The 72,089-nt window shown below is 48.3% G+C and overlaps 1 protein-coding gene across 1 annotated transcript; it reads right to left on the minus strand.

Moving 5' to 3' along the window:
- Positions 1-23,083: 23,083 nt before the first annotated feature.
- LOC142316914 (uncharacterized) lies at positions 23,084-45,005 on the minus strand. Its single transcript, XM_075352690.1, has 11 exons — positions 44,901-45,005; positions 36,400-36,525; positions 34,196-34,378; positions 33,996-34,119; positions 27,979-28,076; positions 27,825-27,897; positions 27,010-27,722; positions 26,853-26,925; positions 26,678-26,748; positions 26,451-26,562; positions 23,084-24,052 (listed from the first exon to the last, which is right to left on the minus strand). Exons 2-11 carry the CDS (start codon positions 36,469-36,471, stop codon positions 23,154-23,156), a joined length of 2,418 nt encoding a protein of 805 aa, XP_075208805.1. The 5' UTR covers positions 36,472-36,525; positions 44,901-45,005; the 3' UTR covers positions 23,084-23,153.
- Between the last annotated feature and the right edge of the window lie 27,084 nt (positions 45,006-72,089).

Below are 72,089 nucleotides of genomic sequence, written 5' to 3' on the forward strand. Positions count from 1 at the left end.
AGGGGGAGGTTACTGGAGGTGCGGGGGGAATGTGTGGGAGGGTGCAGGGAAGGGGGCGGGGCTCATCACACTGTACAGCCCAGCAGGGAGGTGACATGCTGTTCCACATTTGCATGTCAACATGGCCCTGCCCATGTAGACATGAAATGACCGGAAGCAGCAAAATCGCGGCAGGAGCGGTCACATGACCACTCTGAGCCGGGGGAGAGGGGCTGACAGCAGGGCAGGTAAGTGGTCTCTATCTACTTACCTGCCCAAATGTAGCCCAATAGGGAAATAAAAAAAAAATGTCAAAGAAGCCGGATAACCCCTTTAACTGTTGAAAGGTCTCAATATGGGAACCTTTGTGATGTAAAGGATAGAATTTACTTTTAACATTTTTTGGGTTTACATGTTTTACCTGCCTGGGTGATTTTTCATTATCAGTTTGTCCCTGTATGGGGCAAATCCCCTGTTTTCCCTTTTCCTCTATTAGAAAGTGACGTTGCACTGTTAATTTCTTAAAGAATTCATTTAGATCAAGATATAATGCAAAGTTGTCAAGGCTTGAGGTCGGGCTAAAGGAGAGACCGTGTTCAAGTAGGGATTTTTCATTATCTGATAATTTATAACTGGAAATATTGAATATCCCTATTTTTTCTTCTTTTTCTTTAACAGAATTTGTTTGTCCTAATATTTCGTTTATTTGGGCTGTATTATCTGTTTTCTTCGGGGTCAGCTCCTGCATGTCTTTTTCTCCCTCGGTTAAATTTAATTCATCCTCTGCACCCCCTCCTCCTCTTTTTCTCTTGCGGTGGCGGCCTGGAGCCAATTGAAAAAACTGCGTGATTTTCATATTGTTTTCATTTTTTCTTTGGTTATTAATCTTTTGTGGTTCTATTGGAAAAATCGGTGTATTTGAATTTAGTTGTGTAGAATCTTGTAAATAGGGATAAATTAGGATAATGGGTGGACTCTATATTTACTATATTATCGTTGCTGTGTTGCACTTCATTGATTTGTGTTGATGTATTAGTATTGATCTGTGTGGGGGTCAGTGCTGCATTAAAATTACTTTCTGTTTCTATTTCTGTTATTAGTCTATTTTCAGTCTCGTTGGATGTCTCTATATTAATACTCTGAAGGGGTTCGTTCTGTGGGGATCCGAATGTTATAGGGGATTCTATTGTATTTGGGGTGGGAGATTTTTCTTTAATCCTTTTCATCATTATAGTCTTTTTTTATCTGACTAGTCTTTAGTTTGGATTTATGCTGTTCATAATACTTTTTGTTTTTCAGATATCATGTCGTTTAATGGATGTTCATTGCTTTTATATGTGTGTTTAATTAAATCATTAGTTTTTTCTTTTTCTTTGATCTGTTTTGGGTTTTGTTGTTTCATTTTTATTTTATTGCTGTTCATTATTTCTATATCATTATAATCCTCAACCTCCATAGTATCTAATTCCCTAAATATTTCATTTTTTTTCTTTCAGATATTTAATAGCTTTTTTCTTTATTGTCTCTTCCTCATATTTCCTGAGTGTAATTCTCAAAATTAAGTCTATTTCTTTGTAATCGTTTGAGGGAGAGTATATCTCTAATTGTTGTTTTAATTTATTAATATCTTGTAAAGCCTCTTCTACTATTTTATTATTCTTACTGATTAATTTTAGTAATCCCTGTGAGAAGGAAAAGGAATAGTCTTCCCATCTTTTGATAAATTCTTTATCCTGGGGAAAAGGGCATTGTTGATTAAATTTATATTCATTAGGGATGACTCTTTCTATTAAATATCTGTCAAAAAACATTTTATCAATGTGATTATTGATCTCTATTTTACATTTCCGTTCATATTGGGAAAATAATTCAGCCATGTTTTTCTTTTCTACTTCATTCAATCTAATGACATCTTCTGTATTAATTTCTGTGTCCTCAGTACGGTTATCTAATAAATCAATCATTAATTGTTCTCTATGTGCGGCCCGATTTTGCAAGAAAAAATCCATAGTCAGTTTAATATCTACTACCTATTCACCCTTTGTTTTTTTCTTCTAATTATATTTATGAATTAATATGTGATTTAGGATTCTAGGAGAGGATTTATTCAATAATAATATTTGATGAATGAAATCTCTTAACTTATGATTCTCTCCACGTTCAATTATTAATTAATATTTATGGGGATCTGAATGTTAGTTAGTACATTCACCTCGCATACTATAATTTATTAACTACTGTTTGGCAACATTGTCTAGTGTTAGGCTATGTGCGCACTAGACCGTTTTTCCCGCGGATTTACCCGCGGATTTGCCCCGGAAATTTCTTGAGAAATGTCTGCAATCTTTGTGCAGACATTTCCCATGAAATTCAATGAGAAAAAAAAATAGCTGTGCGCACTGTGCGGATTTTTCTCAAGAAAATTTCTTGAGAAAATTTTCTCGAGAAACTTTCTTGAGAAAATGTGCATGTCCATTAATTTCCGCAGGTACCGGGGGTATTCCGGGGGTATTCCGCAGGTAGCAATGATGTGCGGTATACCACCGGAATAGCCGCGATTTACCTGCGGTAATGCCCATCGCTGCCTGCGGTTTTGCAGGAAGCGATGTCATTATGCCAGGAAGAGGAGCAGAGGAAACACACGTCACACTCCCTGGACGCCGCACAGAAGCACTTCCGTGCGACCTCCAGGTGCCCGTGCAGTCTGTGTCCTGCTCCGGCCTCGCGGCTGCCTGCACTGCAGTGTCAGTGTCTGCCCGCAGTGTCAGCAGCCTGTCACACGGCAGCGCAGGCAGACACTGACATCCTGCAGTGCTGGGAGCCGCGGGGATGACGATCGCTGCTGTCAGGAGGTGAGATCATTACCTGCTGTGACGATCTCCTGCCTCCTGACGTCAGCGCTGTCCCTGCTGTCTAGGGCCGACTCGCGAGCGGCCCGAGACTGTCACTAGCGGTGACGTCACGGGCTCTCGCGATAAGTCAGTGACAGCGCTGACGTCAGCAGTACAGGAGATGATCACAGAAGGTAATGATCTCATCTATGCTCCTGATGGCAGCGCTCGTCATCCCCTGCAGTGACCTGAGCTGACCTATTGATGTTAGCTCAGGTCACTGCATTGCTCTCCCAGCCAATGGGGAACATTCTGTTTTTCATTGACTGGGACAGCGACTATGGTATGGATCGCCGTGCCCCCCCCCCCCTTATTGGATTACGCCGGACGTGGAATTGATTGTGCTCTTTTCAATAAATTGGTTAAAGAGGGAATGTTTTGGGGAGTGTTTTTTCAAATAAAACTTTTTTTGTTGTCTATTTTTTAATTATTACTGACTGGGTTGGTGATGTCGGGTATCTGATAGACGCCTGACCTCACCAACCCCAGGGCTTGATGCCAGGTGACATTACACATCTGGCATCAACCCCATATATTACCCCGTTTGCCAACGCACCAGGGCGCGGGATGAGCTGGGGCAAAGCGCCAGGATTGGCACGTCTAATGGATGCGCCACTTCTGGGGCGGCTGCGGCCTGCTATTTTTAGGCTGGGGAGTGTCCAATAACAGTGGACCTCCCTAGTCTGAGAATATCAGACCCCAGCTGTCCGCTTTACCTTGGCTGGTGATCCAATATGGGGGGGACCCCACGTTTTTTGTTTTAAATTATTTATATAATTTAAAATAACAGCGTGGGGTGCCCACTGTTTTGGATTATCAGCCAAGGTGAAGCTGCCAGCGGTGGTCTGCAGGCTGCAGCCGTCTGCTTTACCCTAGCTGGCTACAAAAAATGGGGGGACCTCACGTCATTTTTTTTTAATTATTTATTTTATGGCTAAATACAAGGCTAAGCACCCTTTAGGCTACTTTCACACATCCGGCTTGAGCTCTGCGGCTCAATCCGGCTGTGCAAGCTATGCAACGGATGCGGTGAAAACACCGCATCCTTTGCATAGGTTTTTCCTTTGCGGCCAGTCCGGTTTTTGCCGCTTGCGTCATGCTACTGAGCATGCGCAGTGGCAAAAACCGCATGCGGCGGCCGGATGCGGTTATTGCCGCATCGCGCCGCATCCGGCCGCCATAGGCATGTATTGAAAAATGTGCCGCATCGGCCGAATGCGGCGCGATGCGTTTTTTTTTGCCGCACGAAAAAACGTGCCAGGCAACGTTCCATCCGGCCGCCGCATCGGCTACATCTGCCGCATGCGGCAAAAAACGGACGGAACGCAAGGCCATGCGGCACAATGCGGCACTAATTAAAGTCTATGCAGGAAAATCGCAACCGGCAGCAAAAAAAACCGGTTGCGATTTTCATGCAAAGTGCCGGATTGTGCCGCATAGCAAAAACCGGAGGTGTGAAAGTAGCCTAAGTGCCACATGAAAGTCACTAAAGGGTGCCAGCTTAGAAAATGCAGGGAGGTGGAACATTATATAGGTTTTTCTCATCTATCTATCTATCTATCTATCTATCTATCTATCTATCCCTCTATCTATCTATCCCTCTATCTATCCATCTATCCATCTATCTATCCATCTATCCATCTATCTATCTATCTATCCCTCTATCTATCTATTCATCTATCTATCTATCCCTCTATCTATCTATCTATCTATCTATCTATCCCTCTATCTATCTATCCCTCTATCTATCTATCCCTCTATCTATCTATCCCTCTATCTATCTATCCCTCTATCTATCTATCTATCCCTCTATCTATCTATCTATCTATCTATCTATGCCTCTATCTATCTATCTATCTATCTATCTATCCATCTATCCCTCTATCTATCTATTCATCTATCTATCCCTCTATCTATCTATCTATCTATCCCTCTATCTATCTATCTATTCATCTATCCATCTTTCCCTCTATCCATTATCTGTCTATCGATTATCTTTATTATTTATTGCAGGGACAAACCTGCGGTAAATCCGCGGCAAATTCGCGGCAAAAACGCATGCGGATTTGGTGCGGATTTTTTCCGCAGGTCCGGAAATCTTTCACTGGCAGAAGTTTCTCAAGAAATTTTCTTGAGAAACTTCACATTTCTAGTGCGCACATAGCCTTAGAGTGTGCCCTTCTGTACTCCGTCACTAATGTTTACAGTTCATTTATTTACAGTGCAAGAGCGACAGCATGACTCATGCACTACCCGCATGTGTCCACATGGTGTCGCGCTTACACTGTAAATAAATGAACTGTAATACAGTAGTGACGGAGTCCGTTTGCGTGAAAATAGCGCAAGTGTGAGTGGGGCCTAACACTATATAGCTGTACCACACTGTCGGCGTGTGGATCCGTAAGTGTGCAGAAAATGAATTAGGCCAGAAGGTAACTGGATACATGGTCACAGTAAACAATGTATGTGTGTGTTTTTACTTTCACCTCTATAATACTTCACTTTCTACTTTCCCCTCTAATCCCTACACCCAGTAATGAGCTATTCATCTCCCCCTCCATCCTCCCCACCCATCTCCCCCTCCATCCTCCCCACCCATCTCCCCCTCCATCCTCCCCACCCATCTCACCCTCCATCCTCCCCACCCATCTCACCCTCCATCCTCTCCACCCATCTCACCCTCCATCCTCCCCACCCATCTCACCCTCCATCCTCCCCACCCATCTCACCCTCCATCCTCTCCACCCATCTCACCCTCTCCTCAGATCTGTTCCTCCACTTTACACCAAGTGTCTCCAGACACACACGGCCACCTCACGGCCTCGCCTGCTCCCACCTACTAACACTCTGCTTATCCTCACTGCTGGAGATATCTCTCCTAATCCTGGCCCTCCTCACCACATCCCCATTGTCACATCTAACTGCCATCCACAACCTATCACAAATTTCCGCAACCTCTCTAACCTCATACCCATCCACCCAGCCCCCACTCCCCCAGTCCCAATAACAGGATCTCTATGGAACGCTCGCTCTGTCTGCAACAAACTTTCCTACATTCATGATCTTTTCATCACTAATAAACTCTCCTTCCTCGCCATCACAGAAACCTGGCTCACCCCCTCTGACACTACCTCTCCCGGCTCGCCCCCTCTGACGCTGCCTCTCCCGGCTCGCCCCCTCTGACGCTGCCTCTCCCGGCTCGCCCCCTCTGACGCTGCCTCTCCCGGCTCGCCCCCTCTGACGCTGCCTCTCCCGGCTCGCCCCCTCTGACGCTGCCTCTCCCGGCTCGCCCCCTCTGACGCTGCCTCTCCCGGCTCGCCCCCTCTGACGCTGCCTCTCCCGGCTCGCCCCCTCTGACGCTGCCTCTCCTGCTGCACTTTCTTATGGCGGTCTCCAACTCTCTCACACCCCCGCCCCAGTAACAAGCATGGTGGAGGAGTTGGTTTGCTCCTGTCCGACCAATGCTCCTTTACACCAATTCTACTACCACCCTCTGTTACTCTTCCATCTTTTGAGGTGCACTCCGTACGCATCTACGCCCCCTCCAACCGGCTGTCATTTATCGCCCCCCAGGGCCAGCCATTGCCTTTTTTGACCATTTCACCACCTGGCTACTACACATCCTTTCCACCGACATCCCCACCATCTTTATGGGTGACTTTAACATCCCCATTGACACTTTCCACTCATCTGTCTCTAAGCCTCTAACTCTCACTTCCTCCTTCAGTCTCACCCAATGGTCTTCTGCAGCTACTCACAAAGATGGCCACACGCTGGACCTCATCTTCACTCGCCTCTGTTCCCTATCTACCCTCTCTAACTCGCCTCTCCCCCTGTCTGACCACAACCTACTCACATTCTCTTCCCTCTCTTCTCCAAGTACACAACCCCCCCTCCACAAACTTTCACACCCCCGCAGAAATCTCAATCACCTTGACTTGCACGCACTTTCTCAGTCCCTTTTCCCTCTCGCAGACTTTGCTTCTTCAAACAATGCAGATGCTGCTGCCACTTTATACACTACCATCTCTGCAGCTCTCGAATTAGCTGCCCCCTCACACACACCAAAACCTGCACAATCAACAGGCAACCCTGGCACACAAGCCAGACTAAAGAATTGAGATGGGCTTCCAGAATTGCTGAGCGCAGATGGAAGAGGTCTCGTTCCACTGAGCACTTCGTTACATACAAACAAGCTCTCACCACTTTCAAGTCCACACTCACTGCTGCAAAACAAACCTACTTCTCATCCCTCATATCCTCTCTATCCCACAACCCTAAACAGCTATTCAACACTTTCACCTCTCTCCTCCGTCCCCCGGCACCACCTCCCTCTCCTCTCCTCCGTCCTCCAGCACCACCTCCCTCTCCTCTCCTCCGTCACCACCTCCCTCTCCTCTCCTACGTCCTCCGGCACCACCTCCCTCTCCTACGTCCTCCGGCACCACCTCCCTCTCCTCTCCTACGTCCTCCGGCACCACCTCCCTCTCCTCTCCTCCGTCCTCCAGCACCACCTCACTCTCCTCTCCTCCATCCCCCGGCACCACCTCCCTCTCCTCTCCTCCGTCCTCCAGCACCACCTCCCTCTCCTCTCCTCCATCCTCCAGCACCACCTCCCTCTCCTCCCATCTCAGCTGAAGACTTTGCCTCTTTCTTCAAGCAGAAGATTGACAACATCAGAGCAAGCTTTGGCCCACAATCACCACAGGCCCTCATCACAACTACTCAGCCTTCTTCCTCCAAATCCAGCTTCTCCACCATGGCAGAAGATCATCTTTCCACTCTACTCTCAAGATCACATCTCACGACCTGCCTGCTCGATCCACTCCCATCCCACCTCATCCCCAATCTCACCACAGTCCTCCTCCCGACCCTAACCCATCTCTTCAACCTATCATTAACAACTGGTGTATTCCCTTCATGCTTTAAGCATGCCTCAATCACACCGATCCTCAAAAAGCGCTCCCTTGACCCTTCCTCTGTGTCACACTATCACCCCATATCACTTCTCCCCTATGCCTCAAAACTCCTGGAACAGCATGTCCATCTTGAACTGTCCTCACACCTCTCCTCCTGCTCCCTCTTTGACCGGTTACAATCTGGCTTCCGACCCCATCATTCCACTGAAACTGCCCTAACCAAAGTCACCAACGACCTACTAACCGCCAAAGCCAAGCGACACTACTCTGTCCTCCTCCTCCTGGACCTGTCCTCTGCCCTCTACACTACTCTGTCCTCCTCCTCCTGGGCCTGTCTTCTGCCTTCGACACAGTAGACCATTCCCTCCTATTACAGATTCTCTCATCTCTGGGCATCACAGACTTGGCCCTATCTTGGATCTCCTCATACCTAACCGACCGAACTTTCAGCGTCTCCCACTCTCACACCACTTCCTCATCTCGCCCCCTATCTGTCGGGGTCCCCCAAGGTTCAGTTCTTGGACCCCTGAGGTTCTCCATTTACACCTTTTGGCCTGGGACAGCTCATAGAGTCCCACGCCTTCCAGTATCATCTCTACGCCGATGACACACAGATCTACCTCTCTGGACCTGACATCACCTCCCTACTAACCAGATTCCCACAATGTCTGTCTGCTATTTCATCCTTTTTCTCTGCTCGATTCCTAAAACTGAACATGGACAAAACAGAATTCATCATCTTTCCTCCTCCTCACTCAACCCCCCCCACCTGACATATCCATCAATGTCAATGGCTGCTCACTTTCCCCAGTGCCACGTGCTCGCTGCCTGGGAGTAATCCTAGACTCATCTCTCTTTCAAGCCACACATCCAAGCCCTCTTCACCTTCTGCCGCCTCCAACTTAAAAATATTTCACGGATCCGAACACTCCTTTCCCAAGAAGCTGCAAAAACATTAGTACATGCCCTTATAATCTCCCACCTGGATTATTGCAACCTCCTGCTCTGTGGCCTCCCTTCTAACAGTCTCACACCCCTACAATCTATTCTAAACTATGCTGCCCGGCTCATCCACCTGTCCCCCCGCTACTCCCCGACCTCTCCTCTCTGCCAATCCCTTCACTGGCTTCCCATTGCCCAACGACTCCAGTTCAAAACACTAACCATGACATACAAAGCCATCCACAACCTGTCTCCTCCCTACATCTGTGACCTAGTCTCCCGGTACCTACCTGCACGCAACCTCAGATCCTCACAAGATCTCCTTCTCATCTCCTCTTCCCACCATCACATCCAAGATTTCTCCCGTGCATCCCCCATACTCTGGAATGCTCTGCCACAACACATCAGACTCTCGCCTACCTTGCCAAGCTTCAAAAGGAACCTAAAGACCCACCTCTTCCGACAAGACTACAACCTGCCATAACCCTCAGTCTGATACAGCGCCACACAATCAGCTCTACCCTCACCTCCTGTATCCTCACCTATCCCTTGTAGACTGTGAGCCCTCGCGGGCAGGGTCCTCTCTCCTCCTGTAGACTGTGAGCCCTCGCGGGCAGGGTCCTCTCTCCTCCTGTACCTATCTGTGCCTTGTACTGTTTATGATTATTGTACTTGTCCCTATTATGTACACCCCTTCCACATGTAAAGCGCCATGGAATTGATGGCGCTATAATAATAATAATAATAATAATAAATAATAATAATAAAAATGTCCGGCCACCCCGCCACACACCGTCTGCTCTGAAGTAGGGGCCGGGGACAGAGGAGTAAATGTCCAGCCACCCTGGCACACGCCGTCTGCTCTGAGGTAGGGGCCGGGGACAGAGGAGTAAATGTCCGGCCACCCCGGCACACACCGTCTGCTCTGAGGTAGGGGCCGGGGACAGAGGAGTAAATGTCCGGCCACCCCGGCACACACTGTCTGCTCTGAGGTAGAAGCCGGAGACAGAGGAGTAAATGTCCGGCCACCCCGGCACACACCGTCTGCTCTGAGGTAGAGGCCGGGGACAGAGGAGTAAATGTCCGGCCACCCCGGCACACACCGTCTGCTCTGAGGTAGAGGCCGGGGACAGAGGAGTAAATGTCCGGCCACCCCGGCACACACTGTTTGCTCTGAGGTAGGGGTCGGGGACAGAGGAGTAAATGTCTGGCCACCCCGGCACACACTGTCTGCTCTGAGGTAGGGGTCGGGGACAGAGGAGTAAATGTCCAGCCACCCCGGCACACACTGTCTGCTCTGAGGTAGGGGCCGGGGACAGAGGAGTAAATGTCCGGCCACCCCGGCACATGCCGTCTTTTCTGAGGTAGGGGCCGGGGACAGAGGAGTAAATGTCCGGCCACCCCGGCACACACTGTCTGCTCTGAGGTAGGGGTCGGGGACAGAGGAGTAAATGTCCGGCCACCCCGGCACACACTGTCTGCTCTGAGGTAGAGGTCGGGGACAGAGGAGTAAATGTCCGGCCACCCCGGCACACACCATCTGCTCTGAGGTAGGGGCCGGGGACAGAGGAGTAAATGTCTGGCCACCCCGGCACACACTGTCTGCTCTGAGGTAGGGGCCGGGGACAGAGGAGTAAGGGTATGTGCGCACGTTGCTTTTTACCTGCTTTTTACCTGCTTTTTTGCTGCTTTTTCTTCTGCGCTGTTTAATGCCAAAATGGATGTGTTCTTCTATTCAAGCAAAGTCTATGGGAATTTGGGTTTCTTGTTCACACTATTGTTGTTCAAAATGCAGCCTTTTTGTGGCAGAACTTTGGTCAAAAACTCAGCTTTTCAAAGAAGCAACATGTCAATTGTTTTTGCCATTTGGTTTTTGCACTGCAAAGCTGAGTTTTTGACCAAAGTTCTGCCACAAAAAGGCAGCATTTTGAACAACATAGTGTGAACAAGAAACCCAAATTCCCATAGACTTTGCTTGAATAGAAGAACACATCCATTTTGGCATTAAACAGCGCAGAAGAAAAAGCGGTAAAAAGCAGGTAAAAAGCAACGTGCGCACATACCCTAAATGTCCGGCCACCCCGGCACACACTGTCTGCTCTGAGGTAGGGGCCGGGGACAGAGGAGTAAATGTCTGGCCACCCCGGCACACACTGTCTGCTCTGAGGTAGGGGTCGGGGACAGAAGAGTAAATGTCCGTCTTTTCTGAGGTAGGGGCCGGGGACAGAGGAGTAAATGTCCGGCCACCCCGGCACACACCGTCTGCTCTGAGGTAGGGGCCGGGGACAGAGGAGTAAATGTCCGGCCACCCCGGCACACACCGTCTGCTCTGAGGTAGGGGCCGGGGACAGAGGAGTAAATGTCCGGCCACCCCGGCACACACCGTCTGCTCTGAGGTAGGGGCCGGGGACAGAGGAGTAAATGTCCGGCCACCCCGGCACACACCGTCTGCTCTGAGGTAGGGGCCGGGGACAGAGGAGTAAATGTCCGGCCACCCCGGAACACACCGTCTGCTCTGAGGTAGGGGCCGGGGACAGAGGAGTAAATGTCCGGCCACCCCGGCACACACTGTCTGCTCTGAGGTAGGGGCCGGGGACAGAGGAGTAAATGTCCGGCCACCCCGGCACACACCGTCTGCTCTGAGGTAGGGGCCGGGGACAGAGGAGTAAATGTCCGGCCACCCCGGCACACACTGTCTGCTCTGAGGTAGGGGCCGGGGACAGAAGAGTAAATGTCCGGCCACCCCAGCACACACTGTCTGCTCTGAGGTAGGGGCTGTGGGAAACAACATGGCTTTTTATTTTTTCTGGACTGATTATCAAAAAATCCCCGACAGACAATATTTTATACAGACCCAGTGTAAAAGCCTCAGGATTCTCGGAGATCCGCGTCCTCAGCCCGGATCCTCACCACACGGCGGCACTGGAGGATAATAATCCAGAGGAGCGTCCTCAGCCCAGATCCTCACCACACGGCGGCACTGGAGGATAATAATCCAGAGGAGCGTCCTCAGCCCAGATCCTCACCACACGGCGGCGGCACTGGAGGATAATAATCCAGAGGAGCGTCCTCAGCCCAGGGCCTCACCACACGGCGGCGGCACTGGAGGATAATAATCCAGAGGAGCGTCCTCAGCCCGGATCCTCACCACACGGCGGCGGCACTGGAGGATAATAATCCAGAGGAGCGTCCTCAGCCCGGATCCTCACCACACGGCGGCGGCACTGGAGGATAATAATCCAGAGGAGCGTCCAGCCCAGATCCTCACCACACGGCGGCGGCACTGGAGGATAATAATCCAGAGGAGCGTCCTCAGCCCGGATCCTCACCACACGGCGGCGGCACTGGAGGATAATAATCCAGAGGAGCGTCCAGCCCAGATCCTCACCACACGGCGGCGGCACTGGAGGATAATAATCCAGAGGAGCGTCCAGCCCAGATCCTCACCACACGGCGGCGGCACTGGAGGATAATAATCCAGAGGAGCGTCCTCAGCCCGGATCCTCACCACACGGCGGCGGCACTGGAGGATAATAATCCAGAGGAGCGTCCAGCCCAGATCCTCACCACACGGCGGCGGCACTGGAGGATAATAATCCAGAGGAGCGTCCAGCCCAGATCCTCACCACACGGCGGCACGCACTGGAGGATAATAATCCAGAGGAGCGTCCAGCCCAGATCCTCACCACACGGCGGCGGCACTGGAGGATAATAATCCAGAGGAGCGTCCAGCCCAGATCCTCACCACACGGCGGCGGCACTGGAGGATAATAATCCAGAGGAGCGTCCAGCCCGGATCCTCACCACACGGCGGCGGCACTGGAGGATAATAATCCAGAGGAGCGTCCAGCCCAGATCCTCACCACACGGCGGCGGCACTGGAGGATAATAATCCAGAGGAGCGTTCTCAGCCCAGAATCCTCACCACACGGCGGCGGCACTGGAGGATAATAATCCAGAGGAGCGTCCAGCCCGGATCCTCACCACACGGCGGCGGCACTGGAGGATAATAATCCAGAGGAGCGTTCTCAGCCCAGATCCTCACCACACGGCGGCACGCACTGGAGGATAATAATAATCCAGAGGAGTTTCATCAGCTTCAAAATAATCACACAAGCCTGAAATATTTTTTACGGACAACGCAAAAAAAAAAAAAAAGAGTCTTATTTTTACGGACTGTGCTGAAGTATCTGGTCGGATGGCCTCATAGGTCGGCGGCTGATCGTGACCGCAGGCAGGATGGAAACATGGCCGTCCGGACTCTATGGATCCATTGTAAAAACACAACGTATCTGCGGTCTCTCTACACAACTAAGCGCCTGCCTAATCCGTCCTCCTGCACCCGTCTGTGCCTTGTAGTGTTTAGGATTATTGTACTTGTCCCTATTATGTACACCCCTCCACATGTAAAGCGCCATGGAATAAATGGCGCCATAATAATAAATAATAATAATGCAGACACTTCCTCAGGACACACATACATTGGCTCCCTGATCCACCGGGCACTCAGCACTCACATTGCACAGACTCCGGCAGCGGCGGGGAAGAGGATGATGGAACGAGTGTTTATTTTTTTCAAATGTCAGTAGTTCTGGGGCCCCTATACTGAGTGTAGGGCTGCGGGGGCCCCTATGCTGAGTGTAGGGCTGCGGGGCCCCTATGCTGAGTGTAGGGCTGCGGGGCCCCTATGCTGAGTGTAGGGCTGCGGGGCCCCTATGCTGAGTGTAGGGCTGCGGGAGCGCCTATACTGAGCGTAGGGCTGCGGGAGCCCCTATACTGAGTGTAGGGCTGCGGGGGCCCCTATGCTGAGTGTAGGGCTGCGGGGCCCCTATGCTGAGTGTAGGGCTGCGGGAGCGCCTATACTGAGCGTAGGGCTGCGGGAGCCCCTATACTGAGTGTAGGGCTGCGGGAGCGCCTATACTGAGCGTAGGGCTGCGGGGACCCCTATACTGAGTGTAGGGCTGCGGGGGCCCCTATACTGAGTGTAGGGCTGCGGGAGCGCCTATACTGAGCGTAGGGCTGCGGGGGCCCCTATGCTGAGTGTAGGGCTGCGGGAGCGCCTATACTGAGCGTAGGGCTGCGGGAGCGCCTATACTGAGTGTAGGGCTGCGGGAGCCCCTATACTGAGTGTAGGGCTGCGGGGGCCCCTATGCTGAGTGTAGGGCTGCGGGAGCGCCTATACTGAGCGTAGGGCTGCGGGAGCGCCTATACTGAGTGTAGGGCTGCGGGAGCCCCTATACTGAGTGTAGGGCTGCGGGGGCCCCTATGCTGAGTTTAGGGCTGCAGGGGCCCCTATACTGAGTGTTGGGCTGCAGGGGCCCCTATACTGAGTGTAGGGCTGCGGGAGCCCCTATACTGAGTGTAGGGCTGCGGGAGCCCCTATGCTGAGTGTAGGGCTTCGGAGGCTCTTATACTGAGTGTAGGGCTGCGAGAGCCCCTATACTGAGTGTAGGGCTGTGGGAGCCCCTATACTAAGAATAGAGCTGCGGGGGCCCCTATACTGAGTGTAGGGCTGTGGGGGCCCCTATACTGAGCGTAGGGCTGTGGGAGCCCCTATACTAAGAATAGAGCTGCTGGGGCCGCTATACTGAGCGTAGGGCTGTGGGAGCCCCTATACTGAGTGTAGGGCTGTGAGGGCCCCTATACTGAGCGTAGGGCTGCGGGGGCCCCTATACTGAGTGTAGGGCTGCGGGGGCCCCTATGCTGAGTGTAGGGCTGCGGGGGCCCCTATACTGAGTGTAGGGCTGTGGAGGCCTCTATGCTGAGCGTAGGGCTGCGGGAGCCCCTATACTGAGTGTAGGGCTGTGGAGGCCCCTATGCTGAGTGTAGGGCTGCGGGGGTCCCTATACTGAGTGTAGGGCTGTGGAGGCCTCTATGCTGAGCGTAGGGCTGCGGGAGCCCCTATACTGAGTGTAGGGCTGCGGGGGCCCCTATACTGAGTGTAGGGCTGCGGGGGTCCCTATACTGAGTGTAGGGCTGCGGGGGCCCCTATGCTGAGTGTAGGGCTGCGGGGGCCCCTATACTGAGTGTAGGGCTGTGGAGGCCTCTATGCTGAGCGTAGGGCTGCGGGAGCCCCTATACTGAGTGTAGGGCTGCGGGGGCCCCTATGCTGAGTGTAGGGCTGCGGGGGCCCCTATACTGAGTGTAGGGCTGTGGAGGCCCCTATGCTGAGCGTAGGGCTGCGGGGGTCCCTATACTGAGTGGGGGAGGACTGTGGCATCATGGTACTGAGTGCAGGGTGGGCTTTGGGGGCCTCTTCTGAGTGAGGGACTTCATACTTTGGGGGGGGGATCACACTGAGTTGGGAATAATACTGAGCGGGCTATCATACTGACATAGAAAAAAGAGACCAGTTCCGCTCCCCGTAGTAGGTTAGGACATCTCAGAGGACACGGTGCACAGAATAAGTCAGGCCGGTTCCTGGGCAGAAGCAATCCACAGTAGAGGAAAACCAGCGTCCACAGATAATTCATAAACACCTTTACCTCTATTTACTCCATAAGTTAACACATAGACATCGTCCGGTCTATGCGTTTCCAACAGAAATGTTCTTAATCATGACACAAACAACTAAAGTGACAGCTAAATAAAACCAACCACCATGCCAAACGCTCAAAGGAACGGGAGGAGAAAGCAGGAACAGGTGCACCAATGAGGGAGTCACCAAGAAACCAAAAATATCAATCAAAAACTAGATAAATTCAATCCAATTATAAAGCAAAAATATATACCTCCAAAATATTCACTATGTCATTGGCTTACCCATATAGTAAGTTATCCAATAAATATTAAACAAGAAGAGTATGTAGATATACCAACAATACGTAGTAAAATGATTATAGTCTATAAAAATATTTACATTTTGTAATCAGTTATTATCTCTCATCCTGAACTCATTAAACTTACTTATCAGTTTTATAATATAACAAATTTAGAATACTGGTAAAGAAAAAAAATATATAATGAATTAAAAAATACATATATAAATAAACAAAAACCAGAGAGATGAAAAAATATATAAAAACCTGCTACCACCCCTAATTCCTAAAGCATATGACACATACTAGCAACCATGTAATATATACAAGGTGCAAAATAAATACGTACTCATAATAACATCTAATGTAAACCAGCTTCATATAACCCCTAAATTAATTAACAAAAGATACTTGAAAACAAAATATTTGGAATCCTTCTTAAATGAGTAGCCCAACAATATTTAGAGATGTTTGGTACCGAAAAGCCTCCCTAAGAGTTATGTGCCCCAGGCATCCCCGGGGTTCTCACACTTCGAGCTATTGTACGGCAGAGATCCCCGGGGGTTGCTAGATGTAGCTACAGAAGCATGAGCGCACCAGCCCACCCCACACAAGAGTGATCGAACATGTCGCTAAAATGCAGGAGAGAATGGAAACTTCTGCCACTTGTACGGGAGCATATGGAGGCGGCACAACTAGCACAGGGACGGGCCTATATCCGAGCTGCTTGGGTAAGAACCTTCTAACCCTGGTGACCAGGTGCTGGTACTTGTACGGGAGCATATGGAGGCGGCACAACTAGCACAGGGACGGGCCTATAACCAAGCTGCTTGGGTAAGAACCTTCTAACCCTGGTGACCAGGTGCTGGTACTTGTACGGGAGCATATGGAGGCGGCACAACTAGCACAGGGACAGGTCTATATCCGAGCTGCTTGGGTAAGAACCTTCTAACCCTGGTGACCAGGTGCTGGTACTTGTACGGGAGCATATGGAGGCGGTACAACTAGCATAGGGACGGGCCTATATCCGAGCTCCTTGGGTAAGAACCTTCTAACCCTGGTGACCAGGTGCTGGTACTTGTACGGGAGCATATGGAGGCGGCACAACTAGCACAGGGACAGGTCTATATCCGAGCTGCTTGGGTAAGAACCTTCTAACCCTGGTGACCAGGTGCTGGTACTTGTACGGGAGCATATGGAGGCGGTACAACTAGCACAGGGACGGGCCTATATCCGAGCTCCTTGGGTAAGAACCTTCTAACCCTGGTGACCAGGTGCTGGTACTTGTACGGGAGCATATGGAGGCGGCACAACTAGCACAGGGACGGGCCTATAACCAAGCTGCTTGGGTAAGAACCTTCTAACCCTGGTGACCAGGTGCTGGTACTTGTACGGGAGCATATGGAGGCGGCACAACTAGCACAGGGACAGGTCTATATCCGAGCTGCTTGGGTAAGAACCTTCTAACCCTGGTGACCAGGTGCTGGTACTTGTACGGGAGCATATGGAGGCGGTACAACTAGCACAGGGACGGGCCTATATCCGAGCTCCTTGGGTAAGAACCTTCTAACCCTGGTGACCAGGTGCTGGTACTTGTACGGGAGCATATGGAGGCGGCACAACTAGCACAGGGACGGGTCTATATCCGAGCTGCTTGGGTAAGAACCTTCTAACCCTGGTGACCAGGTGCTGGTACTTGTACGGGAGCATATGGAGGCGGCACAACTAGCACAGGGACAGGTCTATAACCAAGCTGCTTGGGTAAGAACTTTATAACTCTGGTGACCGAGTGCTGGTACTTGTACCCACCGTAGACAGTAAATTCCTCTCAAGATGGCAGGGTCCTTACGAGGTAATAGAGAAGGTGGGGACAGTAAACTACAAGCTACACCAACCGGGACGTAGAAAGCCAGGACAGGTTTAGCATGTTAAATCCTGGAAGGATAGGGACAGTGATAGTAACTACAATCTGCTGGCTGCGTTTCCTGTGGGAAAGGCTCCATTACTTCTGGTGGTTTCGGTAGTAGCCTCCGCCACGGTTAAAATACCTGAAATATTGTCCCCTAAACAGGTTCAGGAGGCCCGAGAGTTTGTTAATTGGAATACAGATGTCTTCCCTGAGCTCCCTGGTCATACTTCCATAGCCCAATATGACATTGTTACTGAGCCACAGGCCAAAGTCCGACTAAAGCCATATCAGGTGCCTGACACCCGGCTACAAGCCATCTCTGAGGAGGTAAAGTCTATGCTACAGCTAAAGGGCATTGAGGAATCCCGGAGTGAGTGGGCTAGCCCAATAGTCCTAACACCTAAATTTGACAGTACACTGCGGTTCTGTAATGACATCCAAAAACTTAACATAATATCTAAGTTTGCTGCATCCCCCATGCCCCGGGTGGATGAGTTGATAGAGAGGTTGGGGTAAACTCGGTACTTTTCAACCCTGGACCTCACAAAGGAATACTGGCTGGTACCCCTGATGGAGGCCGCCAAGGAGAAGACAGCCTTTGTAACGCCTGACCGGCTGTATCAATATAAGGTATTACCTTTTGGTTTACGTGATGCACCAGCGACATTCCAATGATTAATGGACGTCTGTCCCAATCGCCGATGTGCCTCAGCATACCTTGATGACAATGTAGTGCAGATTGAGAGAGTCACTAACCAAAGATTCAGGTAGTAGTGAATTCTCTCCGACAAGCGGGCTTAATCGCCAACCCAAAAAATGTTCCCTAGGTGTGGAAGAAGCTCGGTATCTGGGGTATGTTGTTGGGCGAGGAGTCATCAAATAGACAAGATAGAGGCGAATAAAAACTGGCCCCGTCCCCTCACAACAAAACAGGTGAGATCTTTCTTGGAAACAAAGTTTATTTACTCTTGCACGTCCCTGGATTTTATTCATTCAATTATTTCAATAAAGAAAGAAAATATTTTTTATTCAATACAAGTCTGCGCTGGATTTATATACGTTCAGATCTTTCTTGGGTTTGGTTGGATATTACAGGCGGTTTATTCCTGACTTTGCCACACTATCGGCTCCATTGATGGACTGTCCTAAAGGGAAGAAGTCCGTAATGATACGGTGGAGTGATCAGGCCGAGGAGGCTTTTGTGTCATTGTAGTCAGTATTGTGTGAAATACCTGTTCTGATTACGCCCGACTTTACAAAGGAGTTTGTCATATAGACCGACCCCTCGGAGGTGGGTCTGGGGGCAGTGCTGTCTCAGGGAGTTAATGGAGAAGAGCATCCCATTGTTTTCCTGAGGCGGAAGCTTATCCCAGCCGAAACCAGGTACAGTATAGTGAAGAGGGAGTGCCTCGCTATTAAGTGGGCCCTCGAATCTCTCCGCTATTATTTGCTGGGGGAGGACATTTCGCTGATGAACGATCATTCCCCTCTTACATGGATGAGTCAGGCCATGGAGAGGAATGCTCGGGTCACCAGGTGGTTCCTGGCCCTGCAAAATTTCAAGTGTATAGGGGAACATCAGGCAGGCTGCAGGGGATGCAGATGCCATGTCCCAGGTCCACTATTAGGCATGTGTCTACCCCCTCAGGTTTGAACAAACAGGAGGTATGTGACACAGTAAAGAGTATGGTGATGGATGGGAGCTATATCCCTCCGAACATGTGCCTTTTGCACTGGTGAGCAGCAGTGAAGAGGTTAATCCCGGCCTGGATCTTCTAGTTTAGGTTGTGAGGCAAGGCCTGATGTGCGCAGGTGCAGGATTAGCGCAGCATAAATAGCCAGATCTTCTCAGAGAGTGGGTGGTTGGGCTGGAGCTGAAGGAGACCTTGTGGGGAAACCAATGCTGTATGGGCTGGCACTGATGGCACTGCCTCCTGGCACAGTAATTTAGAGTGTGCTTTGTGGCCTGTCAGCTTGGAGCTTTCCGGGCCCAGCTCCCCACTATGGCTAAGTGAAAGAGGCTGCTCTCAGGAGCTCACGCTTGGGATTTCAGTGGGCCGCTTGTTTGGAAAGCCCTATCCCCATTGTTGCGCTAGTGCCCCCGATCTCTGAGCTTCGTGGGAACAGTCCATAAAGGCCCTGTCCTTCGCAGGTTAATTGCCGGGTCACCTGAAGCTTCTCCCCGACCTAAGGTCCGTGTACCCAGTCGTGCCTTCAGTCCGGCACCAGTGATTAGGTCCAGACTGCCGACTGTCCTCCAAGACAGGTCCCAGGCACCTAGCCTCAATCCCCTGCGACCAGGGGTCCGACCACCGTCTGCGACCTAGTCTGCTTCTCCCCTGGGAGCTGCAACTCCCAGCTTCCTCCAGAGCTCCTCACAGCTCGAGGGCTACCACTCAACTGACACCTCCCACCTCCCAGCCTGACCCCTAGGTGGACGGCCCTATTCCAGCTTAAGCAGCCCACTGGTGTGCCTGACAGGTGTGGTGCAAGGTGTATCTAGGATTTGTGAATGCTGGTGGAGGTAGTACTCCAAGATGGGTTCCCAGAATCATGGGGGGGTTGAATCCTGCACGGGAAGAGAAAGATTGTGCAGAACCCTGTGACCACCTGACTAGTCCAGGTCATCACACTTTGATCTGATCTGAGTAGGGCAGATCAAAGTGAACCTGCGCACGACTGCAATGCTGGCTTGTGTGGCTGAACTAGGACCCGTCATGCACACGGGCCTCAGTAGAAGGAGGACAGTGATCATGGTAAAGAGGAGGCGCCGCGCCCGTAAAGCAGTGACATCCATCGCACCAGACCGCCCCCCCAGGTGACTATAATAAGTGATTTTTGCGTTCTACAGTGCGGCCTGGGCTCTTATATACAGTATTCTGGAATGCATTATATAAGAGCTCACTGATGGTGGCCCCAGCTCATAAGGGAAAAACTTGGCGACAGGATCCCTTTAAGCACGGATGATCACCGCTTTGAATTAAAGAGAAGGGAATCCAGAAGGTTATAAAGTTCTTTATAGAAATTAAGAAAAATCTTTGAAATAGTAAATGGATTATACTGTATACTACCATCCCCATCTCGAAGGGCAAAGGCTGAAGAACGGCAGCGGGCAAGTAGTGAACAAGCTTTATTACTCTTCAGAATATTTTTTTCGTGTATAGAAGCAGTTTTTCACCTTTGTGCATTGATATTGGTATAACGTGTCTATGGGTGGAGGCTACAGACAAAGAGCAGAGCAAAAAGAGCAACCAGTCTTCCAACACAGTGTCAACCAGACAACAAACATAACTGGGTAATGGGGTCATGGACGCCGAGGCCAGGTGACCAACAAACTCCCCACTCACAGATCTCCCGGGAATGGAGACATTAGAAGATCCTCACTGTCCCAGTAACTCCCGGCTCTGACTGCTGCAGCATGCTGCCAGACTCATGGCCGATGTCCCAATGATCCTCCTGATCACTCTCTCCAAGTCTGCAGATATCAGGACTTCCCTTACCCCAGGGACGCTCCTAGCACTTTTCACAGGTGGGAGCGCTGACACCAGGTAAGATGGAGTGGTGTCTCATGAGCCCTCTGGTTCCTCATGAGCCTTCTGGTTCCAGCGCTGTGGTGGTCAAGGTCGTGAAGGAGCCTTTGGCTGCCAATGACTTCACCCTCCAGGTAAACATTTGGTCGGTGCGATGTTGAAAAAGCCATTGTTTATCAGGGTCTGGCTGGGGCTGCGGTTCCGCACGTCCTCTCAGCTCTGCATCCTCCGCATAACCCAAGCGACTGCTCATTCTAATTAACATTGCCTGGATGTTGGGAATTGTTGTCCGGCTGCAGATAAATCTGGTGCCAATCGGACGCCTCCTGATAGTATCATATGAAGTGTTTTCTGCCTCGATTTCTCAGCACTGAGGATACTATTAATCCTGACCAAATCCCCAAAATCATTTTCTGAAAAGCAGCCATGAACTTTCCGGACCCACCACACTGCCCATTTCTTGGTGTCCTCAATGCTGATATATACAAGCAGGTGCTTACGGTGAAGATCTGAGGTCACGGGTTGTATTAATCACCTAGGCAGGTTACCGATGAAACAATTTTTATTTCTTCAGTACACGGTCTTACAGCAACCATAGTCTTTATGCTACTCCAGATGACGGATATCACGACCATAGCCAGTGCATCCAGCTCCAGCCAGCAACGATGGTCCTTAGGATAGTTCCTCATTCCAGACCATGGAAATCACAACCGTAGCACCTGAATCCAGCGTCAAACTCTATAGTCCATCCATGTTCATCAGGACCTGGCTGCAACAGCAGATCCTCTCCCCTTCATGTCACAGCACCAACTACTGACCAAACATGTGTCTCCTCGCTTTTCTACCTCTTCTGGTATCAGCCCCTGGATGAGAGGTGATCACATCCCCTCCCCTTAATCATTTGTTTCATGTAACTCCAAGTATGAAGGCGAGTAGTCTCCCGCCAGTCTGCAGGACTGTGCATCAGAGAGGCCCTCTGAAGAGAGGAACAATTGAGGCACAACCCCCCACCAGATGCAGAACAATGAATCCTACTGCAGGCCTGATCACATTAGAGTCCAACTTTTTTAACACACTGTTACAACCCCTTCCCCCTTCCAATTGTGTACAGACAAGTGACCTTAAACTGACAAGCAAGCATATCTCTAATAAACACACAACGAGATCAACGTTATCAGCGTTCCGTGCTACAAAAAGTCCAATAGTATTCAGTTTGTGACTGGCTCCACACACTTTTCCATACATACACAGAAGATCTGGGATCAGTTCTCCAAGATATTTACAACAATCTCTTGCTGAGCTCCTCCATAAGCTGTGTACAAGTGACAAGAAGTGATGGAGGAGACAGGCGGTCACTGAATACTGAGGATAGAGGCGACAAATGGTCATCAGATACTGATGATGAAAGCGACGGATAGTCATCGGACACGGAGGATGGAAGCGACGGGCGGTCACCGATTTTGGAGTGTGGACGCAACGAGTGGGCACCGAATACTGAGGTGACGAGCAGTCACAAAATACGGAGGATGGAGGAGACGAGCGGTCACCGAATAGTGAGGATGAGGCAAGAGATCGGCACCGAATACTGAGGATAGAGGCGACAGGCTGTCAGCGAACTCCGAGGATGGAGGCGATTGGTGGCACCGAATACTGAGGATGGAGGAGACGGGCAGTCACCAAATACTGACGGATAGATTTCATCTTTGATCCTTTACAATTTGCTAATTTTTAAAGCATTCTTAATTTGCAGCATTTTTTCCACACCTGACTGAAACTTTATTGTAGCAATATATGATAAAAATAAAACGTTTACATGTGGTGCCTCTATTTTTCCAATATGTCACTCTACATTTCTTCTACAGTGTAGATAGGTTTTTAATGCTGTAAGAAGATTAAGTTTGGTTGTGAACATTCACCCTCGCAGCTTTGACAGAGACGTCGGCTGTTCTTTTCTACCATATATCCACAATAATTTTGCTCCATGGATTCTGGTCACTGCTGACCTAAGGTAAATGTAATATGGGTGCTTTTTAGTTCTAAGCTAATGCCACACAAAAAATAAACACTCTCATTCCACTCTTTGAATATTCTGATGTAGTAAAAAATCTTTGGTTTTTTTTGCTCTAATAGTATTTCCCACACTCCAAACAAGAATATTGTTTCCTCTCCAAGTGAAATTTTTTAAAAACTTTAATTTCCTGATAACACATTTCACATATATAAAATCAAAATGGTTTCTCTAATGTGTGACTTCTTTCATGTTTAACATGACCCGATTTATCTGTAAAACATTTCCCACATATTGAACACGAGTACGGCTTCTCTCCTGTGTGAATTCTTTGATGTTTAATAAGATCCGATTTATTTGTAAAACATTTTCCACATTCTGAACATGTATACGGCTTCTCTCCTGTATGAATCCTATAATGTTTAACAAGATTTGATTTTTTTGAGAAACACCTCCCACATTCTGAACAAGAATACGGCTTCTCTCCAGTGTGAATTCTTTCGTGCGTAACAAGACTTGATCTATCTGTAAAGCACTTTCCACACTCGGAACATGAATATGGTTTCTCCCCCGTGTGGATTCTGTCGTGTCTAATCAGATGTGATTTATTAATAAAACGTTTCCCGCACATTAAACATGAATACGGCTTCTCTCCGGTGTGAATTTTCTCATGTGCGACGAGATGTGATTTATTTATAAAGCATTTACGACATTCTGCACATGAATACGGCTTCTCTCCTGTGGGAATTCTATCATGTTGATCAGGTCCGGAATAATAATTAAAGGATTCACCAACATCTGAATAGGAGTTTGGCTTCTCCTCTGTGTGAACTCCTCTTTGCGTGCAATGATTGAAGCTCTTTGGAAACAGTTTTCGACATTTACCAAATTGAAACTGTTTACCCTCTTTTTGTCCGGCAACCGTAACGATCTGTGATTGGTCTGGAGACGTTTCTTCATAATTAAGTGGATTATATGATTGATGTGAACTGTGACGTTCTGGGTGTAGATTAAGGTCATTACGGTTTTCTCCTGTGGAGTGTTGGATAATATGTTCTGCTTTGTAATTTGGTGATAACATGATGTTTTTTTCCTTACTGTTCTTGCTTGGATTTGCTGTAAAATTAACAAAAAAATGCAAATTGTGACTTTTTTTTAATAAAAAAACAAAACAAAACACAGTGTAGACAAATTTATAACTTTTCAATTACACTGGAAACAAAACTGCAGTTCTATTGTCAAAGCTGAAAGTGGATCCTAAGAGATAGCTAAGTAGAAGTGATAAAAAAAGCCCAAATCTGCAGACTGTTAAAGCTTTGCGTAGCTAGAAACATATATACAGTTTTTGATATAGAGGTAGAAGAGGAGCAGAAGATTTTCTGCTGAAAGGTCCCTGTGTCCTGCACAGAGGAAGGAGATTCTGCTCCCCGCTCTGTAATGCTCCCTCAAAAGCAGCAGCATGGAAGCCATCATATAGAGGTAGTGAGCGGTGCACCTGTGAAATAGGGGCAGCAGATAAAACATTTGTTTGCAGGCAGCAGCAGTGGGGTCGGTCTCACTCCGATTCGGGTGACAATTTGGGCCTCAGCCTCATCAATTGATTCCATTTCAGCCGTTCATTCAGGCCTCTTTCACACGTCCATGCAAAACACACACGTTTTGCACGGTCTGTGGTGTAGATGCGTATGTGTGTGCGTGTGTCCAGCGTGCGCTGCCCCTGTGCTATCCATGTAACATCTCGATAACACACTGACGGCATGACCTTCTATACTTACCTGCCCAAGGCGGTGCTGTCTCCGGTGGTGCTGCTGCTGCTTCCTAGTTCTCGGTGCAGTGAATATACAATGAGCAAAATGAGCGTGGGTCGGAAGCAAGTGACAGAAGTGCTGAAGACGGCAGCACTGGATACAGGTGAGTATAGAAATTAATTTTATTTCACAGACACGTGTTTGCTCCAGTATGTGTCACGCTGATGTCACATGGAGCACATCCGCGTGTGGTCCGTATGACATCTGGGCTGTCGGAGAAAAAAAGGACACTTCACCATGTGGAGCACACGGACATGCGTATGCTCCACACGTCCTTATCAAAACATGCAGTGTGCGCATACCCGTTGATTTTTAATGGGTCTACATGTGTCCGTGCCTTCGGTATGTGTGAAAATGGACGTGTGATGGAGGCTTCAAAGGATATTATGTGGTCAATTTTTAGCAGCTCATTAACTTGATCACAGCGCTGCCTCTCCATTGCTGCCCGTTTTTTTGTTAACAGGTTGCAGTGCCGACATCAATTTTCAGCTACATTGTTTTTGGGAACTGCATTTACTGAAAAATGGTTATAGTTTTTCCCTTTTTTTAAGCCGATCACCGTTTGGGATAATCTGGTATCGTAAAAGTTCTGACTTTGACAAACATTGTTAGAACAATGTGTTTCTTTTGTGGATTTTTTTTCTCATTTAAAGCATGGGAACAGGGGACATTTTTTCTGTTATAACTTTTCTACATTCTTAGTTTTGCTAGGGCGCTTGTAATCTCCTGATTGCTGGTACAAGACTTTGGCATTTTGGTTTTTTTAATTCAAGTAATATCTCATTAAAGTGTTGCCATTGGCCGTCTTTAGGCCACAGCTGTCATCATAACAGCCCAACATCCCATCATCGGAGGTGGTGGAAGTTATGGAGCTTGGCCTGAAGGACCCTAGCTAAGATTTCCCGTGAATATACTTTCTTCTCACCGAGGAACCTGGCGATTAATGAGTAATAATGATCGAGCATGGTCGCCCCTGCTGAATACTCGATTGGGATGCTCGAGTACACTCGATGCTCAGCCGAGTATCGCGGGTGCTCGGATGTGTTGTTTGTGAATGATCCAATGCAAGGAGCGGCTCCCGTCAGTAAATGATAGGGACCGCACCCCAATGAGGGTCACACGTAGTCACTGAATGGCTTTCACTATGGGTAAAAAAAAAAAGTGTTCGGATGCCGTGTTTGAAAAAGGACAATCAAAAAACACCCTCCCTCCCCTGGAAATGCGCTGTTTATGGCTGTATGTGGACTGACCTATAGCATTATACTCGTTACTCGAGCCCGTCAGAGCATCCACCCTGCTCGACTCGAGGAAAGAGAATTCCAGCATTTTAGTGCACACTCATCACCACTAATGAGTTGTCATCCAGCGATAACATGCTAAAATTAGACAACCCCTGAAATCACTTTCGAAATTCATCATGATACAGGAAAAATATATCTTTGTACCGTGTTAGCCAGTAGAGATAAAAATTTGTTTAGAACTGAAGTCCTCAGTGGTTGATACCTTTTAATGGCTAACTGAAAAGATAGTAATAATTGCAAACTTTCGAGACTACTCAGGTCTCTTCATCAGGCTCAGAGCCTGAAGAAGAGACGTGCGTAGTCTGAAGCTGCTATTATTACCATCTTTTCAGTTAGCCATTAAAAAGTATCAACCGCTGAGGACTTCAGTTCTTTTAAACAAATTTTAAATTCATCATCACATACCTGTGCTACTGATGACCTGAATTCCCTCTTCCACTTGTCTAATACAGGGAGGATCGCTCCTTATTATCTTGTCTTCTTCAAACTCCACTTTAATAATAGTCAGATCTTCCCCCTGATGTAGCATGTGTAACACGTCAGACAGATGCAAAAACCGAACATCAACACAAGTGAAAGCTGCAAATCTACAACTGCTCTATAGATTTGGTACAGAGCGCAGCTTCACCTACCTGATGACTATCCTCTGGACAGTCCTGGGGATATAGAGGACGGGGACATATCTCTGGGGGGGTTCTTTCATCTGTACAAGACACATAAATAGATTGTTTGCATGTGATGATCAGATGATGATTGCATCTAGATGACCCTTAAACCAGATTTTAATTGACAACCAATGAGTCTCACACGGCTGATCATCTTCCGACGACTCCTTTTCTTCATCAATAACCTCATCCTTAATAACCAGCAGATCTTCACCCTAAACAAAAAAGACAACAATGTAACATGGCCTTTGTGCCATCTCTTTATGGTCGTATTTCGGTGAGAGCTCAGCACCATCTACCTGATGATTCTCTGGGACGTTGTGATGCTCGTCTGGACGCTCCTGGGGATACAGAGGACGGGGGCATCTCTCTGGTGGGTCCTGGGGATACAGAGGACGGGGACTTCTCTCTGGTGGGTCCTGGGGATACAGAGGACGGGGACTTCTCTCTGGTGGGTCCTGGGGATACAGAGGACGGGGACATCCTTCTGGTGGGTCCTGGGGATACAGAGGACGGGGACATCTCTCTGGTGGGTTCTGGGGATACAGAGGACGGGGACATCTCTCTGGTGGGTTCTGGGGATACAGAGGACGGGGACATCCTTCTGGTGGGTCCTGGGGATACAGAGGACGGGGACATCCTTCTGGTGGGTCCTGGGGATACAGAGGACGGGGACATCTCTCTGGTGGGTTCTGGGGATACAGAGGACGGGGACATCTCTCTGGTGGGTTCTGGGGATACAGAGGACGGGGACATCTCTCTGGTGGGTTCTGGGGACGCAGAGGACGGGGACATCTCTGTGGGGGGTCCTGGGGATACAGAGGACGGGGACATCTCTCTGGTGGGTTCTGGGGATACAGAGGACGGGGACATCTCTCTGGTGGGTTCTGGGGATACAGAGGACGGGGACATCTCTCTGGTGGGTTCTCTGGATACAGAGGACGGGGACATCTCTCTGGTGGGTTCTCTGGATACAGAGGACGGGGACATCTCTCTGGTGGGCTCCGGTCATCTGTAGGAGACACACAGAACAGATTGGTTGCATGCGATGATCAGATGATGATTGAATCTAGATGAGGCTCTGTTACAACCAGTGCTGGTCTCCTCTCCTTACACGGCTGATCGTCCTCCATCTCCTCCTCTTGATCATCAATAACCTCAACCTTAATATCCATCAGATCTTCACCCTAAACAGAGAAGATAATAGCATAACATGGCCTTTGGTTCTATCTATGGTCATATTTCAGTGAGAGCTCAGCCCCATCTACCTGATGATTCTCTGGGACATTATCATTTTCCGCTGGATGATCCTGGGGACACAGAGGACGGGGACATTTCTTTGCTGGGTTCCTCCTCCTGGATCCAGCTATGGGAGACACAACTATACAGTGACAGGATCAATGATCTGCTGGAGATTTGTCTTGCATCAGACTCTTCTCTCATCACCTCCTGTTCCAGGGTTATTAAACTTCAATTTTAATGATTACCCCCACTTTCCTATCATCAAGATGTAATCACACTGGCTGATAATCGTGAATGAGTTTTCCTAATGACTGTCAATCACCCAACAAATGGGCAAAACACTCACAGATTGCTTAAAAATCATTGTTGTCATCGGCACATTATCCTTGGTCAGCAGCACATGTGCTGCCGAGAAGATAAGATTTTATGTGCACAGGAAAATCATGTAACAATCATTTTCATTCATCACAGTCACAGTCTTAATAGGCTATTAAACTGTCAAGGGAGAAATTTAGTTGAAGATAGCTGATGGTATCTTCATTCAGGGTATCCAAAGTCCGGTGCCGAATTAGCTATATATCAGCGCAGATGAATCAGACAATGATCAGACAAGATGTGTTTCCTGTATGAGCCAATGTCATAGACTGGGCTCGTGTATTGAAAGAGACTCAATTATACAGAACGCAACATTGACCTTGAAACAACAGGGAGTAGGGAGTATTCCACTCCCCAGTTTTTCCCAGTATGCTGTAAAATACATCTGTTCATTATACATTCTTTCTGTGTGAAACTACTGATAAGACTTTTACTAATCATCATGAAGACTTTCACTGTTTCACATTCTGGCTTCATTATCTTTGGTTAACCCTTTCTTGAATATATAGTTTAGAATCATATTATGGGTCTGTGCGATTACTATATAGACACACAGATAATTATGCAACTACATCTACATTTTGATTATTTACACACACAGATATTCTTATTACATTTAAACAAACAATTTACAGCTTAGGCTACCTTCACAAAACTACCGACTGACCTACATGTAGCCTATTCACATTCATTTAAAGCCAATGGTTGCACAGTGTGAATGCACCCTTATACTGTGGCCCACTGAGGCATGGGCTCCACAAGACTTCTGATGGTGTCTTGCGATATCTGGCATCAAGATGTTGGCAGTAGATCCTTTACGTCTGGGCATTGCTCGGAGCACCTTCCATGGATCGGACGTCTCAGCTCCTGTCACAAATACTCGATCGACTGAGATCTGGGGAACTTCTCATCACCCCGATCACTTTGTCGTGTTCGTTGGACCATTCCTGACCGACCATTATCTTAGTTAAAGAGGCACTGCCATTAGACAATATTGTACTTGGTCTGAAATTAATCAAGCTCGTCCTGTCTATTCCCCTCTGACATCTACATTGGGATAGCGCGGGGACATCGGCAGACACGCTCACATCTGTGTGACGTTACCTTCATTCTGCTAGTTAGCAAAGTACAAATCACCTAATAACAGAAGATCTACTTGAGACCCCTGCAAAAATTCCAAATTGTGAGATGAAGATTTCCCACGTCTCTGCCGAGCGCTCCGTCCTCTGTGGCTGGGTCCCGCTGCCATTCTCATACAGCAACCCAACACGCTCCTCCAGTTAGTTGGCATTCATAGATTCTGTTGACTTCATCCCTGTTTACTGCACTTTTCTACTGTAAACCCAGGTCTTCTACATTTCTGGGTGAACTGTGCAATATTGTTGTGCCAGTTCTGCAAATCCAGCTCTGTCATCATGATGGATGACCCAACATTACTATAATCGCTGGATCAACTCTTCCTTTGGATCTCGTGTGCAAATCAGGTCAACACCTCGTGTGTCACTGCTGGGTGTTTCCAGCTGTCTTGGATTGCCGTTGGTTTGACTCCGAGTTACCAGTTCCTATGGTCCCAGCTCCCCTGTTCCACTTTCTGTCTGTGTTGCCTAACTGGTGAACATCGGGACCAAGGGCTTGGACTATCTAGAAGTAGAAACCCACCTCACAGCTGGAAAACAAGAGGTCATGGGTTCCAGAAGAGATGTAGCTTTCACCAGGGTTCATCTACATCTTGCGCTCTGACCTCACAATTACCGCACGCTGTTTCAATGTGGTTTCTATGCAAAACAAACAAAATCACCGTCCATGGCGTCTTCACTTTCCGCTGAATTTTTCTTTTTCCCGAAGTTCAATCCCCCGATAATACAATTTCATAAATGTATTAAACATGAATCAATGTTCCATGGAAGCAAATAATGGTGCTATGAGCGTTGACCACATGATAGATCATCATAATCCGCACATTTTAAGGACAGCTCAGATTCGTCACTTTCTCAAAGTGTATTCACAGATTGCAAACATTTTTGCAAAAACTGTCCCATTTATCTGAATGTACTTTGTAAAATCCAAAACCAACTCCATTCTGATATATGGAATGAATTTCAGTAGCTGAAATGTCTAAAATAAATCTGCAACAAGTCAATAAACCCAACCAAAGAAGCACAGCCAGGGTAATGGCCTCACGTTCTGATTTGTTCTTTTGGACTTGCTTTATGTTAATCCAGCAAAATGGAAGCCCAGTCCTAACCTGTCCCTCCATGCAGCTCCACTGTGGTTCAGTGACTATTGCGATCTCCCCCTTTTGCGCAGACTATGCACCACAATATCATGAGACCAAACTGGTGCTGAAGATACATTGGAAGAGACCACACCTGTGACCAGACAAAGCAAGGTAACTGGGCCTGAGTGGGGCTGCGCGACAAGACAGGGGGATTCTAGTTGTGTTTTTTACCTACATTTATTATGCTCTGTGATCTGGAGAGAAATTAGGGCATAATAATTCACAATCACTTTGCATCAAATAAGTTTTGATCTCCTGAATTCGAAGTGTCGCAGATTTACTCATCCATATCGCTTCACTTCTGCTTCCATGATGGTAAGAAAGATGTGGGCTGTGAGAACGAAACAGAACGGAACGCTGATAACGTTGATCTCATTGTGGTTTTTTTTCCTTACAGATGTGTTTGCTTGTCAGTTTAAGTTCACTTGTCTGTACACAATTGGAAGGGGGAAGGGGTTGCAACAGTGTGATAGTAGTTGGCCTCCTTGGACTCTCATATAATCAGACCCACAGTAGGATTCGTTGTCCTGTACCTGGTGGGGGGCTTGTTCATCTATTGTTCAAAAAGAATTCACCGAAAAGGACATAAATTCAAAGAAAATTTTAAAAAAAAAACCAATTCACCAGAAAAAAGCCACCAGCCAAGTCAGGTCAAGATGGCAAATGCAGTTGCAGGATGCAGCCCCCCCCCCATGATAAAGGTGGGGGTAACACAGGTGAAGAATACCGATGAGAAAGCCACTCTCAGCCTTCCAGCTCTCGGAGGGGGTGGCTGCTGGTAATAAACATGCACCCTAATGATGTTTTGGTTGCGAACTTATACCTCACATTTATTATCATTTTACTGTATATCATTTTCGTTGCACATTTTTCTGCAGGATGCGGCCGGGCCCCCTGGCTGTCTGTCCTGTGGGGTGCACTTATATAGTGCTGGGCAGCCGCCTGATCTAATAGAAGGGTGTGATCAATAGGCTGTGACCGGACACTGTGCATTGCACATACACCGTGTGCAGAATTATTAGGCAAGTTGTATTTTAGAGCATTTTTTTTTAATATTGATCAACAACTATGTTCTCAATCAACCCAAAAGACTCATAAATATCAAAGCTTAATATTTTTGGAAGTTGGAGGGTTTTTTTTTTAGATTTGGCTATATTAGGGAGGATCTGTTTGTGCAGGTAACTATTACTGTGCAGAATTATTAGGCAACTTAATATAAAAACCAAATCTATTCCCATCTCACTTGTTTATTTTCATCAGGTAACCAATATAACTGCAGAAAATATAGAAATAAACATTTCTGACATGCAAATACAAAAAAATCCCCAAAAAAAGAGTGCCATCCATAGATTCTGTCATTGCTTGATCTGTTTACGCTCAACATTGCGTGCAGCAGCCACCACAGCCTCCAGACACCACAGCCTCCAGACACCACAGCCTCCAGCCACTGTTTCCAGAGGTGGACTGTTTTCCCTCCCTGTAGATCTCACATTTTATGAGGGACCACAGGTTCTCTATGGGGTTCAGATCAGGTGAACAAGGCGGCCATGTCATTATTTTGTCATCTTTTAGCCCTTTACTGGCCAGCCACGCTGTGGAGTAGTTGGATGCATGTGATGGAGCATTGTCCTGCATGAAAATCATGTTTTTCTTGAACGATAGCGACTTCTTCCTGTACCACTGCTCGAAGAAGTTGTCTTCCAGAAACTGGCAGTAGGTCCGGGAGTTGAGCTTCCTCCATCCTCAACCTGAAAATGTCCCACAAGTTGATCTTTGATACCAGCCCATACCAGTGCCCACCTCCACCTTGCTGGCGTCTGAGTCGGAGTGGAGCTCTCTGCCCTTTACTGATCCAGCCTCTGCCCATCCATCTGCCCATCAAGAGTCACTCTCATTTCATCAGTCCATAAAACCTGTGAAGAATCAGTCTTCAGATATTTCTTGGCCCAGTCTTGAGGTTTTATCTTCTATTTCTTGGTCAGAGGTGGTGGTTTTTCGGCCTTCCTTACCTTGGCCTGTCCCTGAGTACGGCACACCTTGTGCTTTTTGATACTCCAGTAACGTTGCATCTCTGAAATATGGCCAAACTGGTGGCAAATGGCATCTTGGCAGCGTCACGCTTGATTTTCTTCAATTCATGGGCAGTTATTTTGTGCCTTTTTTGCCCAGCATGCTTCTTGCGACCCTGTTGGCTATTTGCCATGAAATGCTTGATTGTTCAGTGATCACGCTTCAAAAGTATGGCAATTGCAAGACTGCTGCATCCCTCTGCAAGACATCTCACAATATGGACTTTTCAGAGCCCGTCACATCTCTCTTCTGACCCATTTTGCCAAAGGAAAGGAAGTTGCCTAATAATTAAGCCCCCCTTATATAGGCCATTGATGTCATTACACCGCACCCTCATTACAGAGAGGCACATCACCGGAGTTACTTCATTGGTAGTTGGCTCTCAGCCTATACAGCTTGGAGTAGGACGACATGTATAACAAGTATCATGTGGTCAAAATACTCATCTGCCTAATAATTCTGCACACAGTATCTGTGTGACTGGTGCCCTATGTGAAACCTCATTAGGGTGCATGTTTCTTACCAGCCACAAACCCCTCCATGAGCTGGAAGGCTGAGAGTAGCTGTTTCATTGGTTTTCTGCACCTGTGTTACCCCCACCTTTATCATGGGGGCCGGTTGCTTCCTGCGAGTGCAGTTGCCATCTTGACCTGAGTTGGCTGGTGGCTTTTTCTGGTGAGTTTTTTTTATTCTTCATCTATTGTTCCCTTCTGCAGGGCCCCTACCATGATGCACAACCCTGCAGATTGGCTGGAGACTGCCCTCCTCTCTATGTGTAAGGGGGTGAGATGTGATCACTCCTCAGGGGGCTGATCTAAAAAGAGGTAGAAAAGCAAGGAGACACTTTCATCAGGAATTGGCACTGTGATGTGGAGGGGAGAGGATCCATTGCCACAGCCAGGTCTCGGTGCCCATGGATATAGAGTTTGGAGCTAGATACACGTGCTACGGTCATGATATTCATCGTCTGGAGGAGCATAAGGACTATGGTTGCTGTAAGACGATGTACGGAAAAAATAAAACTAGTTGCATTGTTAACCTGCCTATTTGATTAATAAAACCCAGAATTTCAGGTCTTCACACCGGGTACACACTTAGGCAATCAAAGCTGATTTACATCTTGGAGGTCTAGGTCTGGGGAATAATTTGATTTCCTTAGTTTTTGGCCTGGGTGTCTACAGCTGCCCAGCAGTTCTCTTTGAGAAGGGGGCTCCGGAGACAAGAAAATGAAGTAATAAAGGGGGAAGCTGCACCCAACACATTCCCAATCACATTAGAGGGGTCATATATGGTACATGTAATTGCTGTGTCTCCTCTTACCTTGTGATGTCGGGGGCCGGTCGTTCTCCATCATGACGTCCTCGTACAGATCCTTGTGTCCTTCCAGATACTCCCACTCCTCCAAGGAGAAATAGACAGTGACGTCCTGACACCTTACAGGAACCTGACAACACACAATGATACAGTTATTACCCAGAATCCTCCAGTGCCGGTCCCGTATAATGTCCCAACATTCCCACCTCTCCGGTCAGCAGCTCCATCATCTTGTTGGTGAGTTCTAGGATCTTCATGTGGCTCTTCTCATGAATCAGTGAGTGAGGGGGAGGGGCTTTGATGGAGCTCCACCTCCTGCTCCGCCCTCCTGACTCATGGCTGTCGGGAGTCCCACAGTCACCTGATGTGTTCTTCACTATTGCGTAATCCTGTGTATGGAGAGAGACGTCACAGAGACCTTTCTAGAGGATTATAATCTGCCTCCTTCCACCTACACTCCCCTCCTCAATGCATAAACTAGGCCTGGAAAGTGATCATTACCATTATCGATGGCTGTATGTCTACTTTCTATGGATAGGAAACCCCTGCAGAGGTTTCCATAGCGGCTCCTTCTTTTTATATATGTCGGGTTCCCGTCCTTGTGGGCAGATCCTCACTCTCTGGTGTGAACATGGGTCAAAGGGAAATAATAAAAGCCCTCATACACATTGGTCGGCCAAGCCTGCTGATATCGTGTGCCCATCTTGTGTGTATCGGAGCCTCTTGACTCTCCCCGACACATGATGTTAGGAGAGAGAAGGACACGGCCTACTGAATTTCAGCGGCCTATCCTTTTGTTTTCCTGGACATAAACAGGGAGGAGGCGACATCTGACATCATTTCTCAGAGAGAATACATGAGCACTGAGCGTTCCCGAGTATGGGGAAGTCAGGAGAGAATTGGACAGACGGCAATCTATTGTGCGTGGTGCGTTCTCCACTTGGTGACCGGATATTCCAGATCCTTTTACATCGTCACTGACTAAACAACTCTTGTACATCAAATCCAAGCTGCCAGGCTTCAATAAAGGCCAATAGAGCCAGGAACCTGCCGACTTTCCGGCTGACGCTGATGTGGCGCCCCTGAGGCTTCAGTCGCCACAGAGGTACTGCACCTCAGCCAGAGATGTGGTGCCCCATCCTGGGTATGGAGGAGGTCAATACCGGTTCACACAGAAGCGCAGCACACTCACTTAGCAACACATCACCGACCTGGTAAGGGCATGATTATACCCGAACCAGACCGGGGGTGGAGTCAGCTGAGCGGGAACAGAGGTGACGTGTGGAGAAAGAAAGGAAGGGAGTCTAGTCGGGGGAGTGGAGGAGAAAAGTCCCGAGGTCTGGAGCTGGTACGGCTCGGCCGGGCATAGATAGAGGGGTCCTAGCGGCCACGGGAATTACTACACTAGCCCATGGACTTGTTCTACATATAATCAACGAGTGGAGGGACACGGTTGTAATTCGGGGACTGGTCTCCAGGCTAGAGTAGATTAAACCCACGGGCTCCCTAGTGAAACCAGTGGCTGAGGTGTCTCTAAGCACCGAAGCTACCACCGCACACGAATCTACTGGAAAGTGACCCAACAAGGACCCACAGGGATAGAGCTTCACACCGCCCAACAGGGTTCATGAACACCGGACAGGTTCAGTGAGCGAGGGTGCAAAGCAGGAGGACGAAGCCAGCACAGAAGTCCACTAGGGGAAGAGCTCATTAAAGAAAGGTGCACCGTATTCGACCTCCGAAGTGCCACGGATTGGCTGGGACCCAATCACGGTTAATCCCGGCACTCCAAGGGTAGTCCACGGCTTGTGTGTAACTGGCTACAGTGAGTAAACATCTATTGACTGCAGCCCTGTGTTGCTCCCTTATTCGCCTGCGTCCACCATTATAGACTACTACCACCCCCGTCCATCCTGGGGCCCAGCTCTACCTGTGGAGAGCTGCACCATCCAAGCTGTGTCACCATCAGCCCCAGAGGTCCCTGTCTCGCAGCAGCGGCACCAAACTTGCCGCATACTACACGTGGCGTCATGACTAACTCCCATCATCGCGTACATCTTTATTAAACGACCCCGCCGGGGTCATGGAGCTGGGCCTGGCCACCGTGGCGCCCCAGCAGCAGAACCGCTGGGGCCCCAAGACCCGGTGGGTGCGTCACTGACGTACTTTGTAAGGTTGGATTTACACTCAACGATCTGCGGTGTTAAACGACCACCGATCGGCTCCACGTCTGACGATCAGGGATCACTCGATGGCCTGATGGGCGCAAGGCGTCCATGACTGACTCTTTACTAGGAATGTCATTATATCGGACTCCGGATTGCTCCAATTTCTTCCTATATCATATTTTACATTTTCTATATCTGACTTCTTAAATAATAAAGAAATGTAGAAAAAAAGAAGCGTTCACCTCTCCGGTCAGCAGGCAGAGGATCTCCATGGTGAGGCTCAATAACACTGCAGCCACTTCATTCTCATCCATCGCCAGCCGAGGACGCTCATTTAGAAGAAAGAAAGAGCTCGGAGGTTCCGGAACCTGGAGAAAGAAGGGGATTCTCAGCTCACATCGATGACGACCTGACGCAGACGGGTCCTGTATGACTGCGATGGATGAACGGCACGAGGAGCACGACAGGCGGCCGTGGGTGACAGAAGAGGATTGTGCGACAGAGGACACACAACCACGAGTGCGAGAAATCTCAGACGAGGAGTGAACTGCCCTTTGTGCTTAAAACTAATCCAAGTCTGATACAACATAAACCAAAGCACTTTATCAAAAATTACCTTTATCAGTTGCTATAGCAACAATTATTATGATAACTTGCATTATTAGAAAATACCTGACACCATTATATGGACATACGGCTACTATCGGTAACATTATTTCTCTACTTTATATGTCGCGGGCGGGGAGGACGCCGCCGCTGCTGCGCTCTCACTAACGCTCGGGTCCGGCGCTGCTGCGGCTGCTACTCGGTGGCTCGAGCGGTGGGCCGGATCCGGGGACTCGAGCGGCGCTCCTCACCCGTGAGTGAAAGGGGTGGTTGGTTTGGGGGAATTAGTCCGTGACGCCACACACGGGTCGCGGTGAAGATAGGCACCAGGGAGCAGCTGGGATGTTGTTTTCCCCCTCCGTGGGTAGGGGTCGGTGGTCCCGGGGCCCGGTGGTGTGACGGGGAGGCAGGGTCGGTGAGGTGCAGGGTTGCAGGGATAGCGCGGCGTGGTGTCGGATGGCACGGGTGTACTCACTCAGCAAGAAAGGTACAAAGTCCTCGGTAAACCAAACGGCTGGATGGACGGGTCCCGCAGCCGGCTGCAGTGTCTCTCCCCGGACAGGTGATGGCGGCTGTCTTTCCCTGCACCTTAATGTTTTCTTTCTGACTACTATGGATTCCCAACGGTAGTCCGCTCCCCGGTGTATAGGTACCGGAGGAGCCCGTTTGCCCGCAGACGCTGGCCCTTGGGTCTCTAGCCTTAGGCGGTAGCTGTATACCCTCACGGTGTGGTCTGTTGCCTTCAATCGGGACTTTTGCTGTTATGAAACCCCTGGGATTCCAGTCACATTCAAATCTGATTATTGTCGGCGGCTCCAAGCCTGGTCGGGGTCCGATGGCCTTGCCTGTGTGTGCTGGCTTCACTTCGCTCCCCGGTCGGTACCGGCGGGCTGTCGCCCGTCCCCGGTCCTACGGTTCCGCGTTGCTCCACCACTCCTGCAGACGACCACCACCGTTTGCCAACCTTGCTGTCAGTGCCTGGGACACAAACCCAGACACCCAAGTGCTCACTCCTCTCACTTCAAACTCCAAACTATCTCTTACACTTTTCCCGCCTCCAGGCCTGTGAACTCCTCGGTGGGTGGGGCCAACCGCTTAGCTCCGCCCCACCGGCTGTGGACATCAGACACTGGAGGGAGGCAACAAGGGTTTTGTGTTTGGCTGGTGTCCCTGTCTATTGGGGGTGGGGGGTGTTTGTATGTTATCTGTGATGACCTGGCTAGTCCAGGGCGCCACATATATAGAGGTGTTATGAATGTACGGCAGCCGAACGATCACCTGATCGCCTGGCTATTGTGAACGATCACCTGATCGCCTGGCTATTGTGAACGATCACCTGATCGCCCGGCTATTGTGTATGATCACCTGATCGCCCGGCTATTGTGTATGATCACCTGATCGCCCGGCTATTGTGTATGATCAGCTGATCGCCCGGCTATTGTGAACGATCACCTGATCGCCCGGCTATTGTGTATGATCAGCTGATCGCCCGGCTATTGTGTATGATCACCTGATCGCCCGGCTATTGTGTATGATCACCTGATCGCCCGGCTATTGTGTATGATCAGCTGATCGCCCGGCTATTGTGAACGATCACCTGATCGCCCGGCTATTGTGTATGATCAGCTGATCGCCCGGCTATTGTGTATGATCAGCTGATCGCCCGGCTATTGTGAATGATCAGCTGATCGCCCGGCTATTGTGAATGATCAGCTGATCGCCCGGCTATTGTGTATGATCAGCTGATCGCCCGGCTATTGTGTATGATCAGCTGATCGCCCGGCTATTGTGAATGATCAGCTGATCGCCCGGCTATTGTGAATGATCACCTGATCGCCCGGCTATTGTGTATGATCACCTGATCGCCCGGCTATTGTGTATGATCAGCTGATCGCCCGGCTATTGTGTATGATCAGCTGATCGCCCGGCTATTGTGAATGATCAGCTGATCGCCCGGCTATTGTGAATGATCACCTGATCGCCCGGCTATTGTGTATGATCACCTGATCGCCCGGCTATTGTGAATGATCAGCTGATCGCCCGGCTATTGTGAATGATCACCTGATCGCCCGGCTATTGTGTATGATCAGCTGATCGCCCGGCTATTGTGTATGATCAGCTGATCGCCCGGCTATTGTGTATGATCAGCTGATCGCCCGGCTATTGTGTATGATCAGCTGATCGCCCGGCTATTGTGTATGATCAGCTGATCGCCCGGCTATTGTGAATGATCAGCTGATCGCCCGGCTATTGTGTAAGATCGGCTGATCGCCCGGCTATTGTGAACGATCAGCTGATCGCCCGGCTATTGTGAATGATCAGCTGATCGCCCGGCTATTGTGAATGATCACCTGATCGCCCGGCTATTGTGTATGATCAGCTGATCGCCCGGCTATTGTGTATGATCAGCTGATCGCCCGGCTATTGTGAATGATCAGCTGATCGCCCGGCTATTGTGTATGATCAGCTGATCGGCCGGCTATTGTGAATGATCAGCTGATCGGCCGGCTATTGTGTATGATCAGCTGATCGGCCGGCTATTGTGTATGATCAGCTGATCGCCCGGCTATTGTGAACGATCAGCTGATCGCCCGGCTATTGTGAACGATCAGCTGATCGCCCGGCTATTGTGTATGATCAGCTGATCGCCCGCCTATTGTGTATGATCAGCTGATCGCCCGGCTATTGTGAATGATCAGCTGATCGCCCGGCTATTGTGAATGATCAGCTGATCGCCCGGCTATTGTGAATGATCAGCTGATCGCCCGGCTATTGTGAATGAGCAGCTGATCGCCCGGCTATTGTGTATGAGCAGCTGATCGCCCGGCTATTGTGAATGATCAGCTGATCGCCCGGCTATTGTGAATGATCACCTGATCGCCCGGCTATTGTGAATGATCAGCTGATCGCCCGGCTATTGTGTATAATCAGCTGATCGCCCGGCTATTGTGAATGATCAGCTGATCGCCCGGCTATTGTGAATGATCAGCTGATCGCCCGGCTATTGTGAATGAGCAGCTGATCGCCCGGCTATTGTGAATGATCAGCTGAACGCCCGGCTATTGTGAATGATCAGCTGATCGCCCGGCTATTGTGAATGAGCAGCTGATCGCCCGGCTATTGTGTATGATCAGCTGATCGCCCGGCTATTGTGAATGAGCAGCTGATCGCCCGGCTATTGTGTATGAGCAGCTGATCGCCCGGCTATTGTGAATGATCAGCTGATCGCCCGGCTATTGTGTATGATCAGCTGATCGCCCGGCTATTGTGAATGATCAGCTGATCGCCCGGCTATTGTGAATGATCGGCTGATCGCCCGGCTATTGTGAATGATCAGCTGATCTCCCGGCTATTGTGTATGAGCAGCTGATCACCCGGCTATTGTGTATGATCAGCTGATCGCCCGCCTATTGTGTATGAGCAGCTGATCGCCCGGCTATTGTGTATGATCAGCTGATCGCCCGCCTATTGTGTATGATCAGCTGATCGCCCGGATATTGTGTATGATCAGCTGATCGCCCGGATATTGTGTATGATCAGCTGATCGCCCGGCTATTGTGTATGATCAGCTGATCGCTTGGCTATTGTGTATGATCAGCTGATCGCCCGGATATTGTGTATGATCAGCTGATCGCCCGGCTATTGTGAATGATCAGCTGATCGCCCGGCTATTGTGTATGATCAGCTGATCGCCCGGATATTGTGTATGATCAGCTGATCGCCCGGCTATTGTGTATGATCAGCTGATCGCCCGGATATTGTGTATGATCAGCTGATCGCCCGGATATTGTGTATGATCAGCTGATCGCCCGGCTATTGTGTATGATCAGCTGATCGCTTGGCTATTGTGTATGATCAGCTGATCGCCCGGATATTGTGTATGATCAGCTGATCGCCCGGCTATTGTGTATGATCAGCTGATCGCCCGGCTATTGTGTATGATCAGCTGATCGCCCGGCTATTGTGTATGATCAGCTGATCGCCCGGCTATTGTGAATGAGCAGCTGATCGCCCGGCTATTGTGAATGATCAGCTGATCGCCCGGCTATTGTGAATGAGCAGCTGATCGCCCGGCTATTGTGAATGATCAGCTGAACGCCCGGCTATTGTGAATGATCAGCTGATCGCCCGCCTATTGTGAATGAGCAGCTGATCGCCCGGCTATTGTGTATGATCAGCTGATCGCCCGGCTATTGTGAATGAGCAGCTGATCGCCCGGCTATTGTGTATGAGCAGCTGATCGCCCGGCTATTGTGAATGATCAGCTGATCGCCCGGCTATTGTGTATGATCAGCTGATCGCCCGGCTATTGTGAATGATCAGCTGATCGCCCGGCTATTGTGAATGATCGGCTGATCGCCCGGCTATTGTGAATGATCAGCTGATCTCCCGGCTATTGTGTATGAGCAGCTGATCACCCGGCTATTGTGTATGATCAGCTGATCGCCCGCCTATTGTGTATGAGCAGCTGATCGCCCGGCTATTGTGTATGATCAGCTGATCGCCCGCCTATTGTGTATGATCAGCTGATCGCCCGGATATTGTGTATGATCAGCTGATCCCCCGGATATTGTGTATGATCAGCTGATCGCCCGGCTATTGTGTATGATCAGCTGATCGCTTGGCTATTGTGTATGATCAGCTGATCGCCCGGATATTGTGTATGATCAGCTGATCGCCCGGCTATTGTGAATGATCAGCTGATCGCCCGGCTATTGTGTATGATCAGCTGATCGCCCGGATATTGTGTATGATCAGCTGATCGCCCGGCTATTGTGTATGATCAGCTGATCGCCCGGATATTGTGTATGATCAGCTGATCGCCCGGATATTGTGTATGATCAGCTGATCGCCCGGCTATTGTGTATGATCAGCTGATCGCTTGGCTATTGTGTATGATCAGCTGATCGCCCGGATATTGTGTATGATCAGCTGATCGCCCGGCTATTGTGTATGATCAGCTGATCGCCCGGCTATTGTGTATGATCAGCTGATCGCCCGGCTATTGTGTATGATCAGCTGATCGCCCGGCTATTGTGAATGAGCAGCTGATCGCCCGGCTATTGTGTATGATCACCTGATCGCCCGGCTATTGTGTATGATCAGCTGATCGCCCGGCTATTGTGTATGATCAGCTGATCGCCCGGCTATTGTGTATGAGCAGCTGATCGCCCGGCTATTGTGAATGAGCAGCTGATCGCCCGGCTATTGTGTATGATCACCTGATCGCCCGGCTATTGTGTATGATCAGCTGATCGCCCGGCTATTGTGTATGATCAGCTGATCGCCCGGCTATTGTGTATGATCAGCTGATCGCCCGGCTATTGTGTATGATCAGCTGATCGCCCGGCTATTGTGTATGATCAGCTGATCGCCCGGCTATTGTGTATGATCAGCTGATCGGCCGGCTATTGTGTATGATCAGCTGATCGCCCGGCTATTGTGAATGATCAGCTGATCGCCCGGCTATTGTGAATGATCAGCTGATCGCCCGGCTATTGTGTATGATCAGCTGATCGCCCGGCTATTGTGAATGATCAGCTGATCGCCCGGCTATTGTGAATGATCAGCTGATCGCCCGGCTATTGTGTATGATCAGCTGATCGCCCGGCTATTGTGAATGATCAGCTGATCGCCCGGCTATTGTGAATGATCAGCTGATCGCCCGGCTATTGTGAATGATCAGCTGATCGCCCGGCTATTGTGAATGATCAGCTGATCGCCCGGCTATTGTGTATGATCAGCTGATCGCCCGGCTATTGTGTATGATCAGCTGATCGCCCGGCTATTGTGAATGATCAGCTGATCGCCCGGCTATTGTGTATGATCAGCTGATCGCCCGGCTATTGTGAATGATCAGCTGATCGCCCGGCTATTGTGTATGATCAGCTGATCTCCCGGCTATTGTGTATGAGCAGCTGATCGCCCGGCTATTGTGAATGATCAGCTGATCTCCCGGCTATTGTGTATGAGCAGCTGATCGCCCGGCTATTGTGTATGATCAGCTGATCGCCCGGCTATTGTGAATGATCAGCTGATCGCCCGGCTATTGTGAATGATCAGCTGATCGCCCGGCTATTGTGAATGAGCAGCTGATCGCCCGGCTATTGTGTATGATCACCTGATCGCCCGGCTATTGTGTATGATCAGCTGATCGCCCGGCTATTGTGAATGATCAGCTGATCGCCCGGCTATTGTGAATGATCAGCTGATCGCCCGGCTATTCTGAATGATCAGCTGATCGCCCGGCTATAGTGAATGATCAGCTGATCGTCCGGCTATTGTGAATGATCAGCTGATCGCCCGGCTATTGTGTATGATCAGCTGATCGCCCGGCTATTGTGTATGATCAGCTGATCGCCCGGCTATTGTGTATGATCAGCTGATCGCCCGGCTATTGTGTATGATCAGCTGATCGCCCGGCTATTGTGAATGATCAGCTGATCGCCCGGCTATTGTGAATGATCAGCTGATCGCCCGGCTATTGTGAATGATCAGCTGATCGCCCGGCTATTGTGAAGGATCAGCTGATCGCCCGGCTATTGTGAAGGATCAGCTGATCGCCCGGCTATTGTGAATGATCAGCTGATCGCCCTGCTATTGTGAATGATCAGCTGATCGCCCGGCTATTGTGTATGATCAGCTGATCGGCCGGCTATTGTGAATGATCAGCTGATCGCCCGGCTATTGTGAATGATCAGCTGATCGCCCGGCTATTGTGTATGATCAGCTGATCGGCCGGCTATTGTGAATGATCAGCTGATCGCCCGGCTATTGTGTATGATCAGCTGATCGCCCGGCTATAGTGAATGATCAGCTGATCGCCCGGCTATTGTGTATGATCAGCTGATCGCCCGGCTATAGTGAATGATCAGCTGATCGCCCGGCTATTGTGAATGATCAGCTGATCGCCCGGCTATTGTGAATGATCAGCTGATCGCCCGGCTATTGTGTATGATCAGCTGATCGGCCGGCTATTGTGTATGATCAGCTGATCGCCCGGCTATTGTGAATGATCAGCTGATCGCCCGGCTATTGTGTATGATCAGCTGATCGCCCGGCTATTGTGAATGATCAGCTGATCGCCTGGCTATTGTGAATGATCAGCTGATCGCTCGGCTATTGTGTATGATCAGCTGATCGCCCGGCTATTGTGTATGATCAGCTGATCGCCCGGCTATTGTGTATGATCAGCTGATCGCCCGGCTATTGTGTATGATCAGCTGATCGCCCGGCTATTGTGTATGATCAGCTGATCGCCCGGCTATTGTGTATGATCAGCTGATCGCCCGGCTATTGTGTATGAGCAGCTGATCGCCCGGCTATTGTGAATGATCAGCTGATCGCCCGGCTATTGTGAATGATCAGCTGATCGTCCGGCTATTGTGTATGAGCAGCTGATCGCCCGGCTATTGTGAATGATCAGCTGATCGCCCGGCTATTGTGAATGATCAGCCGATGGCCGGCTATTGTGTATGATCGGCTGATCGCCCGGCTATTGTGTATGAGCAGCTGATCGCCCGGCTATTGTGAATGATCAGCTGATCGCCCGGCTATTGTGAATGATCAGCCGATGGCCGGCTATTGTGTATGATCGGCTGATCGCCCGGCTATTGTGTATGAGCAGCTGATCGCCCGGCTATTGTGAATGATCAGCTGATCGCCCGGCTATTGTGAATGATCAGCTGATCGCCCGGCTATTGTGAATGATCAGCTGATCGCCCGGCTATTGTGTATGATCGGCTGATCGCCCGGCTATTGTGTATGATCAGCTGATCGCCCGGCTATTGTGTATGATCAGCTGATCGCCCGGCTATTGTGTATGATCAGCTGATCGCCCGGCTATTGTGTATGATCAGCTGATCGCCCGGCTATTGTGAATGATCAGCTGATCGCCCGGCTATTGTGAATGATCAGCCGATCGCCCGGCTATTGTGAATGATCAGCTGATCGCCCGGTGGTAAAACTGTAAAAAAACAAACAACATATCGTTTTTTTGCACCAACTGATTGTGACGGATGCAAAACAGCACAAGTGTGTACTCAGCCTTGTATATTCATTTATTTCAGTTACAGAAGTTTCGCCAGAGAAAAATGCAACAAAATTACTCCCAGAATAACCCCGCGTGTAATCTCACCTCATGGCCGTGTTCACACGAGACGTTTTGTGGCTTTTTCTGTTCACACTGTGCGGTGAGCGCAGGATCTGCTCTGCAGCCGGAGGACACAGTGCTGGTGAAGGACCTGTGATGATGTCACTGTCATGTGACCAGGTGAGGGGCGGGGTCAGCAGTAGAAAGCATAAATGGTGCCTGAAGGACCTGTGTTGTGGTCATGTGACACGAATGGGGGCGGAGCTTCTGTGCTCTGCAGAGAAGAAAGCCGAGAAGTGAGAGCCGGAGCCGGGGCATGCTGGGAGTTGCTCACTGCCATATATACAATGCAGGGTCTTTAACCCCTTCACCCCTGGCCTGTTTTCACCTTCATGACCCGGATATTTCTTTTCATTTCTAGTTGTGCGCTTTTCTTTTTTTTTTCATTTCTAAGCAGTGTCACTTTATGAGGTTATAACTGGAGCCTCAGCGGATCCCGGGGATTGTGACATGAGCTTTCCTCACATATCGGACTTCATGTATTTATCAGGCACAATATAGTCAGAACAGATCACAGCATCAACAGATGCAATCTATATCAAAGCTCACTATATTCTTTATGTCACTAAAGCAGCCCATCCCTTCCCCCTCACCCCTTTCCGCCCATCCCTTTCCCCCATCCCCTTCACCCCATCCCTCCCCCTCATCCCTTTCCCCCCCATCCCTCCCCCTCATCCCTTTCCCCCCCATCCCTTCCCCCCATCCCTTCCCCCTCACCCCTTTCCGCCCATCCCTTTCCCCCATCCCCTTCACCCCATCCCTCCCCTCATCCTTTCCCCCAACCCTTCACCCCATCCCTCCCCCTCATCCCTCCCCCTCATCCCTTTCCCCCCCATCCCTCCCCCTCATCCCTTTCCCCCCATCCCTTCCCCAACCCTTCACCCCATCCCTCCCCCAACCCTTCACCCCATCCCTCCCCCTCATCCCTTTCCCCCCATCCCTCCCCCTCATCCCTTTCCCCCATCCCTCCCCCTCATCCCTTTCTCCCATCCCTTTCCCCCATCCCTCCCCCTCATCCCTTTCCCCATCCCTCCCCCTCATCCCTCCCCCTCATCCCTTTCCCCCATCCCTCCCCCTCATCCCTTTCCCCCATCCCTCCCCCTCATCCCTTTCCCCCATCCCTCCCCCTCATCCCTTTCCCCTCATCCCTTTCCCCATCCCTCCCCCCATCCCTTTCCCCCATCCCTTCCCCTCATCCCTTTCCCCCATCCCTCCCCCTCATCCCTTTCCCCCATCCCTCCCCCTCATCCCTTTCCCCCATCCCTCCCCCTCATCCCTTTCCCCCATCCCTCCCCCCATCCCTTTCCCCCATCCCTTCCCCTCATCCCTTTCCCCCATCCCTCCCCCTCATCCCTTTCCCCCATCCCTCCCCCTCATCCCTTTCCCCCATCCCTCCCCCTCATCCCTTTCCCCCATCCCTCCCCCTCATGCCTTTCCCCTCATCCCTTTCCCCATCCCTCCCCCTCATCCCTTTCCCCTCATCCCTTTCCCCCATCCCTCCCCCCATCCCTTTCCCCCATCCCTCCCCCCCATCCCTTCCCCTCATCCCTTTCCCCCATCCCTTCCCCTCATCCCTTCCCCTCATCCCTTTCCCTCATCCCTTCCCCCCATCCCTTCCCCCCATCCCTTTCCCCCATCCCTTCCCCTCATCCCTTTCCCCATCCCTTTCCCCTCATCCCTTTCCCCCATCATCCCTTTCCCCCATCCCCCCCCCTCATCCCTTTCCCCCATCCCTTCCCCCCATCCCTTCCCCCCATCCCTTCCTCTCATCCCTTCCCCCATCCCTTTCCCCCTATTCCCTTTCCCCCATCCCTTTTCCCATCCCTTCCCCTCATCCCTTCCCCTCATCCCTTTCCCTCATCCCTTTTCCCCCATCCCTTTCCCTCATCCCTTTCCCCCATCCCTCCCCCCACCCCTTTCCCCCTTCCCCTCATCCCTTCCCCCCATCCCTTCCCCCCATCCCTTCCCCCCATCCCTTCCCCCCATCCCTTTCCCCCATCCCTTCCCCTCATCCCTTTCCCCATCCCTTTCCCCTCATCCCTTTCCCCCATCATCCCTTTCCCCCATCATCCCTTTCCCCCATCCCTCCCCCTCATCCCTTTCCCCCATCCCTTCCCCCCATCCCTTCCCCCCATCCCTTCCCCCCATCCCTTTCCCCCATGCCTTCCCCCCATCCCTTTCCCCCTATTCCCTTTCCCCCATCCCTTCCCCCCATCCCTTCCCCTCATCCCTTCCCCCCATCCCTTTCCCCCATCCCTTTTCCCCCATCCCTTTTCCCATCCCTTCCCCTCATCCCTTCCCCTCATCCCTTTCCCCATCCCTTTTACCTCTCCCCCCCACTATCCCTTTAACTAAACCCCCGGTGAGAGAAATGTGCAATATAAGTCATACTAAATACAAGAGCATAAAAGCAAATAGAGAGCAGATCGCTGCTCATCAGAGACCCCAGAAGGACTTTGCATCCCTCCCCCCACTGTTCACCGGACTTGGGAATGGCGCCTCTTGTGATATGAATTCTTTTCTCCAGTATTATTTAGGCTTTTATCTCGGACATCCCAGGTGGGCTAGTGGCCAGTGTCTAGCAATCATTTTCCTGGTCTGATACTGAATTTTCAATCTTGCGAGTTGTGTGGCAGCAGCGCCGTCCTCTCCTACTACCCCCAAGATGCCTAATTTCGGGCTCTAGCGTATATCGACATTGAATACGCTCTATCAAGTTTCCTACCTTGTCTCAGAGATCAGTAAATAGGAGCACGACCAGAACGTATGAGGCTAATCTGCGCCCTCCTCCTGCACCGCGGACATTGATCATCAGTGCTCGGTTTCATATTAAATTCCGCTCTTGAGGTTCTGTGGAGCCGGCGGAGCAGAAATAAGTGCGCCCTTCTCTGGGCCGTATTAATGGAAATATCTTTAATGGACTCTAGAAGACTTTCCCATTCATCTGCAGTAATAGGACCAACATCCCTCTCCCACCCTAACTCTGTGCTACCCGTGGGATCCCCCAAGATGCCCCCCAGCAAGGAGGTATATAGTAAGGAGAGGATTCCCTTGTAGCACTAGATTATAATACACTTTCCAAGATTCCGCTGTGTGACACAGACAAGTCTATCGTCTGCCCCTGAATTTCTATGGCGTGCCTCAATTGTAAGTACCTGAGAATATCAGCGCTCGGCAGACCATAGTCCTGCTCAAATGAGCGGAGCAGTCCATCCGAAAAAAGCTGATACACCCATCTCAAGCCCATCCGCATCCATTCTCCAAACCCCTCCAACCGCTTTAGTTCACCCAACCTGGGGTTATTCCATATAGGAGTATATCTGGAGCATGCCTTTACACCCATCTCAAGCCCACCCTCCTCTATTCTCCAGCCCGGGGTTACTCCATATAGGAGTATATCTGGAGCATGCCATTACACCCATCTCAGGCCCACCCTCCTCTATTCTCCAGCCCGGGGTTACTCCATATAGGAGTATATCTGGAGCATGCCTTTACACCCATCTCAAGCCCACCCTCCTCTATTCTCCAGCCCGGGGTTACTCCATATAGGAGTACATCTGGAGCATGCCTTTACACCCATCTCAAGCCCACCCTCCTCTATTCTCCAGCCCGGGGTTATTCCATATAGGAGTATATCTGGAGCATGCCTTTACACCCATCTCAGGCCCACCCTCCTCTATTCTCCAGCCCGGGGTTACTCCATATAGGAGTATATCTGGAGCATGCCTTTACACCCATCTCAAGCCCACCCTCCTCTATTCTCCAGCCCGGGGTTACTCCATATAGGAGTACATCTGGAGCATGCCTTTACACCCATCTCAAGCCCACCCTCCTCTATTCTCCAGCCCGGGGTTATTCCATATAGGAGTATATCTGGAGCATGCCTTTACACCCATCTCAGGCCCACCCTCCTCTATTCTCCAGCCCGGGGTTACTCCATATAGGAGTATATCTGGAGCATGCCTTTACACCCATCTCAAGCCCACCCTCCTCCATTCTCCAGCCTGGGGTTATTCCATATAGGAGTATATCTGGAGCATGCCTTTACACCCATCTCAAGCCCACCCTCCTCTATTCTCCAGCCCGGGGTTATTCCATATAGGAGTACATCTGGAGCATGCCTTTACACCCACCTCAAGCCCACCCTCCTCTATTCTCCAAACCCCTCCAACCGCTTTAGCTCACCCAACCAACTCCATATAGGAGTATATCTGGAGCATGCCTTTACACCCATCTCAGGCCCATCCTCCTCCATTCTCCAGCCTGGGGTTATTCCATATAGGAGTATATCTGGAGCATGCCTTTACACCCATCTCAAGCCCACCCTCCTCTATTCTCCAGCCCGGGGTTATTCCATATAGGAGTACATCTGGAGCATGCCTTTACACCCACCTCAAGCCCATCCTCCTCCATTCTCCAGCCCGGGGTTATTCCATATAGGAGTATATCTGGAGCATGCCTTTACACCCACCTCAAGCCCACCCTCCTCTATTCTCCAAACCCCTCCAACCGCTTTAGCTCACCCAACCTGGGGTTACTCCATATAGGAGTATATCTGGAGCATGCCATTACACCCATCTCAGGCCCACCCTCCTCTATTCTCCAGCCCGGGGTTATTCCATATAGGAGTATATCTGGAGCATGCCTTTACACCCATCTCAGGCCCACCCTCCTCTATTCTCCAGCCCGGGGTTATTCCATATAGGAGTATATCTGGAGCATGCCATTACACCCATCTCAGGCCCACCCTCCTCCATTCTCCAGCCCGGGGTTATTCCATATAGGAGTATATCTGGAGCATGCCTTTACACCCATCTCAAGCCCACCCTCCTCTATTCTCCAGCCCGGGGTTATTCCATATAGGAGTATATCTGGAGCATGCCATTACACCCATCTCAGGCCCACCCTCCTCCATTCTCCAGCCCGGGGTTATTCCATATAGGAGTATATCTGGAGCATGCCTTTACACCCATCTCAAGCCCACCCTCCTCCATTCTCCAAACCCCTCCAACCGCTTTAGCTCACCTAACCTGGGGTTATTCCATATAGGAGTATATCTGGAGCATGCCATTACACCCATCTCAGGCCCACCCTCCTCCATTCTCCAGCCCGGGGTTATTCCATATAGGAGTATATCTGGAGCATGCCTTTACACCCATCTCAAGCCCACCCTCCTCTATTCTCCAGCCCGGGGTTATTCCATATAGGAGTATATCTGGAGCATGCCATTACACCCATCTCAGGCCCACCCTCCTCCATTCTCCAGCCCGGGGTTATTCCATATAGGAGTATATCTGGAGCATGCCTTTACACCCATCTCAAGCCCACCCTCCTCCATTCTCCAAACCCCTCCAACCGCTTTAGCTCACCTAACCTGGGGTTATTCCATATAGGAGTATATCTGGAGCATGCCATTACACCCATCTCAGGCCCACCCTCCTCCATTCTCCAGCCCGGGGTTATTCCATATAGGAGTATATCTGGAGCATGCCTTTACACCCATCTCAGGCCCACCCTCCTCTATTCTCCAGCCCGGGGTTATTCCATATAGGAGTATATCTGGAGCATGCCTTTACACCCATCTCAAGCTCATCCTCCTCCATTCTCCAAACCCCTCCAACCGCTTTAGCTCACCCAACCTGGGGTTATTCCATATAGGAGTATATCTGGAGCATGCCTTTACACCCAGTAACTAAGTAATTGTGTATTAGTGTCGGGGTGGGAAGGCCACTTGCTTTGGTGTTAAAGAGATCGGCTTCAAGATGGTCTAGGAGAGATCCCTTCCCCAGTAGATTGGTTCCCTAATCTCCCGCTCCCCCTGCCTTGCCCAGCCCCTAAGATGTTGTATCTGGGCTGCTAGACCGTAGCTACACGTATGCGGTAACGCCAGCCCTCCCAAGTCTTTAGGCAGCTGTAACTTTTCAAGTTTAATCCTAGGGATACCCTTTTTCCAAACCAAGTCTCTAAATGTTATGCATCCGTCTGAACCAGAATTTAGGGATCCAAATCAGGGCGTTGTGTAGTATATATAACCTACTAGGCATAAGGCACATTTTAATAAGATTCGTCCTACCTAAAGCTGAAAATGGGAGCTTCGACCATGCCTCTACTTTACCCTTGATTCTACTCATTAGGGGGGCGAGATTTAGTGCTATATAGGCAGCCGGGTTAGTAGGGAAATTTATGCCCGGTTATTTAATTTCCTGAACCACTGGAATATTAAAGAAAGCGGAGGAGGCCCGAGCAGCATCATGACTCCGAGGCATCATTGCAGATTTTCCCCAATTTATCCTTAGACCTGAATAGACCTCAAACTCCTCACTTATATTTTGAGCACACGGTGGCAAACTCTCAGCCTTACTAAGAAATAACATTACGTTATCTGCATAAAACGCTATTCTTTCTTCTTCTCTTCCGTATCAAAACCCCCTCTAGACCTGGATGGGCTCTCATTATACAGGCCTGTGGCTCAATAGCTATTGACTATGGGCAGCCCTGTCTGGTTCCCCTAAACAACTCCAATCTCTCAGACAGCCCACCATTTGCTTTCACTCTTGCCGTGGGGGATCTGTGCAACAACTAAATCCAAACTATAAATTTTGGCCCAAATCCCATCTTCTGCAATACCGCCCATAAATATCCCCACTCCACCAAATCAAAAGCCTTGTGGCACCTAAAGAGACTATAACCTTCCCCTCTGGTTCCGCTTGCAAGTTTAATAAAATCTTCTAATATTAATTGCTTTAGACTTTGAAGGCATAAAACCCTGAGTGATTGGAGTATTACCGATGAGATAACTGTATATAGCGGATATAATAGGGATATGGGCCTGTAGGAGTCAGGTTGTTCCTTGTCTTTACCCTATTTTGATATCACCACTATAGTGGCCTCATACAGGGAGTGCGGTAGGGTCCCAAAAGCGTCATTAATCATATTGAGATAGTGTTCCGACAGCTCCTCCTCAAATACTTTATAAAATTTCTATCTGAAGACCATCCGCCCCGGTGCCTTCTCATTAGGCATCTTACTAATTAATTAGTGAATTTCTTCCACTGTTACTGGCCTATCTAGATATTCTGCCTCATCCCTCCCCAGTTTCTGAAGCGTTATCCCAGCCAGGTGTGCCGCACTGTACTCCTGAGAGTACTGTGCCTTAGAGGAATAGAGTTCAGCATAAAACCTATGTAAGATCCGTAATATGTCCTGCGAATCTGAATGTAACACATCTGAGCTGCCTTTCAGCCCATAGATAAACGCATTATCTTTCTGCGCCTGCGCAAGCCTACCTGTGAAGGTGGTCTGAGTTATAGCTTGTTTGTTTAAACGTAATAAGAATATCTGTGTATGTAAATAATCAAAATATAGATGTAGTAGCATAATTATCTGTCTGTCTATGTAGCAATTGCACAGACCTATAATATAATTCAAAGCTGTATAGTCATGAAGGGGTTACCAAGAATAAGTGAACAGATGTACAAACGATGGAAGTCTTTTAATGATGAGTAAAAGTCTTATCAGTAGTGTTCACACAGAAAGAATGTACAAGGAACAAAGATGTGTTTTACAGCATGCTGGGAGAAATTGAGGAGTGAAACACTCCCTTAAACTCTGTGTTGTATTTTCAAGGTCAATGATGCAAACTGTATAATTGGGTTTCTACAAATACACGAACTCAGTTGATGACGCTGGCTGAAGGAGTGAACATGTCTGTGTGTTCATTGTCTGATATATTGATATATCGGCACTGATATACAGCTAATACGGCACCGTCTCTGGATTCCCTGTATGAAGATACCATTAACTACCTTGCCATACCCAGTAAGCGGCCCACTGCCTCCCCCTCTTCATAATACTGTTGTTTGCAGAACATTCTCTTATTTTCCGCTTGCGTCAGCTGGAACTGTCTAAGCTGCTTTTGCGCTTCCTTCCATAGCTCACCATTTTCAGGGCTGTGACACTGAGCAAAGACTTGTTCAGCCTCTCTAATGTTGTCCTCCAAATCTGTCCCCGTCTTTCTAGTCCTATCCTTCACCACCTTTATCTCTCTTATAAATATCCCTCTCAGGACCGCCTTCACAGCGTCCCACACAACTCCTGCTGGCGCGTATCTTTGTTAGTGTTAAAATATTCAACTAGGCTTTTCTTAATGCTATAACAATTCTCTAACCTTATCCAGAAGGGGTTAAGCTTCCATCCCACCCATTCCTATCCCTGAGCAACAGTGGGGAATGATTCGACAGCGATCTAGAGGAGCAGCGCACATTATTCACTATCGGGACCATAAGAGAATTACTTAGCACCATGTCTAGCCTGGACATTGACTGGTAGGTTGAGGAAGCACAAGAGAAGATGCTAGCGTCAGGGAAACGTTTCCGCCAAACATACACCAATCCCACTTCGTTAAGGAGGCAAGCAAATGGGGATTGCATATCAGTGCCCACAGGGCGTTTATAATAGGATTACACTGAGGATTAAAATCTCCCATAATGAGCAGAGGTAAATCTGGCCAGCTTGAGAACCTTGAAATAACATTACATAAAGGAACATTTGAATATAAAGGTGGCACATATATGATCAGAATTACACATTCTTTTTTTTTAAATTCTTTATTTTAAAGACCGACACGAGAACATACAAAATAACCACTGTTCCACAAAGAGCAGAAAAACAGATTTCAAATATTTAACATTGACATATATCCCACCCTTCCGCTCTCCTGTACATATCTATAAGAGATTAAAGGGGAGGGGAGAGTAGGAGAAGATAGTGGGCAGAGAGGTGAGAGAAAGGGAAAGCGAGAAAAGAGGAGAAGAGGAGAAGAGAGAGGAAAAAAAAAAAAAAAAAAAAAAAAAAGGGGGGGAGGGGGGAGGGAATGCTCCACCAGAGCCTCACAGCAGCCGTGGAGGAGCGAGTAATCTGGCGTAATCCGCCGAGTAAGTGAACTCCAACCATGGGAGCCAGGTCCTGCGAAAACCTTCCTGACTGTCATTGAGAGAGGATGTCAGGTCCTCCATGTGCCTTAGGTCATTAACCCTTGCAACCCACTGTGCCAGTGTAGGGGGGGTAGTAGACTTCCAGCCAAGCGGGATACAAGACCTGGCGGCAATTACCATAAACCTAAGCAAAGAGCGCTTGTATCTATGAGCCGGGAGTTCCGAAAGCTGTAAGATATACAGTTCCGGACCCAATGTCTCAGCCGTGCCGGTCACCAGTCTAGTTACCTCCCTCACTCCTGACCAAAACCGTTGTAAAGAAGGGCAAGACCAAAAGATGTGCACGTAGTCACCCTCCCCCGAACCACACCTCCAGCAAACGGGATCGACTGAGGGGAATATCCTATGAAGCCTGGTCGGGACTCTATACCACCTGGTCAGAAGTTTGAAGTTGGCCTCCAACATTCTGGAACTGACCGAGGTTTTATGTGCCAACATTAGGACGTTGTTTCGCTGCGTGTCTGACAAGGTCGTCCCGAGGTCCCTTTCCCACTGCCGCAAATAAACCGGGGTGGGCAAATCACCCGGGTCTGATAGCAGATTGTATGCCAGGGAAAGTGAGTGCCGCAGGGCCCCCTCTCCCAAGCACAATTTTTCGAATCTAGTGAGAGGCCCAGCATACCGGGCGAAGCAGGGAAGGGAGCTCAAGAAGTGTCTCAACTGCATTGCCCTCCATCTCCCCATGGGGTCCGGCGGCAGGAGACCACAAATGTCCGAAAGAGACAACCAGTCACCCTCTCCTCCCATCTGGTAAGCTCTGAATCTGCCCCCCTGTACCCAGCTCCGAAAAACTGGATCTGAGAGGCCGGGACGGAAATCCGGATCTCCTATAATTGGTGACATGGGAGAAGGCAACGGCAGGAGAAGGCGCCGAACCTCTCCCCTCGAACAGCATTCCAGAGTAGCGCCAATGGTGGGATGAGATCTCACAGAGGCCGGGAACAGGCTCCCGACCCAAGGCATGGCTGGTAAATGTACCTCCGAGAAGCTCTGTTCCAGGGCGACCCAAGGTTTCATCCTAGAGTGACGGCACCAATCCAGAATCCTAACCATATGTGTGGCCCAGTAATATTTTTTCATATCAGGTATTCCCAGCCCACCCCTACGCTTAGGTCTGCACAGTAGGGAACGGGAAAGCCTCGCCGGCTTATTTGCCCAAATAAATTTAGTATATAGTGAGGCCACTTCCTTGAAAAAAGAGCTCGGGATCTTAATTGGCAGGGCCTGAAAGAGATAGAGAAGCCGTGGTAATATGTTCATCTTCAATATTGCACACCTCCCAAACCATGTGAAAAGACCCCTCGCCCAGTTTGCGCAATCTGTTCTAATGGACTGCAGGAGAGGGAGATAGTTCAGCTTATATAGTTGGCTATTGTCCGCTGCCAGCTGGACCCCCAGATACCTCAAAGAATGATTAGCCCACTTAAACCCAAACGCAGATTGAAGCGCAATAACAAGATCTTGGGGTAAAGATACATTCATAGCCTCCGATTTTGACATGTTAATTCTAAAATTAGAAAGAGAGGAGTATGTTTCCAGCTCTCTCAGTAAATTGGGCAGGGAGACCCGAGGGTTAGTAATAAAGAAAAGTAAATCATCCGCGTACGCCGCGATTTTGTAGGTGGAACCCGCAACTATAGGGCCGGAAATGTCAATGTTACCTCTAATTCGGCAAAGCAGGGGTTCCAGGGTCAGGATAAAGATCAGGGGTGAGAGGGGACATCCCTGCCTTGTGCCGTTAAGAATGGAAAATCTATCTGAAAGGAGACCGTTCACCCTGACCGCAGCAGAGGGATTGCTATACAGAGAGCAAATCCACCTGAACATCATCCTCCCCAACCCCACCTCCCGCAGAACCTCCTCCATGAATATCCAATTGACTCTGTCGAACGCTTTTTCTGCATCGGTCGACAAGAGCATCAGGGGCAACCCTTCCGAATTAGCCCTGTGGATTAAGTTCAACGCCTTAGTGGTGTTGTCCCTCGCTTCCCTTCCCATCATGAACCCAGCCTGGTCAGGGTGGACAATCTCCCCCAGCAATGGAGAGAGTCTCTCTGATAATATTCTGGCGAAGAGCTTCAAATCTGTGTTGAGGAGGGAGATGGGTCGGTAACTAGAACAAGAGGTAGGGTCTTTACCCTCTTTAGGGATGACTACTATATTAGCGGCCAGAGAGTCTCTCGGCAAGTGAACTTTTTCAGAGAGTGAGATATTGTTAAAGGCCGAGAGAAATGGGGGAAGCAACATGGAGCCCATCTTTTTGTAGTAAAGCAGGGGAAATCCATCCGGACCAGGGGCCTTACCAGTAGGGGAATTTTTAATTGCAGCCAAGTACTCCTCCTCTGAGATGGGTCTTTCCAGGGCGTCCGCATCCTCAGGTTTAAGATGTTTCAACCCGGAGTTAGAAATGTACTTCTGTATACGCTGCCGTAGTTCCGTCCTGGCCCTCTCCGACCGCCCCCCATCTATTGAGTAGAGAGAGGCGTAAAAGTCTTTAAAGGTGGAGGCAATGTCTTTCGGAAGAGTGGCCCACCTGTCGCCAGACATGTGCACTCTAGGAACATATCCCCTCGCCCTCTGGTTCCGGAGGGCTCTAGCCAGGGTCCTCCCACTTTTATTGCCATATTCATAAAAATGCCGCCTGCATTTAGCTAGCACTCCCTTGGCCTTTTGATATAGCAAGGACCTGAGTTCCTCCCTCTTCCTGGCCAGATTGGCGCCCACGTTCCCTCCCAAAGACCCCTTATGTACTGCTTCCAACTCCCTTATGTCTGCTAGTAGAGATGTAACCTCAGCTTCCCGTTCCCTTTTCAGACGGGCCCCATGTTTGATGAATAATCCCCTCACGACACATTTGTGAGCTTCCCACACAATGTTGGGGGACATCCCCTCCCCCCCACTACAGTCAAAGTATTCCCTCAGGGCCTCCCTTATTTCTTGCATTGTCACCGGCTCATTGAGTAACGAGGTGTTCAATAGCCACTGACCCTGCCTCCCGATGGGACATTCAAGGGACAGAGTGACCGTAATCAGTGCGTGATCAGAAAAAGATATGCACTCAATTGACGCATCCACCAGAGAGTGTAGGTCCCCATGTTTAATAAAAAAGAGGTCCAACCTAGAATAGCAGTCGTGCGCTGCAGAATAAAATGAAAAGTCTTTGTCTGATGGGTGCAGCAATCGCCAAGTGTCTATCAGTTGGTGGTCATGTAATCCCCGTCTCATCCGGCGCAGCGTCATGTGTGGCATACCAGACACCCCTTTTGAACTGTCTCTCAACGGTTCCAAGACAACGTTAAAGTCACCCCCGAGAACCAAAGTGCCCTCCGAGAATTCCTCTATCTTCTCAAGGTACCGCAACAAGGTGGGACATTGGCCCGCATTAGGCAAGTATACTGCCACAAATGTGAACATCTGAGTAGCTATGCGTCCCTTGAGCATCATAAGCCTACCCAGATCGTCTGTCTGAGAGTCTAACAATTCCCACGGGAGCGTGCTGGACATGAGGATGCTTGTTCCCCTAGATCTAGGATCAGGGGAGGGTGAGTGGTGCACAGTGGGGTACCTTCTGTCCGAGAGTCTGTAAGGCTTAGCTTCACAGTAGTGTGTCTCCTGGAGGAAGGCTACCTGGATTCGATTTCTCCAAAGAAGGTTCAGCAGGATAGATCTTTTCTCCGGGCTATGAAGGCCCTTGACATTCAGTGAGCCCACCCGCAGATTGGCCTGCCTCTGTTTCACCATTTTCTGTCGCGAGGTCCTAGAGGAGCAAATCAAAAGAAAGGAGGGGAAGGGGAGAGAAAGAAAAAAAAAAAAAAGAGAGAGGGAAAGCTGGTGAAAAGAGAGGAGGGGTAGAAAAAGTATTGACAAAGAGGGAAGTAGCTGAGACCCTTTAGCAGGGGGAAAAGAGAGAGGCAAGAAGATCAGAGTAGAGAACAAGAGAGAGGAAAAGCAGCGAGACTGCCGCTCGCAGCACCAGGGACCAGCCCAGGGACTACTAAGAAAAGGATAGGGACAAGAACTGACATGCGGCCAGAGCGCAGACCCGCGCCCCTCTTATTAGCACTAAATGACCCCTCTCCCCGACGGAGAAGAAGGGTCAGCCGATTAACCACCCACACACCCCACCACCCAGGATGAACGCGGTAAAGAAAAACATCCCCCCCCCACCCCCCCCCCCCCCCCAATCTTAAACTAGACATTGCCAAAGAAATAGAATTTTCAAAAACTTTAGGCAGTAAACTATGTCCAGAAAAAACTAGCCCAAGGCCAGGACTCCTGCTCAGGAGTCGTAGAGACAAGAGAGAGCCTCCCAGCTCCCCGTACTTTGACTCCGTCTCTCATCGAAATCACCGTCGTCTCACAACTTGGACCACTCCTTCCTCCCAGCAGCATCCAGTACATGCCAAATCCCTCAAGGATCGCCGCTTTGAGCAGGACGGGTGCCTCCCTTCCTCCTCCGCGACCTCGGGGGTGCCTGGGGTTCCCACTCCAACCAGTCCGGAATTGAGCAGTCTGGTATTCCCAGGAATGCAAAAAGATCAGGAAGCTCTGAGTGCCTCTTCAGCAAAAACACGGAGTCCCCCTTGCGTACTATCAAATGGAAGGGATGGCCCCATCTATATGAGGCGTTTACTTCTTTGATGCCGAGCAGGAGAGGATGAAGCAGGCGTCTCATATATAGTGTGCGGCCGGAGACATCAGGGAATAGCTTCACCATGGCCCCATCCACCTCCACCGGACCATATGACCAAGCTCCCTGTAGGATCCTTTCTCTGTCTCCATAATAGTGCAAACGACATAGTACATCTCTAGAGGAGGGGGCAGATCTAGGGCCCGACCTTGCGACTCTGTGAATTCTGTCGAAGAGGTAGGTAGCCTCCAAGGGGCGATCAGTGACCCGGTTAAAGATGTTTAAGACCCTAGTACGCAGAAGTTCCTGGGGCCAGTCCTCCGGTATACCCTTGAGTCTGATGTTATTTCTTCTGCCCCTGTTCTCTTGATCATCCAAGAGCAGGGCAAGATCTCTGATGCGGGCATTGGATGACTCACAGTCTCTCTCAATCCTCTCCATTCTGCTCTCCAGGGACTCCTGAGCCTGCTCTGTGGCTTCAATTCTGTCCTCCAGTACCACCATTTCCTCCCTCAGGGCAGACAGCGCCATCTGCTGGGAGGATTCAATTCTAGCCACAACATCCTCCAGATCTTTCTTGCTGGGGAGGGCCAAAATGAGCTCTCTCAGGGCTTGTATGTCCCCCAGTGGGGGGCCAGCATGCATATTGCTTAGTAACACCTGAGGATCTGTGTGCCCCGTGGGCGGGGGGGGCTCCTGTGTGCAGAGCATGGCCGGTATCCCCGGGTCTGATGATCCCCTCAGGGCCCCCCCCCTATCCACAGCAGCGTGCTGCAAGGCAGGCTGAGCAGCCTCCCCCCTCCTCCAGTCCTCTGTACCTGGGCCCGCTCCGTCCAATGCCACCGCCGCCTCCGACCTCCGTTTCTCTGCACTGCTGGTCCCCTGCTCCGCTGCACAGGCTGTGGGAGAATGCCGAGCGGCACCTGGGGAATCCCCCGCTGGAGGACGCCGCGCGCCAGCCGGCGCCATCTTGCTTCGGGCCGCCTGCGGAGGTTCAGAGCCCGGCGCCGTCAGAAACTTTGTGAGGCTCCCCTGGGGTCTCTGACTCGTCCCCGGGGAGGCAGAAGCGGGCGCTACCCCCGGTCTCTTCTTGGGGGCCATCCTGGGTAAGTGGGGCTGCAGGATTTAGTATATTTAGGCTGTGGGCGCAGGAGCTCTGGGATCCAGCGTCCTCACGCTTCCATGTCAGGACACGCCCCCCCGAATTACACATTCTACATGGGCCACTGTACACCGCACCTCAACGAATCTGCCACCTTCACCTTTAAAGGAATTTACACACTTAAATGGAATACTTCTATATACCAGTAGGCTGACCCCCATGAAGTAGTTGGAATAGGCAGAATGCGGTTCAAATCCCATCCAGGCCCTTCGCAGTATATGTAAGGAGTCTTTCGTCATACGGGTTTCCTGCAATCCCACTATTGCTGGGTGATAATTCCCAAAATACTCAAAAATGGCCCTCTCTTACCACAGTCTCTTAGTCCTCTAATGTTCCAGGAGATACAATTCACTAACATTCCCATTGTGTGCAAGCTAGCGTATATGACAACCAGAGTAGTGGAAAGACTTGTATTAGTGTGCTCAAACTCTCATACCGGGAAGCAGCATACCCACCCCAACCATAACCCAAACCTCCCGCACCCCCACAGTAATTTATAACCTGCCCTTACACACAAGGGTTAGGGCTGAACCGGTCCGTTGACCAACCATACTGCTCCTTAGCTGTGGAAGAAATCTGCCAGGAAACAAAACAATACACACGTGTCGCCCAGTGTTATGGGGTACTCGGTCCTGGGCGGCGTATAATTGGGGAATATCACTTTGGTGTCCGTTTCGCGATCCCGTGCCCTGGACGCTTTTTCAAAAAGGGGGGAATATTTAAATGGGATTTGAATAATGTTCACACATGACGCCACTTGCGGTTTTGCGGCTATATGTATAGAGCCACCGCTGCATGGTTTTTACTACTGGGGCTGGTGTTAGTGGCAGCCTGGATGTTAGGCCCTCCGCAAGCAGGGCCGGGCCCCAGAGGATAGGTGATGCAGATGGGTGTTGAAAGAAGGTAGGCCACAAAAGGGGTTTCAGTGTAACTGGTTCATTTACTCACTGCAAATTGATACTGGTCACCCGAGGAAGGCTGGTTTCAATTGCAGGTCCCAGTGCCGGTTTAGTGACCTGGTGGCTTCTTTCCCCTGCACCTGTCTTTGGTTGGTGGGTACCCGTGGCTTGGAGCGGCAGGGGGTCCCCTCCTGGTTGTCTCTTACAGCAGTCCGTATGACGGTAGCGTGAACCATGTGGGGTTGGAGTCTCTGGTCCTGTCCCCGGTTCTCCCGTTGCTACTACTCTGTCCCGAACTTCAAGGTCAGTGAGGTCCTTGATGGTCCCCTCACTGTGCAGATTTTATCAGGTCTCCATGAAGCGTTTGCCTTACCTAAGATTTTGCACCCCGTTGGTGCGTAGTTCCGGGAGTACTCCACTGGCAACTAACCACCTGGGCCCCCAGGTCACTGTTACACTCTTGGCAGTGCATCTGCTCTCTTTCACTGTCACCGACTCACTACTGTCTCACTGACTGTATGTCCATTGTCTGCCCCTCCCACCTGGTCTTCTAGTGGACTGGATTGGCTCCACCTCTAGGCGGCCATCCATTGGTCCAACGCTAGCCTGGTACCATTTTATGGGGATTTTGAGGAAAACAGGGATTATCTGGAGTGTTTGGCTGCTACCGCACTGGTCTTCTGGGTCCCTAGGGGGTAGGCCCTGAATCCTGGTGGAGATGCAGTACCTTGTAGCTCCCTGATCGCTTCAGGGGCGCTACAGACATATCCAAAACCTGAACGTATTGTATAATGCATGAGCTCCTAAAATAGTGCGAGAGCCCACAAAACACCTCCCATTAAAGTTCTGAAAAATCATATGTCGCAAAACAGAGGGAATTTCAGATCTCTTCTGGGCTCACACTTCCCTGTTGCCCGGCTCCTGCTGAATCTGCCTTTCATTAGAATCCAGCCATCTCAGAGCATCCTTGGAGGAGTCAAAGAAAAAAGCAGTCTCCAAAGTGACCACCCTCAGCTATGCAGTAAAAATCATGGAATATTGCAACCCCAGAGCTCTCAAACGCCATTTGATATCCATGAAGGTGGCCTTCTTTTGCTGCATATCCGCCAAAAAATCTGTGAAGAAAAACGTTTTGGCCTCCCAAGATGATATCCTGTCGCTCTCTAGCCATCCACAGAATTTTGTCCCGATCCTTGTAGTGAATGATTTTTACGAGTCCAGAATGGGTGGGTGAGGGGGGGCTACCCACTAGACCCGGGCGAGTTGGAACTCCACGTGCCAGTTCTACTACAAACAGTGGAGATAGGAAGTCCTTGCCAAATGTGTCCAGCAGCTATGTCTCAAAGACAGTGTCCAGGTTTCTCCCCTCCACCTTTTCCGGAACTCCTACTAGTTGGATATTATTTCTTCTTTGGTTATTTTTCATGTCGTCAACTTTAGCAAAAAGAGCCTGCATTGATTGGGAGAGGGTTTGGATGGTCTTCTTAATCGGTGGTATAGCGTCTTCCAATTCATTCACCCTCCCCATCACTGCTGTAGTTCTTTCCGCCAGCTTCTGGACATCATGGCGGATGATCAAGATTGTTTCCTTATTATATTCAACTTGAGTGGTCAGGGTGGAAAGGGTAGAGTTACAGATATTCATAGCATCCAAGATATCCCACAAAGATGGAGAGTCGTCCTGTGTGTCCCCACCGCTAGCATGAGGTACCCCCTCCATCCGCTGCCCAGAGGGTTCTACAGCCATCTCCTACTCCACCGCCAGAGGAGAAAAGCGTGACCCCATTACTTGTTTAGGCCTGAAACACACGTCCGTAGAAAACACATGCGTGTCTCGTGGTCCGTTTTTCGGGTCAGTGTTCTGTTTTGGATGTTTGTTTCTCCGGTACGTGTAACATCAGTGTGATGGCGTATGCTTGCTGTGCCTGCGTGTTGAATGTATGCGTGAGATACGTACGTGTCATGTCTGTGTGCAGTCCGTGTCTTGACCCGTTTCACCATTAAAAAAAAAAAAACGCACACGGACCGTACGGAAAGCACACGTACCTGGTCCGTGTCACGTACCTGCAGACACGGAGCCATTGACTTTAGCAAGTCCGTGTCTGCGTGATGCCGGCGAAACGCGAACTTGTCACCCGTGTTAAAAACCGCACACACGTACAAACCACACGGACACACGTTTTGTGTGGCTTTACATGTGTGTGCCTGTTACCATAGGGTAACATTGGTGCACGTGTGTTCGTGCCGCCGGTACGTGTCAAAAAGTCCCAAACACGTACCGGCGGCACGGATGTACATGGAGACTCATGGGTAGAGTTGAGCGCGGTTCGCGGTTCGAGGTTCTCCAGTTCGCAGCTCGAGTGATTTTGGGGGCTGTTCTAGATCAAACTACAACTTGAGCTTTTTGCTAAAGCTCGATAGTTCTAGATACGTTCGAGAACAGTTCTAGCAGCAAAAAGACAAGCTAATTCCTAGCTGGCTTTCCGCTGTAATAGTGTAAGTCACTCTGTGACTCACACTATTATGACATTTCAGTGTATAGTGTGCGGGAACAGCGCATTTAGATCACTGCTGTATGGATAATGGCGATCGCCATTTTTTTTTTTTTCCTTGTCTTCCTTCCCTAAGCGCGCGCGTGTAGTGGGGCGGGCCAGCATGTCAGCCAATCCCAGACACAAACACAGCTAAGTGGACTTTTAGCCAGAGAAGCAACGGCATGTGTGATAGGATGTCCATGTCACATGTCCCTGCATTATAAAAACTGACATTTTCCTCCAGCACGCCATTATCTGCCTTCTGTGTCTTGGTGTCAGTCACCGCTGGCGTAGCTCCTGTCTCCGATACTGCTGTGTACGCTCTATACACAGCGCTATACAGAATAGGGATAGAAGTTTCTATTAGTCCTTTTAAGGGCTAATACCGGCAGGGTCAGAGCCATAGGTGACAGTCAGGTCCGTGAAAACAGATTTTAACAGCTACACAAGATGACAGCGTCTGTGTAGCTAAGGTCAGGGATTTCCTCGCTGCATTTCCCCATTATGAGGGATAGAAAGGCAGGCTTCCTTTCCTCTACCCAGACCCACAACCCTGCCACTGTACCCTCCTGCCCTTTGCACACTCAAGCTCATTGTTACTAAGCCATTATACTAGCAAACACTCAGTAAACTTAGTGGCATCCTATAAGTGGCTGTTGGACTTCCATTAGTGTCCCACTGGTGCAAATCTATGTGCATCACCTCTGCATTGCACACTCAAACTCATTGTTACTAAGCCATTATACTAGCAAACACTGAGTAAACTTAGTGGCATCCTAAAAGTGGCTGTTGGACTTCCATTAGTGTCCCACTGGTGCAAACCTATGTGCAGCACCTCTGCATTGCACACTCAAACTCATTGTTTGACTTCCATTAGTGTCCCACTGGTGCCTAGTGTACCTAGTGGCATTCTAAACGTGGCTATTGGACTGTTGTCTAGTCACACTAGTGCAAAGACATTTGCAGCACCTCTGCCTGCATTGCACACTCAAACTCATTGTTACTAAGCCATTATACTAGCAATTTATGCTGCCAGTTTAAGGGCCGTAGTTGCATTGTCAGGGATAGTTATTGTTGTTTATTCTGCTGTTAATAAAGCTAGACCACCGCTGCAATCTACACCACCTCTCAATTTTTACTACCACATTTTAAGTGCACAATCTTGTCGCAATCAAAATGAGTGGCAAAATGACAGATGCTGGTGGAAAGGAGAAGAGGCGTGGTGGAAAAGGAAAAAAAGGGTTTGTCCGTGGGGAAGGTGGCAAAGTTCCATTAACATCTGCTGAAGATAGACCATCTTCCAGCAAAAGTAAGATGTCTACTACTTACCGTGGACAATCCGATGTGCTCCCTTTTTTACGGACACGAACAACTGGAACAAAGGTAGATGATGGCCAAAAAAGGAAAATGCTTGAATGGATCTCAAGTGGTCCAACAAGTGCCCTCTCAGCCACTTCAAGTACCGCATCCAAAAAACACCAGTCCTCTGAGTTGTCATCCCAATCAAACTTGCTTTCTCCCAGCTCTGAAGTCTCCATCAGCCCTGCACAGTATGGTGGAACTGAGATGGCTGAGTCTGCAGAGCTGTTCAGTCACACTATAGCCTGGGAATCAGAGGTCTGCTCCCAAGCTACAGTGAGTACAGAACAGGAAATGGTCTGCAGTGATGCCCAGAACCTTTGTGACTGATTCAGACCGTGAGGACCAGGTTTCTGAGCATAATGTTGACCCTTTTTCACAAACTGTAACACCTGTTGTTATAGACAATGAGGAACATACTGATGACGATGAGACGCAGATACCAGATTGGGATGACAACTTAAATATTCGGTCAGGGCAAGAAGAGGCTCGGTCTGAGGGTGAGGGGAGTGCAAACACAACAATTGATGAGGAAGTTCTAGATCCCACCTACTGTCAACCCACAGTCAGGCCCTCGAGGAGGTCAACAGAGACGGTGGAGGAGGATGCAACTGACGACGAAGTTACCTTGCGCCTTCCTGGACAGAGTCGGAGCACTGGTAGCACGTCTACAACTGCATCCTCAGCCACCACTGTGCCTCTGAGCACTAGTCGGGGGGGCTCAGCAGGTCGCATGCCCTCTAAGCCTTGCCTAGCCTGGTCCTTTTTTGACATAGCAAAAGATCGCCCAAATTATGTGATCTGTAAAATTTGTCGTGATTCTGTTAGTAGAGGGCAAAACCTCAGCAGTTTGACAACTTCTTCCATGAATCGTCACATGAATAAATATCATATGTCCCAGTGGGAAGCTCACCGTGCTGCAATACGGCCTAGCGGAGCGAACCATCCACCGCCTGCCCCTTCCAGTGCATCCGCGCACTCTTCATCTTCTAGGACTATGGGGACAGCGGTCACACCTGGTTTTCCACGCACAACTTCCACCACTGTAACCGCAACAGGCAGTTTGCTTGGTAGGTCGTCAGTTGGTTTGGAAGGGGAAACAAGTGCGTGTGTACAGCTCTCTCAGACATCGATAACACCAACGTTGGATGAAGGCATCATGTCTCCGCCTGCACTTTCCTCACAAACCTGCATTTTTCCAGGGACACCCTACTCAACACCGTCTACACACAGCAGCCAGATCTCTGTCCCTCAGATGTGGTCAAATAAAAGGCCATTTCCTGCGACCCATGACAAAGCTAAGAGGTTGACTTTATCCCTTTGTAAGCTCTTGGCTACCGAAATGCTGCCTTTCCGCCTGGTGGACACACAGGATTTTAGAGACCTTATGTCTGTCGCTGTGCCCCAGTACCAGATGCCCAGTCGCCACTACTTCTCTAAGAAAGGTGTGCCTGCGCTACACCAGCATGTCGCACACAACATCACCGCTTCCTTGAGAAACTCTGTGTGTGAATGGGTGCATTTCACCACCGATACTTGGACCAGTAAGCATGGACAGGGACGTTACATGTCGCTGACTGGGCACTGGGTAACTATGGTGATAGATGGTGAAGGGTCTGCTGCACAAGTCTTGCCGTCCCCACGACGTGTGTGTCAATCCTCTGTCTGTCCAAGTTCAGCCACTGCTTCTGCCTCCTCCACCTCATCTGGGTCCTCCACCTCCGCCCCAAGCCTGCCTGGTCAGGCCACCAGCGTTCTCACTGCGCAGAAGGAATCACGCACCCCTCATTACTATGCTGGCAGCAGAGCGCAACGTCATCAGGCGGTCTTTAGCTTGACATGTCTTGGGAATAAGAGTCACACAGCTGAGGAGTTGTGGGCAGCTCTGGAGACTGAGTTTAATAAATGGTTGTCTCCACTCAACCTGCAGCCTGGTAAGGCCGTGTGCGACAATGCTGCAAACCTGGGTGTGGCCCTTCGCCTGGGCAAGGTGACACACGTGCCTTGTATGGCTCACGTGTTGAACCTTGTTGTCCAGCAATTTTTAACACACTATCCCGGCCTAGATGGCTTTCTGACCAGGGCACGAAAACTGTCGGCTCACTTCCGCCGTTCAACCGCCGCAGCTGAGCGACTTGCATCGCTCCAGAAGTCTTTCGACCTGCCGGTTCATCGCCTGAAATGCGATGTGCCGACACGCTGGAATTCGACTCTCCACATGTTACAACGACTGTGGCAGCACCGCCGAGCCCTGGTGCAATACGTCATGACGTATAGCCTGGGCCAACGAGATGCAGAGGTGGGGCAGATCACCCTGATGGAGTGGTCTCAGATCAAGGACCTATGCACCCTTCTGCACAGTTTCGACATGGCGACGAATATGTTTAGCGCGGACAATGCCATTATCAGCATGACAATTCCAGTCATTTACATGCTGGAGCACACGCTAAACACTATTCGGAGTCAGGGGGTGGGACAACTGTAAAATGATTAAAATTAATACATCTAGTTATCAAATATTTCATAGTAAGACATATACGTTCATAGTTCTGTTTATGTTGGAGGGCATAGGTTATTAATAAAGTTTATAAGGGATAAATATTAAAATGCCCAATATTGAATATACTTGAGTGCTGAGCATGGAGGGATATATTTGAATCCTTCCCGAAGCTTTCCGAAGTTTCCAGAAGGTTACGTAATATGGAACTATATTCAACTGTGTTACACTAGAATGCCTTATATGGTCTGAGCAGCTGGTATATAATACACGATGGAGGGGGCTACTGGTCGCTCCCCACATTGCCTGCTGTGAGAAGACTCGAGGCTGCAAAGATGAAGACACGCTAAGAGATGACATCCCCTGCATTGCCGTTCAGGACCCAAGGAAAGATGGGTAAAGACTTCCCATTGATCATTATGGACTAAATGAACTCTTTGCGTAGACTATCAAAGTATATTATTTTTCCTTTCTGTAACTGAACCCTGGCAACCATTTTTAAATAGATAAAATACATTTATTTTTACATTTTTGAGGTCTTTTCATTCATGCGCCTTTACGTATTTGAAGAAAAATATATTTAAGAGTATATTTTTTAACATTTTGGCGAGTCAGCTATTCGTGATTTTTTTACATTTTTTTGTTGTTTCTTCACTTTGCATAAGGGGGGGTCGAAGTTATCAAAGTCATAAGTATTTTAAGTATCTCCTGCAAAGGATCAGGAATCGACAATTTATAAAAATCACGCAGAACCTAGGAAATACGTATAAGTCAAGTAGCATGAATGTTTTTTTTTTGTTTAAATGAACTTTAAAGACTTTGTAAAGCCACAGAAGTTAACTTTTGACGTATTTTTGAGCAAGAAAGATAAAGTCAGTCCATAAGAAGTATTGGACGTGCTGAGTAAGGTGAATCAAGTCTTAGAGGACCATCCATCAGATCATCTGATCATTTCAGGTAAGAAAATGGATTTTATCTCTTCATATGTTAAGCAAAGTAAACTTCAGTTCACTTATTCAGATATTTCTAATGTAGAGGAGATTTGGTTACGCTTTTATGAGGAGTGTGAACTTGAGAATTCACGTATAGAATGTGTAAGGTCTTTTAATAGAGAGAAACAGAAAATCAGAAATGTCTGTCATTTAGTCTATGATTTTCACAAGTTAATCGTAGAAAAGTGTAAAAATGGTGGAAATAGACAACCTGAATTGTCAGGAGAGTCAGTGACAGAGAAATCCAAAAACTGCTTAGAACCTGGAATGTCAGTCAGTGATATTGTGAATTCTGACTGTAATGTTGGCTGTAATTTTGCAAATCAGAATCTTGATAATGGCGGCAGACATGTGCTACGAAATCAAGGTCATTTTCAGGACACTGGGAAAGAAGCAGGAAATGACGTAGAGAAGCCAGAAGGGGGAGGAGCCAGAGTGGGACACGTGCAGAAAAGACACGTGGAGAGAGAAAATGGCGACGATCAGTTTCTAAAAATGGAACAGGCTAAGTTAGGGATTAAACTTAGAAAAAATTTAATGGACATATGCAAATTAATTCCCGCATATAATCCTAAAATACATGTTTGCAGAAATTCAGAGATATTTGAAAGTTCCATTGAGAAGTTAAATTTAACCAATAGTGAGACGAATCAGTTATTTCGTATATGGATACCTCAGCATTTCTTTAGACAATTGGCTTTAAAAAAGTCTTCTGACAATGAGACATTTGATTGTTCAAATGATAATGATATCATAAGGCTGAGAAATCTCATCTTCTGTGCAAGGAATGAATCTGATCCAAACTATGAGATGTTGAAGGAATTACAAATTGAACAGAATGAGAGTACGTTCTCATTTATGTCCGTTTTTGAACGTTTGTACAGGGCGGTCATTCCAAATGTCAGATTGGATGGAATGATACGTTTATTCATCAAGAAATTTAATTTCCTTGACAATGCCGCCTGTGCGGTGGCATTAAAGAAAAAGTCCCTATTCGAATGTACGACATTTATCGATTTTGTTAGAAGTCGCCAGAGTCAATCAAAACAGAAATTAATTAATTCTGAAAAACCAACAGTGTCTCCCAGATCCAGATATTTCTGTGATAGGGTGTATGAGATTCATAGGAGGTTGCATACGTGTTACAAACCATACAATCCATCCCAATTTCTATCGTCTAAAAATCTTTTTTCACAGGAAAAACCCTTGTCTCCAGTGAAGGGATCGGTCACTGGGATTGAGGATCCCAGACAAATGATGAGTAAAAGCTTTGAAAACCAGAAACAGGTGTCTTGTGGAGATCCTCTCCCTGGGTTAGGATTTGATAGTCAGCAACAGCTGGGTGGTATTTCAGAGAGAGACATTCTCTCTCATATAACAGAAAACCTTGAATTAAATAAGTTCCGAGATTCCTATAAGTTCAAAGTGAATTTAATAAAGCGAATCTTTGAAGAAAAAATTAGGTATGGTTTTCAGTTAAATAAAGTGGATTTCTGGGTAAATTAATTATTGTTTGTTAAGTATGTTTATTCATATACAGTGAATCAATACATACATATATATATATATATATATATATATATATATATATATATATTAAAGGTAGTGATAGTAAATCAAGGTCATATTTTCATTTAGTAAAATGATAGTTAAATGTTATAAATTAATAATTTGATCTCTGTATATGAATAATAATATTTAAAATAAAATAATAAGAGAAAGTAACGGATTTTAAGTGTTTCATTTTTATCATAAATATGATAATAATTTTATTCTTTTATTTCCCTCAGAATTTATCAGTAAAACAGATTGATGAAGTATTAACTTTTTATTTTTACATATGTTCTTGTCCTCAATCAGGTAACATATATTTTCTTGTGTAAGGTTAATTCGCGAAAGCATGATTGGATAATAATTATTATTTTCTCAGGTACCAATGGTCAGAGAAGTATACTTGAACGGTTTTTTTTATGAATATATATATATCTCCTTTAGAGTTATTAGAAATGTAATCTGAGCTTTGGAAGTGTAGTAAAACTGCTTGCTGTTTTGGAATGGTGTTCCTTGCACGTAACCAGAGCATGACTTGGTACTAAAGCTAAAAATAAATGTTTGTTCCATGGTCATATGTACAGTGTGTAATACATTGGAATTTGTTTTTTTCGAGAAGTACTTCAAATTAGTAACATAATTTTTGAAATGCGCATAGAATATTGAAAAAAAAAGGATATGTGTTTGTCAGTTTCTATGTAGAAGTGTATGTTGGAAAAAACATGACAGTCTTGTGTGCACAGATGTGTCTTTGAATGATTGATTGTTGAGCAGCTGCTAAAGTCAGAGTACTTGGATCCAGAGTGAGAGAAAAAAAAAAAAAGGGGGAATTTTTATTTTAACTTCGAGGTTATAATATGTATGTATAATATTAGATAATAAGTTATAGTACATAAGTATAAATGAAGGAATTTATACCGGATATATATATCTTATTCTTAGACATTTCTTTAGTATAGAGATATTAGGATTTTTTATTAAGGGTTTATTCTGAAGAGTTACATTCTAGAATAAGGTTATAACGTTTTGATTTTCTTATATCTTTTGTGTTAGTCACTTCTTTTATTGGTACATAGATTGAAAATCATTTTTCTTTTCAAATATGGAAGTGATATTTATAATATGGTCTTGAAGATATGCAACACAAATTTTAATTTAATTTAATCTAAACATATTAATTTTTATAATATCATATTTCATGATATTGAAAGGGGGAGGTTTGGTCTCAATCGCACACTTTTATATTTGATAAATATATGTGTTTACAGGATACTTTAATAATTAATATTTCAAGTACAAAGGAAGAATTGGGAATAAAAAAAAAATATATATTTGAAGTATATCATAATGCATTTATATACTAAGAGAAGTGTATTATTTGCAAGGTTACATGACTTAAGTATTTCTTATAGGTTACTGATAGGTATGGTAATCCTATAAGATACTGGTAACATTAAGGTTAAAGACATAGGTGTTATATACATAGAAGGCCTTATTTCTATTTCAATTTTTATTTTTATTCCGATTTTCATTTTTCTTTTATTCCTTTTTTTTATATTAATTATTATTTAATATTCACATTTTTAATCAAAATCTTAAATTATACAATTTTTATTTTTCTTCAGATTTTAAATATCTCAATTGAGAAGACACTTCAATATTTAGTTCAGTAATATCTAATATAAGAATATTACTTTATTAAATATGAATCATATTAAAAGGGAAAAGTTCCATTTTTTGGAAGAAAAGATACTTCCTTCATCAATATATATACAATTGTTTATTTCCTAGTAACACATTATTTTTATATTAGTATGTTAACACAATAAGGATGAAATATTACTTATAGTTACACATTTCCTTATAGTAGGTTATTTAATGAATAATAGACAAATCAAATAAATTAAATTAGAGTAATAAAGATGGAAGATCAAGGTACATCTAGGTTTACCTTCCTATATTTACAAATAATATATATTATATTTTTAATCAATAATAATTTATAATGGGTATTATTGTGTTTTGATGGTATCATCCAGTCTTTTCTAAAAGGTTATTTGCTTTGATTTATAATTTACAAATGATCTAACTAAAAGCCACATTGTTGCCTTTCATATTTATAATATGATACATGTTATAGGTACACATTATATTATTTCATACTTTATATTATATTTTGGTTACATTCAACACATTGCCACCTATGGGTTTGGAAGGGTAATGCACCAACGACAAAAAGGTCATTACAAGAAAATACTATCGTCTATACCATTATACAGTATTTTATCATTCTGAGTATCAATTATATTAATACTTTTACGATAATAATGACATGGTATTATAGTATTAGAAGTTATGATACGCTGTGACATTTATTAGTGATAGTTATTGCCATATTTGGTATTTAAATTAGGGAGTGAAATCTTCAATCAAGATTACAAAAGATAAAACGACTTTATATTTTTCCTAAAGTTAAAAGGGATTCTGCAAAAAGGTCCAAAAGGTAACGTCTCAAATAAGACTGTGTAACATACAAAATACACTTACCGTGCTTGCA

This window comes from Anomaloglossus baeobatrachus, chromosome 6, assembly GCF_048569485.1.
Source record: "Anomaloglossus baeobatrachus isolate aAnoBae1 chromosome 6, aAnoBae1.hap1, whole genome shotgun sequence".
In the NCBI taxonomy this organism is placed as follows: domain Eukaryota; kingdom Metazoa; phylum Chordata; class Amphibia; order Anura; family Aromobatidae; genus Anomaloglossus; species Anomaloglossus baeobatrachus.

Bases quoted from the DNA above. Each gene is read 5' to 3' on its own strand.
- LOC142316914 (XM_075352690.1), bottom strand. From the start codon at position 36,471: ATGGATGAGAATGAAGTGGCTGCAGTGTTATTGAGCCTCACCATGGAG. The intron at 28,077-33,995 runs GTAAGAGGAGAC...TGTCTCCCATAG, and splicing joins CCGGCCCCCGACATCACAAG to CTGGATCCAGGAGGAGGAAC. The intron at 27,898-27,978 runs GTAGATGGGGCT...TTCTCTGTTTAG, and splicing joins ATGTCCCAGAGAATCATCAG to GGTGAAGATCTGATGGATAT.